This window comes from Eptatretus burgeri, chromosome 17 (assembly GCF_056783735.1).
Source record: "Eptatretus burgeri isolate ZD-2024b chromosome 17, Ebu_testis_v1, whole genome shotgun sequence".
Classification (NCBI taxonomy): domain Eukaryota; kingdom Metazoa; phylum Chordata; class Myxini; order Myxiniformes; family Myxinidae; genus Eptatretus; species Eptatretus burgeri.
The window spans coordinates 50,399,529-50,465,120 of NC_140977.1; the positions used below are offsets into that span (position 1 = coordinate 50,399,529).

General features: G+C 43.7%; 3 protein-coding genes and 1 long non-coding RNA gene across 28 annotated transcripts in view; all 4 read left to right on the forward strand.

Annotated features, from left to right (window-relative positions):
* LOC147010072 (uncharacterized) overlaps positions 1-2,070 on the forward strand; it is an 11,216-nt gene extending 9,146 nt beyond the window's left edge. For all 7 annotated transcript variants that reach the window (XR_015052916.1, XR_015052919.1, XR_015052918.1 and 4 more), the window contains 3 exons: positions 481-569; positions 1,377-1,547; positions 1,688-2,070. This is a non-coding gene — a long non-coding RNA (uncharacterized LOC147010072). The remainder of the gene's footprint in view (positions 1-480; positions 570-1,376; positions 1,548-1,687) is intronic.
* Positions 2,071-15,057: 12,987 nt separating this feature from the next.
* Positions 15,058-29,266, forward strand: LOC147010074 (uncharacterized). Of its 6 annotated transcripts, XM_085861446.1 has the most exons (9): positions 15,058-15,531; positions 16,297-16,464; positions 17,426-17,639; positions 19,238-19,380; positions 20,050-20,131; positions 21,897-22,581; positions 23,997-24,131; positions 24,951-25,109; positions 25,251-29,266. In XM_085861446.1, the coding sequence occupies exons 1-5, from the start codon at positions 15,472-15,474 to the stop codon at positions 20,080-20,082; spliced, it is 618 nt and encodes a 205-aa protein (XP_085717572.1). In that variant the 5' UTR covers positions 15,058-15,471; the 3' UTR covers positions 20,083-20,131; positions 21,897-22,581; positions 23,997-24,131; positions 24,951-25,109; positions 25,251-29,266. The 6 variants fall into 6 exon arrangements, with proteins under 6 accessions (XP_085717572.1, XP_085717574.1, XP_085717575.1 ...); XM_085861448.1 differs by lacking the exon at positions 21,897-22,581 and having other exon boundaries at positions 24,043-24,131; XM_085861443.1 differs by lacking the exon at positions 20,050-20,131 and having other exon boundaries at positions 15,061-15,531.
* Positions 29,267-41,887: 12,621 nt separating this feature from the next.
* Positions 41,888-57,625, forward strand: LOC147010075 (uncharacterized). Of its 12 annotated transcripts, none has more exons than XM_085860905.1 (10): positions 41,888-41,984; positions 42,292-42,482; positions 43,379-43,546; positions 44,507-44,723; positions 45,338-45,480; positions 46,364-46,445; positions 49,940-51,164; positions 52,236-52,370; positions 53,178-53,336; positions 53,485-57,624. In XM_085860905.1, exons 2-6 carry the CDS (start codon positions 42,423-42,425, stop codon positions 46,394-46,396), a joined length of 621 nt encoding a protein of 206 aa, XP_085717031.1. In that variant the 5' UTR covers positions 41,888-41,984; positions 42,292-42,422; the 3' UTR covers positions 46,397-46,445; positions 49,940-51,164; positions 52,236-52,370; positions 53,178-53,336; positions 53,485-57,624. The 12 variants fall into 12 exon arrangements, with proteins under 12 accessions (XP_085717031.1, XP_085717032.1, XP_085717033.1 ...); XM_085860906.1 differs by having other exon boundaries at positions 52,282-52,370; XM_085860907.1 differs by having other exon boundaries at positions 49,940-50,140; positions 52,282-52,370.
* Positions 57,626-65,149: 7,524 nt separating this feature from the next.
* Positions 65,150-65,592, forward strand: part of LOC147010076 (uncharacterized) — a 15,369-nt gene continuing 14,926 nt past the window's right edge. For all 3 annotated transcript variants that reach the window (XR_015052641.1, XM_085860911.1, XM_085860912.1), the window contains exon 1: positions 65,150-65,592. This exon is cut by the window's right edge and continues 61 nt beyond it. The gene's annotated coding sequence lies outside the window, so the exon portion shown is untranslated.

A 65,592-nucleotide genomic window follows, 5' to 3' on the forward strand; every position in this document is an offset into this window, starting at 1 on the left:
TTTTCCTTTCATACATTATTACTGCCATAGCATGTGATGTATGACATCAGAGGTATCAATAAATTATTCTTCCTGGGGGTCCTTCGTTATCCTTCATTATTGGAAGCTCCAAGTCAATTCCAACCAATTTTAAGATCCAGTGAAGTAGCGAAAGCGACTGTACACCAGTTTTAATCGCTGTATGTTCTTGTGTGTAATCATTGAGTCCAAAGTTAAAAATATAAACGTGCTTCCAATAGAATTGGTTACTTGGGGTTGCAGAGCCACGTACTCGTTACTTGCTGTTAGAAATGGTGAGACTCAACTTTGTCGTCACTCACAGACACTCATCCACATGTTTGGAGGGGATGTTTTGCTTGATGCTTGAAGGGACTCCCCTCTTGAACAACCTTTGCTGTCATACCTGCTTTAATTTTCACGTCATTGTCTGCCAGGATACGACGCAAACAGAACAGATTCCCAGTGTTGTTTTTCACTCAGGGTACCCCCAATGTGTTTGCCGAGTTGATGGACACCGTAACCTCAGCAGCGATGTTGCCATGCACTACACCCAATGACACAACCTCCTGGTAATCCACTCTACCTTTCTACCACATGTTTTAGATTTTCGATTCATTTCACTTGATCAAGGGTGATAAATAAAATATTTACCTTTGATGAATCGGTCTGACAGCCAGGCAGAGCAGAGTATGCATCGAGAATACAAAGGAAAATGCATAAATCCATTGCAATATGAGAAAGGGAATGCAGTGAGGGGAAAACCCATGTGGGTGGGATGGTAGCAGCATTATTAGAGATCGGGAGTGAGTGTAGGAAAAGTAATAAGGTGGTGATGGACATCATCAGTCTTGGGAAAAGTGGAAGGGAAGAGCATGAGTCCACTCAGACAGTTACACACACTACAGAAAGAAAAGTAGTATCAAGGATGGAAGGTGAGCATTCAGTTTGGCCTTGTAGAGGTTAACCAGGTGAGAGTTTTTGTAAGACCTCAATGTTGGGGTGGCGAAGCATTGTTGGAGCTGGGGATGGATGATTAGACATGGGTGGGAGATGGTGGGTGGAATAAGATGATTGAAAATGGAGTCCACCGATCTTCCTGTGTTGGTTGCACGCTGACAATGACTCGGCCTCCAACCAAGAGAGGTTGATGTGTGATAAAACCATGCATTTGTGTCGAAGTACGAAATGTGCTGAAGACTCAGTGAAAGAATCCACCATGATAATGGACTTTCCAATGGAGTTTTGATATTACTGAAAATGGAATACATTTGTGTTGGAGTATCCCTTGTGAAACAATGAGTATTCCTCGATATTAAGAGGAACCAAAGTAACGGTATCCTTAACCTTTCTTCCTTTTGATGCTTGGTGTGTCCAAGGTGTTAATTTCCACACTGAAGACCTTGGAAGGAACCTTGAAACACAAAGAAATCCAGAACTTTGGGATTTCTCATCCTCTGCTGGGGAAAGGACACAAATAACCTGGAGAATAACCTGGAGAACCAAAATAATCAGCACAGGGATGGGGTGTCTGGTTTTGTGTATGACAAGTGAGTATCAGTCTTGAATTTTTTTTTGAGACAAGACTTCAGTCACTGTTGAATGATACGTTTATACAGTAACTGAACTTGTCTGAAAGATCTCGAATGTTCACTAAATTGATTGCCATGTACATGGATTCTCGTTTCAGGATTTACAAGTATTCACTGCTGGAGAGGAAACAATCGAATCTGCAGAGCTCGGTGTCCAAAGGAAGTGCTTGATAACTTTGTTTGATTTTTCACAATATTTTCACGGATAAATGACATCACCTCAACAGTGGAATCCATTTTTTAGCTCGTCTCCGACGAAGTCGGGAAGAGTTTTTAAAGTGATGACGATGTCTGTCAGTCCCTTTAAATCCCCTAAACCCACTCCCCCCAACCTTCACCGAATGAAGCCCAACTATGCCAGACCTAAATTGGGAAACGAGCATCTGTTCCACTTGGGACAATTCATTTTCATATTTACCAATTAATATGAGTGATGGAAATAAAAGATCTTGAAAATGAAATTAAAGTCATGTCAAAACACTCAAGTTATACATCTAATATCCAGGCGTATTTACCACTTCAACTGATGTATGGTTGGCATTGTAATCAATGGCTGCATGTTTTACATTTGCTTGCAGAGATTGTTGAGGGACCGGTTTGTGGCACGGTGTTTTGAAATACGATGAGTCGTGCAAATCTGAATGAATGGAAGTGTTGCTTCATTTGATAGGCTTGATCTAAAAAATATCGGCCTCCCAACAATGGATGGAGGCCCTCAATGTCAGATATGAGATCACGGCAGTCTCTCTGGAAATATCTCATGGTTTTCATACTGTCTGGCATCCATCGAGTTGAGTCGAAGGGAGAAGCATTGCCATCCGTCCAGGTAAGGGGTTACACCCACTGGACACGACAATACTTTGCCAATGGCATCCAAGGTCAACTCCACACTTGGCTTCCTGATTTCCTCTCCTCTCGTCGTCAACGTGTGGCTCTCAACAGATCCTTTAATCTCTTCTCCTTGTCAAGGCTGCAGTGCTCCAAGGCAGTGTTCCTGGCCTCCATCTTCTTCCAAATCTTCAAAAATGATATCTCTGACTCTGGAAAATCCTCAAAACCCATTTGCTGACCCTCTCTTCAGACATTGACAAAATCACAAGATGGTCATGCACTTGGAATATGATTTTCATTCCTGACAAATATCATATTCACACGATCTCTCTCCGAAAGTACTGTTTGGTAACTGCCTCCACCCCCGTCCTCCCTCATCCACTTTCTTCAGAATCCTGTTGAGGAAGTTCAGTCACTGAAACTCCTGGGACTGGGCATCTTCCATGATTCTTCTTTTCTGCCTCCTTTCTGGTCTTGTGCCCTCTGCTCTTTCGTATTTTTCCCCCAGAGCACCCCCCCCCCCCAAGGTTTGTGTGGCACACACGGTCCATCAACAACCCCTTCTGTTGAGATGACCTAAATCCAGGATCACTGCTCACCTCTACTCATTCGTTCCTTTTTTTTCACCACCTGTGGAACCATCTTTCTCACTCAAATCAATGTCATTCTTCCCTCCAGGTCTTCAAAACAGCTGTTCACCATCACCCCCCCCGCACCCCCAATCCAAAATCATGATCTTTTCTGCACCCTTTCAATGACCCTAAACCCTCCCAAAAATTTTGTTCATGTATCCATCTTGTCCACCCTTTGCACTTTCCCTTATCCCTCATCGTTGCCTGTATCTCTTGTATGTCCATCTTGTCTCCATGTACTTTCTCCCTCCGTGATGTTGTTGGTGTTTCACCTTTATCCGACTTTACTTTCAATAAAATGATAAATTTAACGATGGGTAAGCAGCAGTCGAGAACATCATCCTTATGCACCACACCGTTGAACCTTTATTTAAAGTGAAGTACGTCCTCTAGAAATGGAGGTTCTTGAACTTTGATGACAGATGATTTGTGTCATTGAATTAATATAAAGCAAGCTGAAGCGACACAAAATGTCAAAGCCCCGATTGTCCCATCTGCTATCCTAAAAAGATAGAATATGTTTGTATGTATGTTTGTTCGTCCTTTATAGGCGGCCGAAGCGTTGGATGGAATGAGATGAAATTTGGCATGAGTGATCCTTGGGACATGAGAACAAACATCGGGGGATCAAGGTCAAAGGTCAAGGGGTCAACGTCACCGGGTCAATTTCATCCGATCGAGAAGGGACCAACGCCATTCGACAGATAATCAAAATTAAATGACACAGTTGATTGACGACATTCACTTCCGACTTCCGGTTTTCGAGTTATGACGTCCTAAATTGACTGAAACGTCAATTTTTCATGTTTGTTTGTCCTTTATAGACGGCCAAACCGTTGGATACAATGAGATACCAAAGCTGTTGGGGTTAGGGTTAGTTGTTAGGGTTATGGTTATCTAACGCTAACCCCAACCCCAACCCTAACCCTAACCCTAACCCGAACACTGCCTTTCCATTCCCTCCCCTCATTCCTTCCCCACCCTACGGGCGGGTACTGTCTCGTTGTTTTACTAATTTTGCTGAAGGAGTTGAAGGGCTGGCCCATATGTATGTATGACAAAAAGTGGCCACCAGTCTTCCAGTTGGTTACCATCTCTGAGAAATGGTTGGGGACACGTTCAAGTAACAAAATGGCCACCAGTTGGCCATCTTGGATCTGATCTCGAAATAAAATGATGTGTGCACGTGAGCCATCATTCTTTATCTGTGTGACAAGTTTGAACAACATTGGTCATGAAAGCAAAGGGTTGTGAGGTCATGTTTTCTGGGATTCTCCCAAGATTAGGAAACAACATAGAAATTATGAGCAGAGCGATAGAGGACAACCAATGTGCTTGCTTGCTTGAGTGCTTGCTTGAGTGCTTAAGCCACTTGGCGAGCTCTCCACAACAAACTCACCAACTGAACACACCCTGAAAACTGGAGGTTTTTGGAAGTATGATGAAAGTGATTTGTGTAATAGAGTGTTTAAATATATAATTACATTGTAATAAACGTTTAGAGGTTTAAATATATCATTATATTTTAATAAACGTTTCAAGAGGTTTAAATATATCATATTTTAAAGAGGTTTAAATATATCATTATATTTTAATAAACGTTTAAAGAGGTTTAAATATATAATTATATTTAATAAACGTTTAAAGAGGTTTAAATATATAATTATATTTTAATAAAAGTTTAAAGAGGTTTAAATATAAAATTATATTTGAATAAACGTATAAAGAGGTTTAAATATATAATTATATTTTAATAAATGTTTAAAGAGGTTTAAATATACAATTATATTTTAATAAATGTTTAAAGAGGTTTGAGAGAGGAGGCGAGTGAGGGCTGCACATACTGGCACTCACCAACGGGCACGCACCTACGGGCCCGCACGAGTTTATCTATAATTCCAGCAATCTCTGTGTGTGTGTGTCTGTCTGTCTTCTGCGACCGCCGTTTCTCGACGACTACCAGTCCAATCTGATTGAAACTTGCCAGGAATATTGCCGGGGACCCGCGGATGTGCCTTTTCAAGGTTTGATATCAATTGGACGAGCGGTTCCCAAGTTACGGCCATTTTATTGCTTTTTTCAGTGTTGGAAAGGTGTATATATCGCAGCTGAAGTGTTGTTCCACCTTATCATGCCATTTTTTCCAAAGATATCTCAGAATAATGATAACAGCATATTTATAATAATAATAATAATCGCACAATAATTGGCAGTAATAAAAAGAATAACGTGATACAATGACCAATGTCTGTCAACCAATAACGACATGTATTGTCTGTCAACCAACCAATCATGACCAATAACGTCTGTCAACCAATGACAGGACACGGTGCTATGAAGTCACGAATGACGTCACAATTAACATTTATTTATTTATTTTGCACGATTGACTTCACAATTCTTCTTCTTCGTTTGATATGACGTCACAATCGACGCTGGGCACCTGAGTATGTGCCTTTTCAAGGTTTGATATGGTTCTTCATCCATTTCACCTGTGTCCCAAGTGTTTCCCAATGTTTGAAAGCTGTTTTTTTCCCAAGGTTTGAAATAATTGTTCAAATTATCAATTAATCCCAAGGTTTGAATTTTCCCAAGGGAAACAGCTGTTTCCCAAGGCTTTGTAAGCTGTTTTTTGCAAGGTTTGAATTAATTGTTGTGCTTGGTAGACATTTGTGAATACATTTACAGAGAGAGGGGCGAGAGAGGAGGGGGGAGAGGGGGGGTAAGAGAGGGGAGGGAGAGAGGCGGTGGCGAGAGAGGAGGGGGAGAGAGGAGGGGGAGAGAGGGCGGCGAGAGAGAGGGGGACAAGAGAGGGGTGAGAGAGAGGGGGCTTCACAATTCAAGAGAGGGGGAGAGAGGAGGTGGCGAGAGAGGGGGACGGGAGAAGGGGTGTGAGAGGGGGTGAGAGTGGGGGTGAGAGAGGCGGAGAGAGAGAGAGAGGAGGGGCCTGAATATAAAATTATATTTTAATAAACGTTTAAAGAGGTTTAAATATATAATTATATTTTAATAAACGTTTAAAGAGGTATAAATATATAATTATATTTTAATAAACGTTTAAAGAGGTTTAAGATATAATTATATTTTAATAAGCGTTTAAAGAGGTTGAAATATATAATTATATTTTAATAAACATTTAAAGAGGTTTAAATATATAATTATATTTTAATAAACGTTTAAAGAGGTTCAAACATATAATTATATTTTAATAAACGTTTAAAGAGGTTGAAATATATAATTATATTTGAATATACGTTTAAAGAGGTTTAAAGATATAATTATGTTTTAATAAACTCTTAAAGAGGTTTAAATACATAATTATGTTTTAAGAAACGTTTAAAGAGGTTTAAATATATAATTATAGTTTAATAAACATTTAAAGAGTTTTAAATATATTGTTACGGTTGTGGAAATTCACAAACCACCATTCAGGTCCCGTAGGTGAGATATCTCTGTAAGTACATGTGTAGTTAGCCCAAACCCGTTGTATGAGGGAATTTATGTGATCCATCCGGGCTGCGACGCTTTGAGTTAGCCATTTTTTCTGTTCTATCTTTTATTTAAAACAAACAAACAACAACCACGCCATCCCCACCACAGCGCCAACCACACTACAACCATGCCACCTCCACCATCTACGCCACCACATTTTCGCCACTCGCCATTCAGTAGGCCCTGTGCGGTTACGATCTCCGGGAACAAACAAAAACCAACAACGATGCTCGGGGGTTTTTACCGCCTGTTTCTCCCGTCGAAATTCTCTGTGCTCGGTGTGGGGGAAGTGCAATCCGAGCCGGGGGTCAAAGCTGAGAAAAGGTGGGGGCCTCTTTGTGGGGGAATAATTCCCTGGCTCTGAGCCAAGACTGACTCCCCTGGCCCCCGCATGGCGCGGGGTGGAGGGGGGGCCGAGAGGTCATGACCCCCTTCGAGAAACTTCTCCAAGAAGCTCGAAGGGAGGTGGGGCAGAAAACGGGTCGGAGCGAAGGGCGGAGTCCCGCGCTACAAAAGGCGGACAGGACGGACCTTGAGTTGTTGGTCAAGTGGTTGGTCGAGTAGTTGGTCGAGAGTTGGTCGAGAGTTGGTCGAGAGTTGGTCGAGTTGGTTCGGGTTGAGTTGGTTCTTCGAGGTTTCCTGTCTGCTTGTCTCGTCGGGGGAAGAGTCCTGTGCCCGCAGCTTGGCGAGCGTCCTGTCGCGAAGGCACGGACGGGAGACGCGACAGCGCCGGTTGTGAAGTGGACCTGCGCGTCTGGACGAGGAGTGCCGGAGAGGGTTCGCCGGCCGCGAGAGAGGTCGGGGCCAGGCACGACCACGCTGACGGTTGTGGGAGAGGGGCTCACCGGCCACGAAAAGGGAAGTCGCGACTTCTTTTTCCTTTTTCCTTTGCTTTTTGTGTAAATGTCTGTGGGTGGCGCCGTCCGTGAAGTCGTATTGTTTTAAGTGTTGCCGTGTGTTCGCGTATTCGGTCGTAGCTCTGCATTGTTGTTGTTGTTGTTGTTTTAAATTGATATTTGTACATTTCTGATTCTGTTTGGCTGTATATGTGTGCTCTGTGTCTGTGTGAATAAACTGCTTGTCTGAACTTGGTCCCCGTTTCGCTGCGTCCTTCCCTTTGTTGAATCTCCATCTTGCTTCACGTAAAGGGTTCGTAGTGGGCTAAATACGCCCAATAAGTAATCGGAACCGTCGAGGCCGACGATAACACTGCTCGGTTATCCCGATAGTACGGAACGGACCGCTTAAGCGGCCCATGTCCGGAGTCGACCTGCGGCGAGGTGCGATTGCCCGGTTTACCATCCGCGTGGGTACTTAGGTAGGTCGAGTTTGGCGAACAACCCTATCCCACGCGGGTGGCCGATTGGCACGATCGTGGTGAGGCCGAAAGGCCCACCCATGACTAGCTCCCGGCGTTAGTCTGAGAGGGTCACAACAGAATTGTCCGTCCGGTGGCTGACGTGCTGCGATTCGAGTTACGTGGCCGATCGCACGCCGGCGGGCGCAAATTCGCGACAATATAATTATATTTTAATAAATGTTTAAAGAGGTTTCAATATATAATTATATTTTAATAAACGTTTAAAGAGGTTTAAATATCTTTCTATAATTCCAGCAATCTCTGTGTGTGTGTGTGTGTGTGTGTGTGTGTGTGTGTGTGTGTGTGTGTGTGTGTATGTGTGTGTGTGTGTGTGTGTGTGTGTGTGTGTGTGTGTCTGTGTCTGTGACCGCTGTTTCTCGACAACCACTGGTCCGATCTAATTGAAATTTGCCAGATATATTGCTGGGGACCTGAGGATGTGCCTTTTGAAGGTTTGATATTAATCGGACAAGTGGTTCCCAAGTTATGGCCATTTATTTACCAACCAATGACAGGAACCGTTGCTGCAGCCATTTTATATCAACCAATGACAGGAAGCGTTGCTGCGTAGCCGTGGTCGATGGTGAACAGAAACTCAGCCGCGTTCGCCATTACGGGTTTTTCCTCTCCTCTCCTCTCCTCTCCTAAAGGCAAAATACGTTGGCGCTAATTGAATAATTGGCCATTAAAACTAAATTGCGAATTATCATTCCTGCGATATGCGAACTTCCGGATAGTGACGAGTCTGTATTCTTTCTCGATTTATCGACTTACTGTATACTTTCTCGATTTTCTTAAATACAATGCTCCAATCCAGTCAGTGACGATTACTGTATTCTTTCTCGATTTTTTTTCTTGATTTATCGACTGATTGTATTCTTTCTTTCTCGATTTTCTGAAACACAATGCCCAATCCAGTCGTCATTTACGACGGCGAAGGAACGGCCTGTCTGGTTGTTTGAAAGGTTTTTTTTTGCACATACGGCCACGCACGTACGGGCACTCGAGAGCGAAGGAACGGCCTGTGTGGTTGTTGTTTCTGGCTCGCGGTTTTAAAGTTTTTTTTTTGTTTTCTTTGCACGTACGGCCACGTATGTACGGGAACGCACCTACGGGCATGCACTAGTCAATCGATAATTCCAGCAATCTGTGTGTGTGTGTGTGTGTGTGTGTGTTTGTGTGTGTGTGTGTGTGTGTGTGTGTGTGTGTCTGTCTGTCTGTCTGTTTGTCTGCGACCGCCGTTTCTCGACGACCGCTGGTTCGATCTGATTGAAACTTGCCAGGAATATTGCCGGGGCCCCGCAGATGTGCCTTTTCGAGGTTTGATGTCAATCGGACGAGCGGTTCCCAAGTTACGGCCATTTATCTGTCAACCAATGACAAGATACGGTGCTATAACATCACGAGTGACGTCACAATTAATGTTTATTTATTTGTTTTTTGTGAATACATTTACAGAGAGAGGGGTGAGAGAGGAGGGGGAAAGAGAGGGGGCGAGAGAGAGGGGCGTCACAATTCAAGAGAGGGAGAGAGAGGAGGGGGCGAGAGAGAGGGGCGAGAAAGGGAGGATGAGAGTGAGGGCGAGTGAGGGGTGAGAGAGGGGCGAGAGAGAGGGGGCGAGAGAGGACTGCACATACCAGCACTCACCTACGGGCACGCACCTACGGGCCTGCACTCGTCTACGTATAATTCCAGCAATCTTTGTGTGTGTGTGTGTGTGTGTGTGTGTGTGTGTGTGTGTGTGTGTGTGTGTGTGTGTGTGTGTGTGTGTGAGACCGACGTTTCTCGACCACTACCGGTCCGATCTGATTGAAACTTGCCAGGAACATTGCCGGGGATACGCGGATGTGCCTTTTCAAGGTTTGATATCAATTGGACGAGTGGTTCCCAAGTTACGGCCATTTCATTGCTTTTTTTTCAGTGTTGGAAAGGTGTATATATTGCAGCTGAAGTGTCGTTCCACCTTATCATGACATTTTTTCCCAAAGATATCTCAGAATAATGATAACAGCATATTAATAATAATAATAATAATGATCGCACAATAATTGGCAGTAATAAAAAGAAGAACGTGATACAATGACCAATGTCTGTCAACGAATAACGACAGAGATTGTCTGTCAACCAATAATGACCAATAACCTCTGTCAACCAATGACAGGACACGGCGATATGACGTCACGAATGCCGTCACAATTTTTATTTATTTATTTTGCACGATTTATGTCACAATTCTTCTTCGTTTGATATGACGTCACAATCGACTCTGGGGACCTGAGAATGTGCCTTTTCAACGTTTGATATCGTTCTTCATCCATTTCAGCTGTTTCCCACGGTTTGAAAGCTGTTTTTTCCCAAGGTTTGAATTAATTGCTCAAATTATTAATTAATCCCAAGGTTTGAATTTTCCCAAGGGAAAACAGCTGTTTCCCAAGGGTTTGAAAGCTGTTTTTTCCCAAGGTTTGAATTAGTTGTCCAAATTATTAATTAATCCCAAGGTTTGAATTTTCCCAAGGGAAACAGCTGTTTCCCAAGGGTTTGAAAGCTGTTTTTCGCAACGTTTGGATTAATTGTTGTGCTTGGGAGACATTTGTGATTACATTTACAGAGAGAGGGACGAGAGAGGAGGGGGGAGAGTGGGTTAAGATAGGGGAGTGAAAGAGTAGAGAGGAGGGAGTGAGAGGGGAGGGGGAGGGAGGGGGCGGGAGAGAGGGGGGATAAGAGAAGGGTGAGAGAGAGGGGGCATCACAATTCAAGAGAGGGGGAGAGAGGAGGTGGCGAGAGAGGAGGACGGGAGAAGGGGTGTGAGGGGGGGGGGTGAGAGGTGTGGGGGTGAGAGAGGGGGAGAGAGGGAGAGGAAGGGCCTGTATATATAATTATATTTTAATAAACGTTTAAAGAGGTTTAAATATATAATTATATTTTAATAAACGTTTAAAGAGGTTTTTTTTTGTATACCTTGGTCGAGGCTCGTATGAGAACTAACACACAACTCACAGCAAGGAGGCATGAGACAAGAGGGGCGGGAGTGGAAGGGACAAAACATTGGGGAACAGACACATTAGGTGAACTGTGGAAGGGAGAGGGATGGGGATGGGATGGGGAACATGGCGAAGAGAAGATGGACATTTCAGGGACTTTCAGGAAGGAAAGCAGGAGAAATGAAGGAAGTGGGCTTGGGTGGATTATCGGGGGTAGAAAAGATCGAGGATTTGGATGGGGGAAGATAAGAGGTGGTGGTGAACAGCTGTTTTGAAAGCCTGGAGGGAAGAATGGGAAAGAATAGAGTGAGGAAGTTTATTCCAAAGGCGGGAAAAAAGAGGAATGAAAGAGTGAAGATGAGCAGTGATTCGTGATTTTGGTAGTTTTACCAGAAGGGGGTTGTTGGCGGACCTTGAGCGCCCTGTGGAAATGTGGTGGGGACAAATCGCAGAGAGAGCAGGGGGGGCAAGGCTGGAGAGGAGTCGGTAGAAGACAGAAAGACCACCGACCAACCTGCGGTGATTGAGTGAGAGGCCCAAAGACTCAGCTTCATTGCGGGAGATGCCGATGATCTTAAATGCCCTGGTTTCGACAGCGTGAAGCCGAGTAAGGTGGGAGGCAGGAGCACCAGCCCAGAGGGGAGAGCAGTACTCCATCAGGCTACGGACAAAAGCTTTGTAAGTGGTCAGGAGCTCAAGAGGGCCGAGGATGGACTTAGCACGACGGAGGATTCCCAGTCGGCGACTGGCTTTTGAGGCGAGGTTGGAAATGTGACTTTCCCAGGAAAGGTCATGGCAGATAGTGAGACCGAGAAGCTTGAAAGAAAAGACTTCTTCCAGAGGATTGTTGAGAACGTGGATGGGGGGGTTTTGTAAACGGTCCTTTCGAAGAGACATAGTGAGAGTGTGAGATTTGTCTGGATTGAAAGACATGTTCCACGTGTTGGACCAGTTTGTGATTTTATCCAGATCTGCAGTGAGCGAAGAAGCAGCTGCTTGCCGGTCTGAGGGATGACAGATGGCACGGCAGAGGGTGGAGTCGTCGGCAAAGAGAAATAGAGGATTTTCCAGAGAGTCCGAGAGATCATTGATGAAAACCAGAAAAAGAACAGGGCCCAGAACGCTACCTTGAGGAACTCCAGCCTGCACAGGAAGAGGGGATGAAAGAACTCCATTTAGGGCCACACGTTGACTGCGACAGGAGAGGAAGTCTGCGAGCCATGAGTGGAGATGGCCTTGAATACCATGGGAAGAGAGTTTGGTGAGTAGTGCAGGGTGCCAGACTGTGTCAAAAGCACGTGATATGTCCAGGGATACGGCTCGGATTTCCTGTCTGGCATTGAGGACTTCCATCCATTGATGGGAGAGCAGAAGCAGCATATCCAGGGTAGAGTGACCTGGTCTGAAACCAAATTGATGATTGGAAATCAAGCCATTGGAGAAGAGGAAGGATTTCATATCTGAAGTGATGATGGATTCCATCACCTTGCTGATGATTGGGAGAAGGCTGATTGGTCTGTAGTTATAGGGATCTGTTTTTGCACCTTTTTTATGCAGGGCAGTGATGTTAGCAGATTTCCAAGCAGATGGCAGATGACCTTGGGCAAATGAGAGGGTGAATAGAACAGAGAGAGGGTGAGCAAGAGCAGAAGAGCAGGCTTTGAGGACACGTGGGCTGATGCCGTCTGGACCGGTTGCAGAATCTGACTCGAGGTTTGAAAGCAAGCTCTCCACCTTGTCAGGAGAAAAGGATACAGAGTCCAGGGACAGTTGGGTGCGACTGGGTAAAGTGGGTAGAGATAGTGATGGGTTTAGGACACAAGATCTAGAAGCAAACACAGAGTTTCGGCATTCAGCCTTTATCACGTGCATTGTCAGCTGTGCGGCCATTTGAGGTAAGGGAGGGGATGGAGGGGGAACATACACCAGAAACAGATTTGATTAAACGCCACCAGGATTTTGAGGAGGGAGAGAGGTTTGAGAGTTCAGACTTGAGATGAGAAAGATGTTGTTTTCTGGCTCTCCTGAGGGTAGATACACACTTGTTCCGAGCTTTGTGGAAAGAACTGAGATTGCCTTCAGTTGGGTTTGCTTTCCATGAGGCAAAGGCAAGTTGTTTCAGGACAACTGCCTCGCCACAAGCTTCAGTAAACCAAGGGCGGGAGGAAGGGTAACACAAATGAACACGAGAGGGGATAAATCTGTGCATGAGGGAGAGCAAGTTTCTTTGAAAGAATTCCCAGGATGAGTTGATGTTTGAGAAAGTAGTGATAGGACACCAGTCTGTAAGTTTGATGGCTGCTCGGAGACCCTGCCAGTCGGCTTGAGTGAAATGCCAGACTCGACGGCGGTGAGGTGGTTCTCTGATAACAGCCAGAGAGATGTCCACTTTGACAAGGACGTGGTCAGAAGAACCAATTGGAGCGAAGGAAGAGCAGCAGATATTGTCTGGGAAATTTGTCAAAATCAGATCCAGAAGAGATGGAGTACCATTGGTTGAGATCCGGGTCGGGAAGTTGACCGATTGAGTCAGTCCCAATGAGTCGCAGAAAGCTTTTGCTGAGGTGCCATGGCAGGTGAGAGATGTACCCACACCTAGCCAACTGGCGTGATGACAATTGAAGTAACCACATAAGAGGAAGAGAGAGTTTGGATGAGAAGATAGAAGATGGTCCATGTTTTCGGATAGTGAGGTGTAGATGGAGTCATCACTGTTCGGTGGATGGTACAGTACACATATAAACATGAGGTGGGAGTGGAGGGGAAGCCGAAGCCAGAGGTATTCCTGGGGGTGTGGGGGAGTGAGAGCAGTGCATGGAGAGTGAGGAATAGAGTCTTTGATGAAGAGAGCAACACCTCCACCAGGACGAGGCTCAGATCTGTCATACCATAAGAGGGAGTAGCCAGGGAGAGATACTTGGGAGTCAGACACGTCATGGGAGAGGAAAGTTTCTGTTAGGCAGATAATGTCTGGTTTGTCAGTGGCAACCTGTATGGAAAGATCTGAAAGGTTTGAGCGAAGGCCCCAGATATTTGAGGTCCACACTTTTAATGAAGAGGAAGGGGAGGAGGCTTTGGGTGCAGGAGGTGGAGGGGGAGGGGGAGGGTAGGACAAGGGACGAGGGGGGCAGGTAAGGAGGGTTGCTGAAGGAGTGTGGGGTATTGCAGAATAGCGAGGGGAGGGGGCCGAATAAGGAGGAGAAAAGGCTCTGTGGTGCTGGGGGAGAGGGGGGACAAGAGACAAGGAAGAAGGCAGTTGAGGATTTGAGGAGGTGGAGTGAAGAGATGGAGGTGAGAGGGCAGTGGAGGGAGGCAGGTTGGTGGATGAGAGGGAGGCAACTTTGAGAAGGAAGAGTGAGGGGGATGAAAGGTGGGAGAAAGGTGAGGGGGGAATTTTTGAGAGAGGTGAGAGGGAGGCTTGGAGGGAGAAGAGTGGGATGGTTGCTTTGAGAGTGAGAGTGAGGAGTGAGGGGGGTGAGTTGGCACTGAAGTTGGAAAAAAAGAACGGTTGATGGAAAGCGAGCATCCATGGCAAGCTGTGGTTTTTAAAAGTTTTAGGTCAGAGATGCGATTTAACACAATTCTTGATGGATGCAATGAAGGCGAATTCAGAGAATGGAGAGAAGAAGCGCTGTAATAGTTGGATTTTTTAGGCAAGGTATGAAGGAGAGGTCGAAATGAGAGCAGTCTGTTAAAATAGCAGAATAGTAGTGCATTGTGAAACAGTAAAGAGTACCACATGTGTGAGAGAGGAAGATGAAGCATTATAAGATCGTTTTTGTTGTTAAAAATAATGTATGAGAGAGTTCAACAGATTAGGTCATGGAAGTGTAAGTGGCAACCTGTATGGAAAGATCTGAAAGGTTTGAGCGAAGGCCCCGGATATTTGAGGTCCACACTTTTAATGAAGAGGAAGGGGAGGAGGAGGAAAGAGGTTTAAATATACAAATATATTTCAATAAATGTGTAAAGGGGTTTAAATATATAATCATTTTTTAATAAACGATTAAAGAGGTGTAAATATGGATAAATAAATAAATTACGGGTTTCACCGCCATGTTACCATCGCCTGTTACACCACCCGATCGAACATGTTACATTAGTTATTGTTCCTGTTATTTACTCCTCCATAACCCTCTGATAACCATTAAATTTGATTTCCCACTTTGTTTGATCGTCACACAGACGGGAACCATGGTATCTCACTGCTCTCTGCGCGGTCGGGATGAAATGAAATGAGAAAACGGGAAAATGTCGAAGCGAAAACTGATCCTCTCTCACGATCCGAATAGAAATCGATTAATTTTTTATTTAAAATCCATGTTTCTGAAATCAATATGTACGGAAACGTCATCAGTGTTTTAGTTTATTCGATACACTGTTGTTGTTGATGGTAACCATGGAGATGAAGCCCCGCCCCCTCCCATTGTGACGCACAAAGCTTTGTTGTTCCAGTTCTGAACGTCGTTGGTTTGAGCGGGTCGTGTGGCCGTGTTGTTCCACTTGTTGTCCACGACGTTCGAACCTTCTGGAGCTTTCTCGATTGTAAGAACCATTTCTTGTAAACTTCCAGAGAAGGAAACAAGATGTGGTGTTGTGGAAAGAGGAGGAAAAATACAAGGAGGAACGAAGAGGAGAATCCTGAGGTAATAATTATAATAATTGGTTTATCGATAATGGGCCTTCACTTACTGTTCTGTAACTAGTTTGATTCGTCACATGTGTAACTAGTTAATGTGGGAACTCGATGGGTTCTTCTTTTCTTTCAAGCTGTCGGAACAGATCTTCGTTATTCATTCGTGATTCTTTCACTGCCGATTAAATCCGAACATTATCGACTGTTCCTGTGACTTGTTCACTCGTCCATCAACATAACCATTGTTCAGGGTAAACGGAACAATCTAAATAAACGTGAAGAACCAGATAAACCGTCCGCACCATCATCCACGGAGTGAGTTACAGTTACAGTAACAATAACAACCAATTGGGAATGTTAAAAGATAACAAAATAAATCCATGAAAGAACATCGAACACTCATCACTCACGTCAGATATTTACATTTTATACTCTTTACCAACAGTTCATGGTAACAAGTTAACTCATCGATCAAATCACACAACCGAACCTGGACATGACAGAAACCTTTGGGGGAAGTCTACATATTACATACACAAAAATACCAACATTCACCTCAAATTCACCCTCCCCTCCCCCCCCCAACCCTCCCTTTTATCCAAATAAACAAAATAGTAAAAATGTGAGTTTTGATGTAAAACCATCTTTGGAATGCCAAGGGTGAAGGACTTTTCACCATTTTGATCAAACTGTTAGTTTATTCATCAAGATCTTGAGTTTGAATGTTTAATTTACTCATCACATGTGGTTTGTGTGTTCCTTACTAATCCCGTAGATCGAAGATGTTGAGATGGAAAACAATTCTTCAGCTCCTTCCTCTTCACAGGGGGAGAGAGTTGGTGAAAAAAAATTAAAACCTTTCCGGAAGATCCGGAAGTGGTTCAGCAAAGGGAGGAAGTCAAGAAAGAACAGAGAGGAAGAAAACAATTGTGAACAATTAAAAGTATGTTGGGTTAGAAGGTGTGTGTGTGTGTGTGTGTGTGTGTGTGTGTGTGTGTGTGTGTGTGTGTGTGTGTGTGTGTGTATGTTTGAGTGTGTGTGTGTTTGTATGTATGTTTGAGTGTGTGTGTGTGTGTGTGTGTGTGTGTGTGTGTGTGTGTGTGTGTGTGTGTGTGTGTGTTTGTATGTATGTTTTAGTGTGTGTGTGTGTGTGTGTGTGTGTTTGTGTGTGTGTGTGTGTGTGTGTGTGTGTGTGTGTGTGGGTGTGTGTGTGTGTGTGTTTGTGTTTTGAGGGGGTGGGGAGGTGGGTGATGGTGGAGGGTTCTGCTTTATTTAAGAATTGAAACAGCAGCTCCTTGTATGATCGTCCATTTTGGTTTTTCATGCCAAGTTGCCATTGTTGAGTCTTTCATGGATTTTGAAAATCTTGCACTTTGGTATTCGGGTTCAACATCACGTGTTGAACTAATAAAAATAAATGTTAAAGATGTTCAACATTGTGATGATGTTTGATCTTTTATTTGACCATTTATTCATTCAAAAAGTGTTTTTGTTTTTAAATTGAGAAATTTTAATATCCAGGACGAATACCACTTGTGGAAATCCACGTGAACATTGAACAATTCTATCTTTAGTTAATGGTAATTCCTTGTAAATATCTCTCACGATTATCCCCCTCCAACCCCTCCAAACCCCTCCATTCTTCTCCACACTTCTCACCAGTTGATCATTCCCTTTTCTTTATTTACCTCTATTAACCTGCTCACCTTTTAAAAACTCTCAATTCACCTCCACATCACACACCTGAATCGTTCATGTATATTTGGTCAAATATCATTCATCATGTATCACCAATTATGAATATCGATGCTCCTGCGATTGTTCATGTTTCTGGATAGAAATAGTATATTTCCACACAAGTGTTCAACGACCATGAGAGTGATTTGTTTCTTTTGCGATTACAGGTGGAATCAAACATAATAGAGAAGGAGAAGAAGGAGCATCTGCAGAATCTCACCTGTTCCATTTGCCAAGACATCGCAGTTGGACCGCACAGGTGTCATCCCTGTGACCACTTTTTCTGTGTGTGGTGTCTGCGAGAAATGTGCCGACACGACTTTGGACAGATCCGCTGTGCGCTCTGTCGAAGTGACATTGAACAGTTGACGTTCTTCCGAGGTAACCGTCGTTGATGGAGCATCACCAGTTGGTGTTTTTACAACTTCCTTGTTTATTATGACAAGGCTTGTATTTATTATTTCATTAATGAGAAGATAAGCGTGTTGTACTTAAAAAACATATTGCACGGGTATCTGTGATTCTCAATGGGGATGTGAAATTGAGTGACACAAAAAAAGGATCTTTTATAAGTAGTAGTGGTAGTTGCAGTAGAAGTTGTCATCATCATCGTAGTCCTTGTAGTTGTAGTAGTCATCGTCGTCGTCCTTTGTTTTAAAGGGCTCCTCCCATCTTACCATTGGAACTGCTTTGTTGAAGTTCCAAGTCCTGCTTCTTCCTCTTCATCTCCTGGAAAGACGAGTTATTAAAACAGACATTTTTAGAAACAAGCCGGTAGGCGACGAGGTATCCGCTTGGATCGAAGTGCTGGATACGATGCTTTTCATTCTGACTGATCCACCGACGAAAATTCATTGCCAAGACGTATTGGTTCACATACAATTGTTCCTCTGCCTGGCAAGATTTTTCCTATTGCGTATTTTGCCAACTGGCACCCCTCACAGGACTACCATTTGAAAAATAAAACCTAAATCAAAAATCGGCTCGAGTAAAATTTTCTGAACATCTCGAAGTGTTTCATTCCGAAGTCTCCTTTCTTCACATTCAAAACTGTGGGACAAGTATTGAAAATAGTGAACGTAGGTCGACAAAAAGTATTTTTGCGTATTTCAGCCCCGACACCCTTGGTGATCAAATCTGGAAAACTGCTGCAGTTCAGTTTTGTAGTAGTTATTAAACTCTATCCATACACCGAATTTGAACGTTCCGCCGTCGATGGTTTCCGAGGTCAAGGTCACTTAACATATTCCCTGGTTCACCACCTTTCCGCATTCAGAGGGCTGCCATTCGGAAACTATCAGAGATAGAGGAACGTTATGCTGCCGCGATAACGAGATGGGGATGCAAGGAATAGGCAGGAGTTGGTCCAGTCGCTCTACCTATCATTGAAGCTGCGCTACGTCAGTTACCGTTTGGGTTCTTAAAACATGGTTTTTCGGCCGCTGCATCGCAACGGGTGGTTGCTTAGCAACAAAAGTCAAACGCGCACACTTCCAGCCCATATCGCACCTGTTTGCCAAGTTTCATCGAAATCGGTTTGCTGGTTTGTGCTGTGGAGCCACGCGTTCCAGACACACACACACACACACACACACACACACACACACACACACACACACACACACACACACACACACACACACACACACACACACTCAGACACAGACACAGACACAGACACAGACACACACACACATACACACACACACACACACACAGACGGAAAACCCGACAATAACTGATATCTAACGAATCCCAGTAAACGGACGGACACTTTTGTTCCAAGAAAATAGATTATTTCCTCATCACATAAGGAGTTCTCCAGTGTTGTTTATAATTAATCTTTTCCAGGTTCTTTGCTTTTCCTAGTGGACATTTTTCTCTCATTCACTTGTGTTTCACAATCACTCAGGTTTTGCTGAAAACAATATTCAGGGAACATTCGTTCGTTATTTATTGCCACCTGTTTCCCACCTCAGACCTCGACAGAGAGGCTCGGGCGAGTTTCCCGGACGAGTACTTCGCTCGGTATGTTGAAGTCACACAATCGACACATCACCTTGGAGGGGGGTGCAGGGACGACCTGAATACCTTTCTTGCATATCGGTGGTATGTTCTCAAGGTGAGGTCCCATTAGAAAAATAAATGTTTTGGATTATTTCGCACAAGATATTTGATGGAGGAAGAGGTTTACTGATTGAGTTTTCATAATTTAATCGTTTGTTTAGGTAAGTGGAAAATCAGACCGTGAGGTGTGCATATTAATGTGGGGATGAATAAACATACCTGGGACAGGCGATGTTGGTTACACAGATGAAACAAATGATTCGAATTGCCCACAAGCTTCACCATGAGGTGATGATGAACAACCAGCCATCTTCAACTGGAAGGAAAGGCACGAAGGACAAAACAAAAGAGAAACTCGTGCCTCATTCACACCATGAACGGTCCCGCTGCTGGAACACTTTCCTGTCTCATTCAAGCAAGTGGAACAATTTGTTTGTTTGGTATAAAATTCCCATCCCTTCATCATCATGCTCCAAGGTCGAGATAACACCGAGGAAGACAATAAGTGGAGGCAGGGAAGGTCAATCTTGTTTTCCTTTCAAGACCGAAGAGTTGTTTTTTGTTGTTCAGGGTGAAGGCTCATGGAAGAGATCGAACAAAGAATGAATCAAGACACAACCGAACAAAAGGAACAGCGGATAGAGAGGGAGAGGGTCACCAACACCAGGGTTCATTTGTTCATTCCATCTCACGTATCCACTATCATTTATCTTTTGACCCACAGCGGAGTACCACAAGACCGAGACTGCAAGAATGAAATGACAGTGAATGAGGTCAAAATGGAAGATAATTTTATTTCCCATGAGGTACGTTTTTGATATTTTTTGATTATTTTACATCATTGATTTTTCATCAGATTTGGTCCGTGAGGAAAGAGTGGTAGAATTTCTGGTTCGAGTATGTAAATACCAATCATGACCAAAGGAAGGTATTGGCGAATTATTATTTTTACCCTCACCAGAGGAGAGGACGTCGTGTTTCGGTTCGTTTTTCTCTTTGTTTGTTACGTGGAAAAATAATTTTGCCAAGTTTGTGGGTCTGCAGTGTCTCTTTACATGGAATTGTATGAGAGCAGTTCTCTATAAAGCTGCGGACGAAACCTTTGTATGTGGTCAGGAGCTCAGCTGGGCTGAGGAAGCACTTTGCACGACGGAGGATTCCCAGTCGGTGCCTGGTTTTGGAGGCCAGGTTGGAAATGGTGCTTTCCCAGGAAAGATCATGGCAGACAGTGAGATCCAGAAGCTTGAAGGAAAGGACTTCTTCCAGAAGATCATTGAGAAAGTAAATGGGGGGTTTGGGTCAGGGGGTTGTTGGGGGGGGGGGCGGTGGGTTCCAAAAGGTCCTTTCCGAGAGATATCGTGAGAGTGTGAAATGAAAACCAGCAAAAGAACAGGGCCCAGAACACTACCTTGAGGAACTGCAGCCTGGCAAGGAAGAGGGGATGAGAGAACTCCATTTAGGGTCATTCATTGGCTGTGACAGGAGAGGAAGTCTGTGAGCCATGAGTGGATATGGCCTTGGATACCATGGGAAGAGTTTGGTGAGCAGAGCAGGGTGCCAGACCATGTCAAAAGCACGCGATATGTTGAGGGAGATGGCCCTGATTTCAGGTCTGGCATTGAGTACCTCCATCCATTGTTAGGAGAGCCTAAGCAGCATATTCAGTGTAGTGTGAAGAGGAAGTAAAGATGGGAGACCAGTCGAGATTCTAGAAGCTTGATGGCTGCTTGAAGTCCCTGCCAGTCGGCCTGAGTGAAATGCCAGACTCCACGGTGCTGAGGAGGTTCTGTCGTAACAGCCAGAGAGATGTCTACTTTGACAAGCATCTGGTTAGATGAACCGATTGAAGCGGAGGAAGAACAGCAGATATATTCATGGGTCTTGAGATAACGTTCAATATTGAGTTGAGTCTTGAGATAAAGTGGCTTTTGCAGTTGAAAGTGAGTCTGTTCATTTCACTTTTATATTACGTGTATATTAATGTATATTTTTTTACATTTTTGAATCGCGATTGACTGAAGATCTTCGGGACTTGCGTTTGAGCCCATCGTCTTGTTAAATAACACCAGGTGGGTTTACTCAGCCTGTCTTCCTTCCGAGGTCAGCGAAATGAGGACCAGCTTACTGAAAACAGGGGCAATGCATCAGTGGCACCGCCATACTCTCAGCATCGATGCAACCAGCAGCCACAGGCTGCAGATGAAATAATGATTCAAATTGATGTAAGACCCTAGGTGGAGCTTGTACATAAATCACACGTGGGACAAAGAGGTGAGGAGAATGCACTTTCAAATCGATTGACAAGAAAGTTTGTAGATAATGAAAAGAGAGAAAAAGCAAATGGGATTCAAACCTGGCATTGCCGTATCATGAGCCTTGAGATCAGATGGGGATGATAAAAAGGGCCAACGGTGTTTGATTTGCTTTTTCTTCCACTATTTATTCATTTATTTATTTCCTGACTTTCTGATTGTGCACTACTAGACGAAGTTGTTCTGCTTTGCAACACTGATAGTTAATTTATCACGACCATTGCTGTCTCCACGATTGTCATTACCCTTGGGATTCCAGGTTGGAAGCTGGGATTTTGCTTTTGGTTCCGGATTGATCTTTGGTTTTGTGCATGAGACGTGGTTCCTTGCTGGTGTGAAGATGGATGCTTCAGGACCAGGGAAGGTTCCGTTCAGTCGAAAAGACTTGCGAGTGGAGATGAGTGTTTGACACAGTGGTGGCGGCGTGTACACACACACACACACACACACACACACACACACACACACACACACACACACACACACACACACACACACACACACACACACACACACACACACGTTTCTGATTTCTACACATTTTGCACATTATATCCACACATATTTGATACGTGATCATACATTTATAATGCGTGACATATTACATATATTCTACATAAACCTTCAAATATTGTGGGTGTCTTCCATTCGTGGGCAACTTACTATGATCCGATTTTGTTATCGTGGGTTTCTTTTCAAGCAATCATGGCACTTGATCTGAGATGAGCCATCATTTGCGGCTGGCACCTGCTTGCAGTGGTGGATTAATGCACAGGCACGCAGGACCCGTGCCCTGGACCCCAAGATCAACGTGGGCCCGGAAAGAGGAGTGAGGGCCATGCAACCGATGCAAATGCATGGAGCCCCAGATACCATTGGCCCACACAACCCATCATGGGGACCTGAGGGTGGGGTCTCACTTTTCTGACAAATCACATCAACTGGTGAGTACATCAAGGGAATACTTCATCTTAAAGAAAGACAGCACTGTGATGTAATGAATCGATTGAAAATGTTTTCCTTGATATATAACTCGACAGGACGATTACAAAATTAGGGGATGAGGTGAGGTTTTTAGGGAAAGCAAAATGGAATAATAACGACGTTTAATGTCCACAAATACAAGAATAATCACAATATAATTTGTACATTTCCTCATGTTAATACATATCAATATTGTTCAACAAATCCACACGTACATGAGGAGATGACATGTGGATGTGGCGGCGTGTGTACACGCACAAACACACGAATATGAATCTTCATTTACACGTGGACATTCACAATTGTGATTAACAGCTCTGTTAAGCGGTTCTGGAGAAAATAAATAAAATGACCGTTTTTACAGCCATTTTTCCCTGCTCTGCAGGGGTTAGGCTTTTTCTTGAGGCAATGTTTTTTTTATGGCCGGATGCCCTTCCTGACGCCAACCCTGGTCGCCTCTTACGACACACAGGGATATGGTACACCTATTCTAACCAGGGCATACACCGAGCCCAGTACACTGGCACTGATTTTGCCAACCTCGGAAGGATGACAGGCTGAGTCAACCCCCTAGTGTTAATTCAGCAGCCAACGGGGCTTGAACTCAGGACACTGGGATCCCAAGCCACTGCCCTAACCACTGTGCCAACACCAGGCTGGTTCTAGAGAAAGTTAAAAAAAAAATTTATTTCACATTCAAACCAAGATGGCAGCGAGACCTCGTGACTGATGACATCATAAATTTAACTCTTGACTCACATCCTTGATCAGATGTATGAAGTTTCAGATTTTGATTCAACTTCTGGCTTGAATACCACTTCACCGATGATGTCATTGTTATCACCTGATATACCCCATGGGGAGATGATGACATGTGACACGTTTCAATTTTTCTTGGTTGGATGGTTTTGGAGAAGAAGATGTCCAAATCTTTTTCCGTTCATACAATATTACTGCCATAGCATGTGATGTATGACAGAGGTATCAATAAAATATTCTCCCTGGGGGTCCTTCGTTATCCTTCATTATCCTTCATTATTGGAAGCTCCAAGTCAATTCCAACCAATTTTAACATCCAGTGAAGTAGTGAAAGCGACTGTACACCAGTTTTAATCGCTGTATGTTCTTGTGTCTAATCATTGAGTCCAAAGTTAACAAATTTAAACGTGGTTCCAATAGAATTGGTTACTTGGGTCCGCAGAGCCATGTACTCGGTACTTGTTGTTAGAAATAGTGAGACTCACCATTGTCGTCACTCACAAACACTGATCCACGTGTTTGGAGGGGATGTTTTGATTGATGCTTGGAGGGACTCCCCTCTTGAACAACCTTTGCTGTCATACCTGCTTTGATTTTTCGCCTCGTTGTCTGCCAGGATACGACGCAAACAGAACAGATTCCCAGTGTTGTTTTTCACTCAGGGTACCCCCAATGTGTTTGCCGAGTTGATGGACACCGTAACCTCTGCACCGATATTGCCATGCACGACACCCAATGACACAACCTCCTGGTAATCCACTCTACATTTCTCACATGGTTTAGATTTTCGATTCATTTCACTTGATCAAGGGTGATAAATAAAATATTTAAGTTTGATTTATCGGTCTGACATCCAGGCAGAGCAGAGTATGCATCGAAAAAACAAAGGAAAATGCATAAATCCATTGCAATATGAGAAAGGGAATGCAGTGAGGGGAAGACCCATGTGGGTGGGGTGGTTGCAGCATTATTAGAGATCAGGAGTGAGTGTAGGAGAAGCCGTAAGGTGGTGATGGACATCATCAGTTTTGGGAAAAGTGGAAGGGAAGAGCATGAGTCCTCTGACTCAGACAGTTACAGACACCATAGTAAGAAAAGTAGGATCAAGGATGGAAGGTGAGCATTCAGTTTAACCTTGCAGAGGTTAACCAGGTGAGAGTTCTTGTGAAAGCACATGTGACCTCAATGTTGGGGTGGGGAAGCGTTGTTGGAGCTGGGGATGGATGATTGCACACGGGTGGGAGATGGTGGCTGGAATAAGATGATAGAAAATGGAGTACACCGATCTACCTGTGTTGGTTGCACGCTGACAATGACTCGGCCTCCAACCAAGATAGGTTGATGTGTGATAAAACAATGCGTTTGTGTCGAAGTACGAAATGTACTGAAGACTCAGTGAAAGAATCCACCATGATAACGGACTTTCCAATGGAGTTTTGATATTGCTGAAAATGGAATACATTTGTGTTGGAGTATCCCTTGTGAAACAATGAGTATTCCTCGATATTAAGAGGAACCAAAGTAACGGTATCCTTAACCTTTCTTCCTTTTGATGCTTGGTGTGTCCAAGGTGTTAATTTCCACACTGAAGACCTTGGAAGGAACCTTGAAACACAAAGAAAACCAGAACTTTGGGATTTCTCATCCTCTGCTGGGGAAAGGACACAAATAACCTGGAGAACCAAAAGAATCAGCACAGGGATGGGGTGTCTGGTTTTGTGTATGACAAGTGAGTATCAGACTTGAATTTTTTTTTTGAGACAAGACTTGAGTTGCTGTTGAATGATACGTTTATACAGTAACTGAACTTGTCTGAAATATGTCGAATGTTCACTAAATTGATTGCCATGTACATGGATTCTCGTTTCAGGATTTACAAGTATTCACTGCTGGAGAGGAAACAATCGAATCTCCAGAGCTCGGTGTCCAAAGGAAGTGCTTGATAACTTTGTTTGATTTTTCACAATATTTTCACGGATAAATGATATCACCTCAAAAGTGGAATCCATTTTTTAGCTCGTCTCCGATGAAGTCGGGAAGAGTTATTAAAGTAATGACAATGTCAGTCAGTCCCTTTAAATCCCCTAAACCCGCTCCCCCCCAACCTTCACCTAATGCAGCCCAACTACACCAGGCCTAAATTTGGAGATGAGTGTCTGTTCCACTTGGGACAATTCATTTTCATATTTACCAATTAATATGAGTGATGGAAATAAAAGATCTTGAAAAATAAATTGAAGTCATGTGAAAACACTCAAGTTATACATCTAATATCCAGGCGTATTTACCCCAACAAGTGATGTCTGGTCGGCATTGTCATCGATGGCCGCATGTTTTACATTTGCTAGCAGAGATTGTTGAGGGACCCGTTTGTGGCACGGTGTTTTGAAATACGATGAGTCGTGCAAATCTGAATGAATGGAAGTGTTCCTTCATTTGATATGCCTGATCTAAAAAATATACGCCTCCCAACAATGGATGGAGGCCCTCAATGTCAGATATGAGATCACGGCAGTCTCTCTCGAAATATCTCATGCTTTTCATACTGTCTGGCATCCATCGTGTTGAGTCGAAGGGAGAAGCATTGCCATCCGTCCAGGTAAGGGGTTACACCCACTCGACACGTCAATACTTTGCCGATGGCATCCAAGGTCAACTCCACATTTGGCTTCCTAATTTCCTCTCCTCTCGTCGTCAACGTGTGGCTCTCAACAGATCCTTTAATCTCTTCTCCTTGTCAAGGCTGGAGTGCTCCAAGGCAGTGTTCCTGGCCTCCATCTTATTCCAAATCTTCAAAAGTCATATCTCTGACTCTTAAAAATCCTCAAAACCCATTTGCTGACCCTCTCTTCAGACATTGACAAAATCACAAGATGGTCATACACTTGGAATGTGATTTTCATTCCTGACAAATATCATATTCTCACGATCTCTCTCCGAAAGTACTGTTTGGTAACTGCCTCCACCCCCGCCCCCCCTCATCCACTTTCTTCACAATCCTGTTGAGGAGGTTCAGTCACTGAAACTCCTGGGACTGGGCATCTTCCATGATTCTTCTGCCTCCTTTCTGGTCTTGTACCCTCTGCTCTTTCGTATTTTTCCCCCTGAGCCCCCCCCCCAAGGTTTGTGCAGCACACACAGTCCATCAACAACCCCTTCTGTTGAGACGACCGAAATCCAGGATCACTGCTCACCTCCACTCATTCGTTCCTTTTTTTCACCACCTGTGGAACCATCTTCCTCACTCAAATCAATGTCATTCTTCCATCCAGGTCTTCAAAACAGCTGTTCACCATCACTCCCCCCCGACCCCCAATCCAAAATCATGATCTTTTCTGCACCCATTCAACGACCCTAAACCCTCCCAAAAATTTTGTTCATGTATCCACCTTGTCCACCCTTTGCGCTCTCCCTTATCCCTCATCGTTGCCTGTATGTCTTGTATGTCCATATTGTCTCCATATAATTTCTCCCTCCGTGCTGTTGTTGGTGTTTCACCTTTATCCGACTTTTGTTTTCATAAAATGATAAATTTAACGATGGGTAAGCAGCAGTCGAGAACATCACCCTTATGCACCACACCGCTGAACCTTTATTTACAGTGAAGTATGTCCTCCAGAAATGGAGGTTCTTGAACTATGATGACAGATGATTTGTGTCATTGAATTAATATTAAACAAGCTGAATCGACACAAAATGTCAAAGCCCCGATTGTCCCATTGTTTTAATAATTTTTCTGAAGGAGTTGAAGGGCTGGCCCATATATATGTATGACAAAAAGTGGTCTTCCAGTTGGTTACCATGTCTGAGAAATGGTTGGGGACACGTTCAAGTAATAAAATGGCCACCAGTCGGCCATCTTGGATCTGATATAGAAATAAAATGACGTTCACACGTGAGCCATCATTCTTTATCTGTGTGACAAGTTTGAACAACATTGGTCATGAAAGCAAAGGGTTGTGAGGTCATGTTTTCTGGGATTCTCCCAAGATTAGGAAAAAATATAGAAATGATGAGCAGAGCGATAGACGACAACCAATGGCTGGTAGGAAGGTTTTACATTTAAGAAGCAGTGGGAATCCATCCATCGGGACCAGACTCTGTGCAGAGTGTTTGTGCTGCCTAAGCAGTCTCATTGGCTATTGGGCACAATCTTGCACAGGTCGCCACTCCGATGCAGGATACCAGGATGCTAATACTCATTTTGCCGACATCGGAAGGATGACAGGCCGAGTTCACCCCACCTCGTATTAATTAAACAGCTGAGTGGGATTTGAATTCAGGACCCTAGGATCCCAAGCCCACAACCTTAACCATTAAGCCAACACCAGGCATATTGATTAAACAGCTGAGTGGGATTTGAATTCAGGACGCCCGGTTTCCAAGCCCATCGCCCAAACCATTAAGTCAAAACCTGACATTAGTGGGAATCATTTTGGGGACAAAGGGAGTGTTTCCAGAATGATGGTCATATGTTAAATAGAAAGGGGGCAGCAAGGTTTGCAGTGGGAATTGAGAAAGGAATTCAGGCTCTTTTAGGTAAGCGGAGGGTGGGGAAGGTCTTAAGGTATGAACGGATGATGCAATTGTGATGAGTAAGTACAGGCACGAAAATAGAATTTAGGAAGGGAAAAGTGAAATATATTCTCCACCAATGCCAGAAGTTTAAATCATGAGATGGAAGACCTTGAAGCCAAAATAGATAGCGAGGTGTACGATATAGTTGCAGTGAGTGAGACATAGTTTCAGGAGAGTTACTGGAGGACAGGATTCGAAGGCTCCAAGGTGTATCGGTGTGATCGGAAGGAGAGAATAGGAGGAGGAGGAGGAGTAGCAATCTGGGTAAAGGACAGCATTGTATCAAGAGAAAGGGCTGACATTAAGGAAGGAATAAATGTTGAGGATTCAATGTGGGTCGAGATTAGACATTGTGAATACAGGAAAATACTGGAAGGATGATTTTATAAAGCTCCGGGTGAGAAGGAAGAGTACGTGAATAACTCAGGAGGGCATGTGGTAAGGGAAGAGCATTGATTATGGGGGATTTTAACTTGCCAGGGATAGTTTGGGTGGAGGATCAGGGAAAGGGCAGAGTGGATGAGGATTTCCTCGTTTTCGTCCAGGATTGCTTTTCACCCAGTTTTACGATAAGCCCACGAGTGGGAGTGCAGTGTTCGACCTCCTTTTAGTCATGAAGATACATTTTATCATTATGGATTTGTGGGTGATAAAATAAATAAATTGATGATGATTAAAACTTGATATTAAAATAAAATATATTAATCCTGAAATAAAATGTACTAAAATATGATATGATGTTTGAAGTATGAATCCATTTGGAATGAACATAATTATATTTCTCCTCTGTACAGAAAGATCACCTGCATATTGAAAGTGTAAAGAGCTTGAACTTTGCCAGTAAGTTGAATATAAAGAAGAATTGCCTGTCATGTAAAGCAATGTAAATAATTTTCATAAAAGACACAAACAACTTGGAATGTGGATTTAAGAAAATGTCCAGATGTCTCCACGAAGCTCCAGTCGCTTCAAGATAATATATCTTCCCAGTTTTGGGATAAGCAGACTAACTTTTTCACTCACATAGGATGGAAAACTGTTTTAATGGCCATTAGAATTGGTGTTTGACGTCATTCTGGCATTCTGTGTGATTAAAATGTCTGGATTTGAACATGTGTTCCAACCACTTAAGCAGGAGCTGTCAAAGAAAACTGAAGATCAGGTTCATCTGGAAATTGTCAAGACCGGTGAACTGGTATCAGTGCCAGAAAATGATAAAAAAACTGTCTTCCTGAAAATGATATAAAGACGAAGATTCTCCAATTGTATTGATATTTCTGGAATGTTTGTCTGTTCAGAAACTCCTATGTGCGCATAATAAATATGTCTTGTATGTGAATAAATGTTCTGAAATTGTACTGACGTTGTGTAACTGTATCTACAGTAACGATCCCAATCTGCTGGAGGAGGTGGAGGTCAGGGAGCATTTTGGAGCAAGTGACCATAACATTGTGTGTGCAAAGATTGTGTTCAGGGTTAGAGTTCAGGATAGTAGGGTAAGGCTATTAGATTTCAGGAAGGCAAACTTTGAGGGGATGAGGAGAGAATTGGGTGATGTAGATTGGGATACTCTAACAACAGGACAATCAGCATCAGAGAAAAGGGAAACCTTCAAGGAGCAAATGTGCAGGGTGCAGAGTAAGTACATTGCAATGAGGTGTAAAACTAGAAGAAGAAAGACACCAGGGTGGTTGAGTGGCGAGATGAGGAACAGCTCTTAAGGAGAAGCAGAAGGCATTTATTTATTACGTTTAATATAACAGGACTGGAGTTAGATTTATATAATTATCGAAGTAACACAGAATGAGAAGGACATAGCTCAGAATATTAAGCACAATAGCAAGGCATTCTTTAATACATCAAGGGAAAAGAACAGGTTCGGACCAGTGTGGTCCCATTGAGGAATAGCACCGGGAGAGAGGTTAGTGATGAAAGTGAGATGGCAGGCTTATTAAACACGTATTTTTCTTCAACTTTGACACAAGAACAGTCACGACAATTGCCAACATCTGAGACTATCTATCAAGGAGGTGAAGAAGGACTTTTACAGAAGATCCAGGTTGGAGGGAAGGAAGTGAAGGAAGAGCAAGGTAATCTCAGAGTCGATAAGGCTCCGGTCCAGATAATATGTACCTGAGATTATTGATGGAGGTTGCTGAGCAGGAAAGCAAAATGTTAAAGGATATTTTCAATTGTTCCCAGGAGTTTGGACAGGTCGCAAATGTAATGCCATTGTTTAAGAAAGGATCCAGAGAAGAATTGGGAAACAATAGACTGGTTAGTTTGACTTAAGTTGTGGGGAAGGTGTTGGAGACATGAATTAATGATGAGATGAGGAACAATTTAAACAAATACAAACCAAGTAAAGGTAATCAGCATGGGTTGACCAAAGGTAGTTCCTGTTTAACAAATATTTTAGAGTTCTATGAAGCAGTATCTGATTGGGTGGATGATGGAAAGGCAGTGGACAAAGTTTCTCTGGACATGAAGAAGGCATTTGAGAAGGTACCACATCGGAGGCTGTAACCAAAGTGAGGGCTTGTGGAGTGGTTGGTCAGGTAGCGAATTGGATTGCAAACTGGCTTCGTGGTCGGAAGCAACGAGTGGCTGTGAGTGGGAGTATGTCTTGCTAGGAGGGTGTAAGTAGCGGGGTAGATCAGGGATCATTACTTGGACCATTATTATTCATTATTTACATCAATGATTTGGACAATGGGGAAAGAGTAAGCTTTCCAAATTTGCAGATGATACAAAGATTAAAGGAGAGGTGGATAGCAGAGGGGGTGATGATCAGATACAGGAAAGTATTCATACTTTTATGGATTGGGCAAAAGACTGGTAGATGTAATTTAACCTGAGCTAGTGTAAGGTGTTGGGGATGGGGAAGAACAATGAAAATGGAGATTACAGGATGCAAGGGGTAATTTTGTAGTGTGTCACACAGGAGAAGGATCTGGCGGTGGTTATAGATATGGGAGGGAAGAAGGCAGCACAGTGCCAGAGAGTTCTTGGGAAAGTAAATAGGGTTTGAGGTTGTATTTGGAGAGGGATCATTTATAAATCACAAGAGGTGGTGTTAACATTGTACAGGACTTTAGTGAGGGTCTCATCTGGAATATTTTGTCCAGGTTTGGTCACCACAACTCAGGAAGGACATCACTCTCATGGAGAGGGTTCAGAATAGGTCCAATAGATTGATTGCAGGCCGAGCTCGACTCAGCTTCGAGAAGAGGCTGAATGAGACAGGGCTTTCACCAAGAAAGGAGGCGGTTTCGAGGAGATATGATCGAGATGTTCAACAAAATGAAAGGTATCGATAAAATAAGTGCAGATTAATTATTTAATGGAGAAGACAGTGGGTGGACCAGGGGCCATAGCCTGGGAGTAAAGAAGAGGAGAGTTAAGACGGTAGTAAGACAGGGGACTTTCACTCAGAGAGTCGTTCATGCTTGGAATGGTCTCCCTTGAAAGGTCGTGGCAGCAGAAACAGTCGATAAGTTTAAATTAGAATTAGATCGGTACCTTGGAAGTTATAGAGTTTCAGGGGTATGGGGATGTTTGTTTGACTTTTAGGTAGTTTGAGCATTGATGGGTGTTTGTGTGTATGTGTCCAGAGTGCTGTTGGTGGGGGTCTTGTCAAGGGGGGGGGGGGAGGGAGGGTTGTGTGGTTGATGTTGTGGATTTTTAACGAATCCCATGCCTCCTCCCCCGAAAGAAAAAAAAACATTATTTCATCAATTAAAAACATTTTTTTTGCTTTTTCTTCCTTCGATCTTGTGTAGATAAATTAGCGTGGTGTTTTTGCAGGTATGATGGGCTGAATGGCCTCCACCTGTGTTAGATTTCCTTGTTTCAAGAGACCCCAACCCAGTACGTTGGCGGACAACGTCCGTGGAGTAGACCCCCATCGAAAGGACTTGGACCCCTGATCGAACCAAAACCAACGGGGACGAGTAAAGATTGTAAAAATAAAATAAAATAATTAATTCTCTCCAAGTGCTCAGGTGTGTTCATTTTCCAAGCAGGAAGCTGGCGCTCGCCAAGCCGGCCGTTCCTTATGAACGGTTTCTCGCGAAGTGCTTGCTTGAGTGCTTAAGACACTTGGTGAGTTTTCCACAAGAAACTCACCAACTGAACACACCCTGTAAAACTGGAGGTTTTTGGAAGTATGATGAAAGTGATTTGTGTAATACAGTGTTTAAATATATAATTATATTTTAATAAACGTTTAAAGAGGTTTAAATATATAATTATATTTTAATAAACGTTTAAAGAGGTTTAAATATATAATTATATTTTAATAAACGTTCAAAGAGGTTTAAATATATAATTATAGCGAACGCAGTGAGCTTCATACTTTACGTGTGCACATGAGAGAATAGGAAACAACAACAACAACACAATACCCCTGACGATTTCGAATCCGTGTCGTTGCTTCTGACCCTTTTCCTTCCGGTTGTTTTTTGCTTCTGGTTTTTTTTTTGTTTCCGGTTTTGTCATGGGGAATGATACTTGCCGGGAGACAAAGGAATCGTCGGAGACATGAAAGACCCAAATAATATCAGACATGGTGTATATTTCCTCCACTGATTTTAATAAAGATATCTCTCGCATCATCAAAAAATAATTTTTAATCGTGATTGACATTATTTGATCGCTGATCCCGAATCCAGGCTGAAGTAACCGGAAATTGCGTTTACAGTTGTGAACAAGTTATAGGTAAAGTCAGAAGCGAATGTAAGAAGAATTCTACGTTCAATCCAGTATTTTTTTAGATGAGATCCTGTTCTTGGCGGTGTAGTTGTCGTTGTGAAGGTAATGCTGAGGTAATATTAATTTTTTAGATGAGATCCTGTTCTTGGCGGTGTAGTTGTCGTTGTGAAGGTAATGTTGAGAAAATGTTAATTTTTTTTAGATGAGATCCTGTTCTTGGCGGTGTAGTTGTCGTTGTGAAGGTAATGTTGAGGTAATATTTATTTTTTCAGATGAGATCCTGTTCTTGGCGGTGTAGTTGTCGTTGTGAAGGTAATGTTGAGGTCATATTAATTTTTTCGATGAGATCCTGTTCTTGGCGGTGGAGTTGTCGTTGTGAAGGTAATATTGAGGTAATATTTATTTTTTCAACGCAAAAAAAATTTGATATATTTTTAAGAAGTGAATGTAAGAAGAATTCTACGTTTGCTTCTCGGCTTTACGTATTCCATATTATTTTAATAAACGTTTAAAGAGGTTTAAATACATAATTATATTTTAATAAACGTTTAAAGAGGTTTAAATATATAATTATATTTTAATAAACGTTTAAAGAGGTTTAAATATATAATTATATTTTAATAAACGTTTAAAGAGGTTAAAATCTTCTTCTTCCGCTTTCGGCTTGCTCCCGTTCGGGGTCGCCACAGCGGATCAACCGTCTCCATTTCACTCTATCCTCCACATCTTCCATTGACACTCCAACCACCCACATGTCCGCCCTCATCGTATCCATGAACCTCTTCTTTGGCCTTCCTCTTCTCCTCCAGCCTGGCGGCTCCATCTTCAACATCCTTCTCCCGATATACTCCGTTTCCCTCCTGTGCACATGTCCAAACCATCTCAATCTCGCCTCTCTCACTTTGTCTCCAAACCGTCCTACCTGCGCTGTCCCTCTAATATACTCATTTCTTATCCTATCCATACTCGTCACTCCCAACGAGAATCGCAGCATCTTTAACTCTGCCACCTCCAGCTCCGCTTCCTGTCTTTTTGTCAGTGCCACCGCCTCCAAACCATACAACATAGCTGGTCTCACTACAGTCTTATATACTGTTGCGGATTCGCGCCCGCCGGCGTGCGAACGGCCACGTAACTCGAATCGCGGCACGTCGCCCACCGGACGGACAATCCCGTCGTGACCCTCTCGGACTAACGCCGGGAACTAGTCACGGGTGGGCCTTTCGGCCTCACCACGATCGTGCCAATCGGCCCCCCGCGTGGGATAGGGTTGCTCGCCAAATTCGACCTACCTAAGTACCCACACGGAGGGTAGACCGGGCGATCGCACCTCGCCGCAGGTCGACTTCGGACACGAGCCACTTTAAGCGACTCGTTCCGTACTATCGGGATAACCGAGCGGTGTTATCGTCGGCCTCGACGGTTCGATTAATTATCGGGCGTATTTGCCCACGACCAACCCTTTACGTGAAGTAAGATGGAGATTCAATAAAGGAAAAGACGAAGCGAAACGGGAAAACAGTTCAACATAAAGCACATTTATTTCGCGATGAACGGAAAGCACACATATACAATTACACCAAAAGCAAATGTAAAAGAAGAAGAAGCACAATAATACACAAAAAGCAAATGCAACAATGCAGATCTAACCGACTACCGAGCACACGGCAACACTTATAGTTTTACTTCACAGACGGCGCCGACAACACATACACTCAAAGCAAAAGAAAAGGACCACCCTCAAGGATGAGGGGGGTAGGCGGGCCTGGGGCCGAGACCGCGGCGGGCCTACCCGTCTGGTGATGAGCCGCAAAATGGCGCTGGCGCCCCGACTCCGCGGGCCTCGCTGGGACTGCCTGGTATGGGGTGGGAACGGGGCCCCCTTCTCGCACTATCTCAGCGCGGGGGGAAACAGGAGGGGGTTGTTGATGCTCGGGGGGAAGGAGGATATCTCCCTGTCTCGGGTCCCGCGACGAGCGTCTCCACCACGACCTCGGTCGCGCCGCCGGCCTCTCCCTCCGCAGCTCCCCGACTCCGACACGAGCACCCCCTCGACCGTCTTCGCCGCCGCCACCTCTCCACAGCTCCGTCCAACCGCCCTCTCCGTCTCCTCTCTTGACTCGTCCCAACTCTTCACTGGCTCCGAACTCTTCACTCTCTCCACTCCGTACTCTTGACTCACTCCGAACTCTTAACTCCTTGACTGACGAACGCAGCCCCTTATATGCCCCGTGGCCTCGCTCCTTCACCTTCGACCCTTTTCCTCTGACCCTTCACCTCTAACTGGCTCCCCATTGGACCGAGGAAAAGTGGGCGTGAATGCTTTTTGATCCATGAATTTGCATATAGCGATATTACTCCAACGCACCTGGAGGCGGGGCCAAATCGCCCCACGCTCACCGATAGGACGGAACAGAAGTGGGCGTGAGTCGTTTTTGATCCGTTTTCTTCAGAAAGGCTGTGCCTCTGCACCCGCTGCTCGGTGCGCGCCCTGCACGAGTCCAGTATCGGTGCCCACAAGCGGCGTGGGAATGACGGTGATGCGATGGTTGCGAGGGCGAGTTGTGACGGTAAAGGTCGTGGCTGTTGTTGTGAAGCGGTGTTGCGGTTGGTGGTTGTTGTGTGATGGCTGTTGAGACGTGGTTGGTGGTGGTAGTAATGGCAGCTGATCCAAAATAAAGATAGTAAAAGAAACGGCTATCTAGAAGGGTCGCAGCCCAAATGAATGACATTTATTCCCTCGAAACAACGGGTTTGGGCCTAACTGCACATATACTTTCAGAGATATCTCACCTAAGGGACCTGAATGGTGGTTTGCGAATTTCGTCAACCACAACAATACTTTCCCCTTCACTCTTGCAGCTACCCTTCTGTCACAAATCATTCCTGCAACTCTTCTCCACCCACTCCATCCTGACTGCACTCTCTTTTTCACTTCTCTCCCACACTCTGTTACTTTGGACAGTTGATCCCAAGTATTTAAACCAATCCACCTTCCCCACCTCAACTCCTTGCAACCACACCATACCACCACCCTCCGTCTCATTTACGCACATGTACTCCGTCTTACTCCGACTGACTATCATTCCCCTTCTCTCCAGTGCGTACCTCCACTCCTCGAGGCTCACCTCAGCCTGCTCCCTACTCTCCCTACAGATCAGGATGTCATCCGCGAACATCATAGTCCATGGGGACTCCAGTCTGATCTCGTCCGTCAACCTGTCCATCACCATTGCAAACAGGAAAGGGCTCAGAGTCGATCCTTGGTGCAATCCCACTTTTACCTTAAACCGGTCCGTCATTCCTATCGCACACCTCACTGCTGTCACACTGTCCTCATACATATCCTGCACGATCCTCACATACTTCTCCACCACTCCCGACTTCCTCAGACAATGCCACAACTCCTCTCTTGGCACCCCATCATAAGCTTTCTCTAAATCCACAAACACACAAGGTAACTCCTTCTGGCCTTCCCAAAACTTCTCCATCAACATTCTCAAAGCAAACATCGCATCACTGGTGCTCTTTCCTGGCATAAACCCATATTGCTGCTCACAGATCGTCACCTCTCCTCTCAACCTAGCTTCCACTACTCTTTCCCACAACTTCATGGTGTGGCTTAACAACTTTATCCCTCTGTAATTTCCACAGCTCTGCACATCACCCTTATTCTTGAAAATCGGAACCAGAACACTTAATCTCCACTCCTCCGGCATCCTCTCACTTTCCAAGACTTTATTAAACAATCTGGTTTACAACCCCACTGCCATCTCTCCGAAGCACTTCCATGCCTCAACTGTAAAACCATCTGGGCCAACCGCCTTTCCACTTTTCATCTTCTTCATAGCAGTCCTCACTTCATCCTTTCTGATTCACCCCACTTCCAGATTCACGATCTCCACCTCTTCCAACCTTCTCTCTCTCATTTTCTTCATTCATCAGCTCCTCAAAGTACTCCATACACCTTCGCAACACACTCTCCTCGCTCGTCAGCACATTCCCATTTGCGTCCTTTATCACCCTAACCTGCAGCACATCCTTCCCAACTCAGACCCTCTGTCTTGCCAATCGGTATAAATCCTTTTCCCCTTCTTTTGCATCCAACTTCTCATACAGCTCGTCATATGCCTTATCCTTGGCTTTTGCCACCTCTCTTTTCGCCTTTCGCCGCCACTCCTTGAACTCCTGCCTACTTTCTTCATCTCTCTGACTATCCCACTTCTTTTTCGCCAACCCCTTCTTCCTTATACTTTCCTGTACTTCCTCATTCCACCACCAAGTCTCCTTATCTTCCTTCCTCTGTCCAGATGTCACACCAAGTACCTTCCTCGCTATCTCCCTCACAACTTCTGCTGTCGTTGCCCAATCATCCCACCCATCTTGACCACCATCCAACGCCTGTCTCACCTCCTCCCTAAATTTCACGCAACAGTCTTCCTCCTTCAGCTTCCACCATCTGGTCCTTGGTTCAGCCCTCACTCTCTTCCTCAACCTCACCTCTAAAGTCATCCTACAAACCACCAATCGATGCTGTCGAGCTACACTCTCCCCTGCCACAACCTTACAGTCACTAATCTCTTTCAGGTTGCATCTCCTGCTTTAGATGTAATCCACCTGTGTGCACTTTCCTCCACTCTTGTATGTCACCCTGTGTTCCTCCTTCTTCTTGAAATACGTATTTACCACTACCATTTCCATTCTTTTTGCAAACTCCAGCACCATTTGCCCTTCCACATTTCTCTTGTGGAGACCGTACCTCCCCATCACCTCCTCATCCTCTTTATTCCCTTCCCCAACATGTCCATTAAAATCTGCTCCAATCACCACTCTTTCATCCTTGGCTACACTCTCCACCACTTCATCTAATTCACTCCAGAAATCTTCTTAATACTCCATCTCACACACCATATGTGGGGCATATGTACTGATGACATTCATCATCACCCCTTCAATTTCCAACTTCACACTCATCACTCGGTCAGACACTCTCCTCACCTCCAATACCCTCTTGACATAATCTTCCTTCAGGATTACCCGACACCATTTCTCCTCCCATCCACACCATGGTAGAACAGTTTGAAACCACCTCTATTGCTCCGAGCCTTACTCCCCATCCACTTGGTCTCTTGTACACACAGTATGTCCACCTTTCTTCTCTCCATCATATCAGCCAACTCTCGCCCTTTGCCAGTCATCGTCCCAACATTCAGAGTTTCAACTCTCACCTCCAAACTTCTACCCTTCCCCCTCTCCCACTGCCTCTGGACCCGCCTTCCCCGTCTCCTTCTCCTCCTTTGCCCAGCAGTAGCACAATTTCCACTGGTACCCTGCTGACCACCAGTACCAGTGGCGGTCGTTGGTAACCCGGGCCTCGACCAATCCGGCATGGAAATTCGTTTTGTTGTCCGCATAATGATTTGGCATAGGTTTTTACGCCGGATGCCCTTCCTGACGCAACCCTGGTCGCCTCTTACGACACACAGGGATATGGTACAGCTATTCTAACTGGGGCATACACCGGGCCCAGTACAACTGGTACTCATTTCGCCGACCTCGGAAGGATGGCAGGCTGAGTCAACCCCCTGGTGTTTTCGACTTGGTATATATTGTGACGTCCACGGGACTTGAACAGTCCCGCCAACGTAGAATGAGCTGAAACGATGGAGGCGGTTTATTTATTTATAACCCAAACATGGCGGTTCTAATCGCTCTACCGCAAACGGGACGAGGAAGGTGGCACGAGTCACTTTTCACTGAGTTGATGATGTTTATTTGTTTTTACTATTAACCAGAAATAATAAGACTCGGCAAGAAAAGGGATCCGGGGAGATTCGACGGGATGGTGTGGGATCGGGCGTGGGGAAAAACACAGACAATTCCAATGAATATACAGATCTCAAACCCTCTAAGGCGCCAAGCACACACACACACACACACACACACACACACACACACACACACACACACACACACACACACACACACACACACGCACGCACGCACGCACGCACGCACGCACGCACACGCGCGCACGCACGCACGCACACGCACACACAAAACGTAGCTATTTCTGGTGGTCAGGCTGGACCGGGGTGTGGACGCAACTGTCCCTGGATCGGCGTCGGACGAGCCAGCCTTGCTCTCGTCAGGGGGGCAGGAGAAACCGTGGTGCTGTCGACCTCCTGGTCTTGGCCCAAGTCCGCTCACAGCCGCCAGGGAACCAGTTCTGGCGCCAAGTTGCGAGCAGGAGAGGGAGGCAGGTCCGCCCGCCGTTCGACCCTGTACTCCGAGTCAGCAGAACCCCAGAGCCAACCAATGTGAGGCACGAGGCTCAGCAAGGCTCCAAGACATGATCAAGAACACGATCGAATCAGCACAACAACAAGGATGCTCTCCGCACAACAGCCTCCACACCAAAAAAACACGATCGTTTTGTCCCGATCTTCTTCCTCTTCCTTTTCGACCCCGAACAGAACCTTTTTATCCTCCCGTCCTCGTCACTTCCAATCGAGCCGTTTATTGGCCCACCGCCGTCGTCTTCTGCCAATCGTGACCACGGGGCGGAGCCATCCGCTGCACTGTCCTGTGACGTCACGGCCAGCCTCCAGAGAATACCAAAAGGGGTTTACGCAGACACACTTACCCTATCCCGTGTCCCTATCTAATTACGTGACAATTATCATTTCCCCCCTTGAAGAAATGAACATTTACTAGACAACTTATCACCACTGAATTGCTACTTATTACATCGAGATCCTGGTAAACTCGAACAGCATGGCATACCTAATTAAACATCCAAATTACCCTTTGAATGCATACCCCCCCTCAAACGTAACAATATGTATATGTGTGTATGTATATATATATATATATATATATATATATATATATATATATATATATATATATACATATTCACATACACATATACATACATACAATATATATATATATATATATATATATATATATATATATATATATATATATATATATATATATATATATATATATATATATATATATATATATATATATATATATATATATATATATATTGTTGCGGATTCGCGCCCGCCGGCGTGCGCACGGCCACGTAACTCGAATCGCGGCACGTCGCCCACCGGACGGACAATCCAGTCGTGACCCTCTCGGACTAACGCCGGGAACTAGTCACGGGTGGGCCTTTCGGCCTCACCACGATCGTGCCAATCGGCCCCCCGCGTGGGATAGGGTTGCTCGCCAAATTCGACCTACCTAAGTACCCACACGGAGGGTAGACCGGGCGATCGCACCTCGCCGCAGGTCGACTTCGGACACGGGCCACTTTAAGCGACCCGTTCCGTACTATCGGGATAACCGAGCGGTGTTATTCGTCGGCCTCGACAGTTCGATTAATTATCGGGCGTTTTAGCCCACGACCAACCCTTTACGTGAAGCAAGATGGAGATTCAATGAAAGAAAAGACGAAGCGAAGTGGGAAAACAGTTCAACATAACTCACATTTATTTCGCGATGAACGGGAAGCACACATATACAATTACATCAAAAGCACATGTAAAAGGAGAAGAAACACAATATTACACAAAAAGCAAATATAAAAGAGAAACACAATGCAGAGCTATCCGACTACCGAGCACACGGCAACACTTATACAATTTTACTTCACAGACGGCGCCGACAACACAGATACCCAAAGCAAAAGAAAAAGAACCACCCTCCAGGATGAGGGGGGTAGGCGGGCCTGGGGCCGAGACCGTGTCGGGCCTACCCGTCTGATGATGAGACGCAAAGCGGCGGTGGCGCCTCAACTCCGCGGGCCTCGCGGACAGTGTCTGGTAGGGGGTGGGAAAGGGGCCCCCTTGTCGCACTATCTCAGCGCGGGGGGGAAACAGGAGGGGGTTGTTGATGCTCGGGGGGGAGGAGGATATCACCCTGTCTCGGGTCCCGCGACGAGCGTCTCCACCTCGACCTCGGTCGCGCCGCCGGCCTCTCCCTCCGCAGCTCCCCGACTCCGACGCGAGCACCCCCTCGATCGCCTTTGCCGCCGCCACCTCTCCACAGCTCCGTCCTCTTCTTCCCAGCTCCACCGACAACTCCCAACCGCGAACTCGAACTCGAACTGCCTTGACTGACGAACGCAGCCGTTTATATCCCCCGTGGCCTCGCTCCCCCACCTTTGACCCTTTACCTCCGACCCTTCACCTCTAACTGGCTCCCCATTGGACCGAGGAAAAGTGGGCGTGAATGCTTTTTGATCCATGAATTTGCATATAGCGACCTCACTCCAACGCCCTGGAGGCGGGGCCAAATCGCCCCACGCTCTCCGATAGGACGGAACAGAAGTGGGCGTGAGTCGTTTTTGATCCGTTTTTCTCGGAAAGTCTGTGATGTTTCTGAACACGCTGCTCGGTGCGCGCCCTGCACGAGTCCAGTATCGGTGCCCACAAGTGGCGCAAGAATGGTGGTGATGCGATGGTGGCGAGTTGTGACGGTAAAGGTCGTGGCTGTTGTTGTGAAGCGGCGTTGTGGTTGGTGGTTGTTGTGTGATGGCTGTTGAGACGTGGTTGGTGGTGGTAGTAATGGCGTAGTAATGGCGGCTGGTCCAAAATAAAGATAGTAAAAGAAAAACGGCTATCCTGAAGTCACAGCCCGACTGAATGACATTAATTCCCTCGAAACAACGGGTTTGGGCCTAACTACACATCTACTTACAGAGATATCTCACCTCAGGGACCTGAATGGTGGTTTGTGAATTTCGTCAACCACAACAATATATATATATATATATATATATATATATATATATATATATATACATATATATATATATACATATATATACATATATTAATTCAGTGTCCCAATGGGGCTTGAACTCAGGACCTTTTGGGTCCCAAGCCACTTCCCCAACCACTGCGCCAACACCAGGTTGAAAGAGGTTTAAATATATAATTATATTTTAATAAACGTTTAAAGAGGTTTAAATATATAATTATATTTTAATAAACGTTTAAAGAGGTTTAAATATATAATTATATTTTAATAAACGTTTAAAGAGGTTTAAATATATAATTATATTTTAATAAACGTTTAAAGAGGTTTAAATATATAATTATATTTTAATAAACGATTAAAGAGGTTTAAATATATAATTGTATTTTAATACATGTTTAAAGACGTTTAAAAAAGATAAATAAATTCCGGGTTTCACCGCCATGTTCCCCATCGCCTCTTACACCACCCGACCGAACATGTTACATTAGTTATTGTTCCTGTTATTTACTCCTCCATAACCCTCTGATAACCAGTAAGTTTGATTTCCCACTTTGTTTGAACGTCACACAGACGGTAACCATGGTATCTCACTGCTCTCTGCGCGGTCGGCATGAAATGAAATGAGAAAACGGGAAAATGACGAAGAGAAAACTGATCCTCTCTCACGATCCGAATATAAATCGATTAATTTTTTATTTAAATCCATGTTTCTAAAATCAATATGTAAGGAAACGTCATCAGTGTTTTGGTTTATTCGATACACTGTTGTTGTTGAGGGTAACCATGGAGATGAAGCCCCGCCCCCTCCTATTGTGACGCACAAAGCTTTGTTGTTCCAGTTCTGAACGTCGTTGGTTTGAGCGGGTCGTGTGGCCGTGTTGTTCCACTTGTCGTCCACGACGTTCGAACCTTCTGGAGCTTTCTCGATTGTAAGAACCATTTCTTGTAAACTTCCAGAGAAGGAAACAAGATGTGGTGTTGTGGAAAGAGGAGGAAAAATACAAGGAGGAACGAAGAGGAGAATCCTGAGGTAATAATTATAATAATTGGTTTATCGATAATGGGCCTTCACTTACTGCTCTGTCACTAGTTTGATTCGTCACATGTGTAACTAGTTAACGTGGGAACTCGATCGGGTTTTTCTTTTCTTTCAAGCTGTCGGAACAGATCTTCGTTATTCATTCGTGATTCTTTCACTGCCGATTAAATCCGAACATTATCGACTGTTCCTGTGACTTGTTCACTCGTCCATCAACATAACCATTGTTCAGGGTAAACGGAACAATCTAAATAAACGTGAAGAACCAGATAAACCGTCCGCACCATCATCCACGGAGTGAGTTACAGTTACAGTAACAATAACAACCAATTGGGAATGTTAAAAGATAACAAAATAAATCCATGAAAGAACATCGAACACTCATCACTCACGTCAGATATTTACATTTTATACTCTTTACCAACAGTTCATGGTAACAAGTTAACTTCACCGTAACAACGATGAATGGTAACCATCTAACGTGGGATGAGTTCATTTACAAACTTTACAACCTTTTACTTTCACATTTATTTAATTTATTAATGGTTGTATCTGATTTGGTTGGACACAGCAGCACAACAACTCATAGATCAAATCACACAACCGAACCTGGACATGACAAACCTTTGGGGGAAGTCTACATATTACATACACAAAAATACCAACAATCACCTCAAATTCACCCTCCCCTCCCCCCAGCCCTCCCTTTTATCCAAACAAACAAAATAGTAAAAATGAGTTTTGATGTAAAACCATCTTTGGAATGCCAAGGGTGAAGGATTTTTCACCATTTTGATCAACCTGTTAGTTTATTCATCAAGATCTTGAGTTTGAATATTTAATTTACTCATCACATGTGGTTTGTGTGTTCCTTACTAATCCCGTAGATCGAAGATGTTGAAGTGGAAAACAATTCTTCAGCTCCTTCGTCTTCACAGGGGGAGAGAGTTGGTGAAAAAAAATCAAAACCTTTCCGGAAGATCCGGAAGTGGTTCAGCAAAGGGAGGAAGTCAAGAAAGAACAGAGAGGAAGAAAACAATTGTGAACAATTAAAAGTATGTTGGGTTAGAAGGTGTGTGTGTGTGTGTGTGTGTGTGTGTGTGTGTGTGTGTGTGTGTGTGTGTGTGTGTGTGTGTGTGTGTGTGTGTGTGTGTGTGTATGTATGTATGTATGTATGTATGTATGTGTGTGTGTGTGTGTGTGTGTGTGTGTGTGTGTGTGTGTGTGTATTTGCGTGTTTGCGTGTTTGCGTGTTTGCGTGTGTGTGTGTGTGTGTGTATATGCATGTGTGTGTGTGTTTGTGTGTGTGTGTGTGTGTGTGTGTGTGTGTGTGTGTGTTTTGAGGGGGAGGTGCGATGGTGGAGGTTCTGCTTTATTTAGGGGTTGAAGAAGCAGCTCCTTGTATGATCGTCCATTTTGGTTTTTCAGGCCAAGTTGCCATTGCTGAGTCTTTCTTGGATTTTGAAAATATTGCACTTTGGTATTCGGGTTCAAGATCACGTGTTGAACTAATAAAAAGAAAGGTTAAAGATGTTCAACATTGTGATGATGTTTTATCTTTTATTTAACCCTTTATTCATTCAAAAAGTGTTTTTGTTTTTAAATTGAGAAATTTTGATATCCAGGACGAATACCACTTGTGGAAATCTACGTGAACATTGAACAATTCTATCTTTAGTTAATGGTTTATGTTAATTCCTTGTAAATATCTCTCACCCTTATCCCCCTCCAACGCCTCCAAACCCCTTCATTCTTCTCCACACTTCTCACCAGTTGATCATTCCCTTTTCTTTATTTACCTCTATTTACCTACTCACCTTTTAAAAACTCTCAATTCACCTCCACATCACACACCTGAATCGTACGTGAATATTTGGTGAAATATCAATCATCAAGTATCACCAATTATGAATATCGATGATGCTGCGATTGTTCATGTTTTTGGATAGAAATAGTATATTTCCACACAAGTGTTCAACGACCATGAGAGTGATTTGTTTATTTTGCGATTACAGGTGGAATCAAACATAATAGAGAAGGAGAAGAAGAAGGAGCATCTGCAGAATCTCACCTGTTCCATTTGCCAAGACATCGCAGTTGCTCCACACAGGTGTCATCCCTGTGACCACTTTTTCTGTGTGTGGTGCCTGCGAGAAATGTACCGTCACCGCTTGGGATGGTTCCGCTGTGCACTCTGTCGAAGTCGCATTGAACAGTTGATGTTCTGCCGAGGTAACCGTCAGTGATGGAACATTACCAGTTGGTGTTTTTACAACTTCCTTGTTTATTATGACAAGGCTTGTATTTATTATTACATTAATGAGAAGATAGCTGGTTATACTTCACAAACATATCACACGGGTATCTGTGATTCTCAGTGAGGATGTTAAAGTAAGTGAAACACAAAAAAAGGATATTTTATAAGTAGAAGTTGTAGTTGCAGTAGTCGTTGTTGAAGTAGTTGTCATCGTCGTAGTAGTTGCACTCGTCGTCGTCGACGTCGTCCTTTACTTTAAAGGGTTCCTCCCATCTTACCGTTGGAACTGCTATGTTGAAGTTCCAAGTCCTGTTTCTTCCTCTTCATCTCCGGGAAAGACGAGGTTTTAAAACAGACATTTTTATAAATAAACGGACGGACACTTTTGTTCCAAGAAAATAGATTATTTCCTCATCACATAAGGAGTTCTCCAGTGTTGTTTATAATTTATCTTTTCCTGGTTCTTTGCTTTTCCCAGTGGATATTTTTCTCTCATTCATTTGTGTTTCACAATCACTCAGGTTTTGCTGAAAACAATATTCAGAGAACATTCGTTCCGTGATTTATTGCCACCTGTTTCCCACCTCAGACCTTGACAGAGACGCTCGGGCGAGTTTCCCGGACGAGTACTTCGCTCGGTATGTTGAAGTCACACAATCGACACATCACCTTGGAGGAGGGTGCAGGGACGACCTGAACACGTTTCTTGCATATCGGTGGTATGTTCTCAAGGTGAGGTCCCATTCGAAAAAGAAATGTTTTGGAATATTTTGCACAAGATATTTGATGGAGGAAGAGGTTTACTGATTGAGTTTTTATAATTTATTCGTTTGTTTAGGAAAGTGGAAAATCAGACCGTGAGGTGTGCATATTAATGTGGGGATGAATAAACATACCTGGGACAGACAATGTTGGTTATACAGTTGAAAGAAATTATTCGAATTGCCACGAGCTTCACCATTAGGTGATGATGAACAACCAGCCATCTTTAACTGGAGGGAACGGCACGAAGGACAAAATAAAAGAGAAACTCGTGCCTCATTCACATCATTCACACCATGAACGGTCCCACTGCTGGAACACTTTTCTGTCTCATTCCAGCAGGTGGAACAATTGCTTGGTTTGGCATAAAATTCCCATCATTTCATCATCATGCTCCAAGGTCGAGATAACACCGAGGAAGACAATGAGTGGATCGAGGGAAGGTCAATCTTGGTTTCATTTTAAGACTGAAGAGGTTTTTTTCGTCATTCAGTGTGAAGGCTCGTGGAAGAGAAAGTACAAAGAATGAATCAAGACACAACTGAACAAAAGGAACAGGAGAGAGAGAGAGAGAGAGAGAGAGAGAGAGAGAGAGAGAGAGAGAGAGAGAGAGAGAGAGAGAGAGAGAGAGAGAGAGAGAGAGAGAGAGAGAGAGAGAGAGAGAGAGAGAGAGAGAGAGAGAGAGAGAGAGAGAGAGAGAGAGAGAGAGAGAGAGAGAGAGAGAGAGAGAGAGAGAGAGAGAGAGAGAGAGAGAGAGAGAGAGAGAGAGAGAGTTGGGGGGGGGCACCAACGCCAGGGTTCATTTGATCATTCCATCTCACGTATCCACTATCATTTATCTTTTGACCCACAGCGGAATACCACAAGACCGAGACTGCAAGAATGAAATGACAGTGAATGAGGTCAAAATGGAAGATAATTTTATTTCCCATGAGGTACGTTTTTGATATTTTTTGATTATTTTACATCATTGATTTTTCAACAGATTCGGTACGTGATGAATGAGTGGTAGAATTTCTGGTACGAGTATGTAAATACCAATCATGACCAAAGGAAGGTGTTTGTGAATTCCTATTTTTACCCTCGCCAGAGGAGAGGACGTCGTGTTTGGGTTCGTTTTTCTGTTTGTCACGTGAAAAATATTTTTACCAAGTTTGTGGGTCTGCAGTATCTCTTTAGATGGAAATGTATGAGAGCAGTTCTCCATAAAGCTGCGGACGAAAGCTTTGTGTGTGGTCAGGAGCTCAGGTGGGCTGAGGAAGCACCTTGCACGACGGAGGATTCCCAGTTGGCGGCTGGTTTTGGAGGCCAGGTTAGAGATGTGGCTTTCCCCGGAAAGATCATGGCAGATAGTGAGATCCAGAAGCTTGAAGGAAAGGACTTCTTTCAGAGGATTGTTGAGAACGTGGATTGTTGGGGTGGGGGGGGGGAGTTCTAAACGGTCATTTCGGATAGACATAGTGAGAGTGTGAAATGAAAACCAGCAAAAGAACAGGGCCCAGAACACCAGCTTGAGGACCTACAGTCTGGACAGGAAGAGGGGATAAGAGAACTCTATTTAGGGCCATTCATTGGCTGTGACAAGAGAGGAAGTCTGTGAGCCATGTGTGGAGATGGCCTTGGATACCATGGGAAGAGAGTTTGGTGAGCAGGGCAGGGTGCCAGACTGTGTCAAAAGCACGTGATATGTCTAGGGATATGGCTCGGATTTCCTGTCTGGCATTGAGGTCCTCCATCCATTGTTGGGAGAGCAGAAGCAGTATATCCAGGGTAGAGTGACCTGGTCTGAAACCAAATTGATGATCGGAAATCAAGCCATTGGAGAAGAGGAAGGATTTAACATCTGAAGCGAGGATGCATTCCATAACCTTGCTCATGATTGGGAGAAGGCTGATTGGTGTGTCATTGCAGGGATATGTTTTTGCACCTTTTCATGCAGTGTGGTAATGTTTGCTGATTTCCAAGCAGATGGCAGATGACCTTGAGCAAATGTGAGGGTGAATAGAACAGAGAGAGGGTGAGCAAGAGCAGAGGAGCAGGTTTTTCGGATACATGGGCTGATGCCGTCTGGACCGGTTGCAGAATCTGAGTCAAAGTTTGAAAGCAAGCTCTCCACCTTATCAGGAGAAAAGAACACACAGTCCAGGGACAGCTCACTGTGACTGGGTAAGGTGGGTACAGAAAGCGATGGGTTTGGAACACAAGATTTAGAAGCAAACACAGAGTTTCGGCATTCAGCCTTTATCACGTGCATTGTCAGCTGTGCGGCCATTTGAGGTAAGGGAGGGGAGGGAGGGGGAACATACACCAGAAACAGACTGAACCAGATGCCAACAGGATTTGGAGGAGGGAAACAGGTTTGAGAGTTCAGACTTGAGATTTAAAAGATGTTGTTTTGTGGCTCTCCTGAGGGTAGACACGCTTGTTACGAGCTTTGTGGAAGGAACCGAGATTGCCTTCAGTTGGATTAGCCTTCCATGAGGCGAAGACAAGTTGTTTCAGGACAACTGCCTCGCCACAAGCTTCAGTGTACCATGGGCGGGAGGAAGGGTAGGACAACTGAAGACGAGATGGGATAAATCTGTTCATTTTGAGATCCTCGTGGAGGATCTTTAAGTCTTACACACGTTGTTGTTCTTCATCATCTTCTTGTGCACTTTTTTGTTTCACAGCCTACCGTTTTCATCGAAACTTCCCAAAACTTGGCGTATATATGTAAAAATACCCTGCGCAGACAGTAACCATCTCAGATTTTTAAAATTCCTCCCAGAAAAAAAGTTATGAATTCAAAATATCTCTGCAAATGGAAATCGCCTTAAAAATTATGACGTCCTCTCACTTTTTTATGACGTCATTCCTATTTTTTGACATTTTTTGTTTCACAACCCAGAGTTTTCATCGGATCTTCGTGAAACTTACTGTGTATATGCAGAAAGCCGACGCGCAGGCAGGAACCATCTCCGATTTTGGAAATTCTTCCAAGAAAAAAAGTTGACGTCGTAATATTGCGCTGATGGAAATCGCCGATACCATTATCTCCGAAACTCGGCAAGCTGTTTGAATTTTGTTTTAGGGAATCAAGCCGGGCAATAGCACAGATATAATTTATCGCAAACCTGATACAGCATGATGACTTCATATTCGTTTTTATGATGTCATCATTAAGAGGACGAGGATCTCAGCTCATTTGAGCTTGTTTGTTTCACAGCCTACAGTTTTCATCGAAACTTCCTGAAACTTGGCACATATATGTAAAAATACCCTGTGCAGACAGTAACCATCTCCGATTTTGGAAATTCCTCCCAGAAAATAGAGTTCTGACGTCAAAATATCTCCGCTAATGGAAATCGCCCAAAAAATTATCTCCGAAACTAGGCAAGCTTCTTGAATTCTGTTTGTGGGAATCGAACAGGGCATTGGCAGAGATGAATTCTCACACATATGATACATCACTATGACGTCATATCAATTTTTATGACGTCATTCCTATTTTTTGACTTTTTCTTTCACAACCCAGAGTTTTCATCGGATCTTCGTGAAACTTGCCATGTACAGTATATGCAGAAAGCTCACGCGCAGCCAGTAACCATCTCCGATTTTGGAAATTCTTCCGAGAAAAAAAGTTGACGTCATAATATTGCCACTAATGGAAATTGCCAATACCATTATCTCCGAAACTAGGCAAGCTGATTGAATTTTGTTTGCAGGAATCAAGCCGGGCAATAGCACAGATATAATTTATCGCAAACCTGATACATCACAATGACGTCATATTCGTTTTTATGACGTCACCCTTAAGAGGATGAGGATCTTAGCTCATTTGAGCTGTGAGAGAGAGAGAGAGAGAGAGAGAGAGAGAGAGAGAGAGAGAGAGAGAGAGAGAGAGAGAGAGAGAGAGAGAGAGAGAGAGAGAGAGAGAGAGAGAGAGAGAGAGAGAGAGAGAGAATGAGAGAATGAGAGAATGAGAGAATGAGAGAATGAGAGAATGAGAGAATGAGAATATTTCTCAAAAAGAAATTCCCAGGACGAGTTGATGTCAGAGGAAGTGAAGATGGGAGACCAGTCTAGATTCTAGAAGCTTGATGGCTGCTTGACGTCCCAGCCAGTCGGCCTGAGTGAAATGCCAGACTCCACGGTGCTGAGGAGGTTCTGTCGTAACAGCCAGAGAGATGTCTACTTTGACAAGCATCTGGTTAGATGAACCGATTGAAGCGGAGGGAGAACAGGAGATATTTTCATGGGTCTTGAGATAACGTTCAATATTGAGTTGAGTCTTGAGATAAAGTGGCTTTTGCAGTTGAAAGTGAGTCTGTTCATTTCACTTTTATATTTCGTGTATATTAATGATATTTATATATTTTTGAATAACGATTGACTGAAGATCTTTGGCACTTGCGTTTGAGCCCATCGTCTCATTAAATAACACCAGGTGGGTTGATTCAGCCTGTCTTCCTTCCGAGGTCAGCGAAATGAGGACCAGCTTACTGAAAACAGGGGCAATGCATCAGTGGCACCGCCACGCTCTCAGCATTGATGCAACCAGCAGCCACAGGCTGCATATGAAATAATGACTCACTTGATGTAAGACCCAAGGTGGAGCTTGGACATAAATCACACGTGGGACAAAGAGGTGAGGATAATGCACTTTCAAATCGATTTACAAGAACGTTTGTAGATAATGAAAAGGGAGAAAAAGCAAATGGGATTCAAACCTGGCATTGCCGTATCATGAGCCTTAAGATCAGATGGGAATGATGAAAAGGGCCAACCGTCTTTGATTTGCTTTTACTTTAGACAGTTAGTTAGTTAGTTATTTTCTTATTTACTGAATTTGCATTACTCAACCAAGTTGTGATCTCTTGCAACACTGATAGTAAATTTTTACCACCATTGCTTTCTCCAAGATTGTCATTACCCTTGGGATTCAGGATGGAAGCTGAGATTTTGCTTTTGGTTCCGGATTCATCTGTGGTTTGGTGCATGTGTTGTGGTTCCTTGTTGGTGTGAAGGTGGATGCTTCAGCACCAGGGAATGTTCCATTCAGTCTTAAAGACTTGCGAGTGGAGATGAGTATATGACATCTGGTGGTGGCGGCGTGTACACACACACACACACACACACACACACACACACACACACACACACACACACACACACACACACACACACACACACACACACACACACACACACACACACACACACACACATCTTGATTAACACATGCACGATTATGATTTCTACACATATTATACACATTATATCCACACATATTTGATTCGTGATCATACGTATCTTATTCGTGACATATTACACATATTCCACAGTGAACCCTGAAATGTCGTGGGTTTCAACCAATTGTGGGCAATCTACTATGTTCCGATTTTGTTTTCGTGGGGTTTCTTTTCAAGCAATCATGGCTCTTGAGCTGAGATGAGTCATCATTTGCGGCTGGCACCTGCGTGCAGTGGCGGATTAATGCACAGGCACGCAGGACCCGTGCCTTGGACCCCAAGATCAACGTGGGCCAGGAAAGAGGAGTGAGGGCCATGCAACCTATGCACTGCATGGAGCCCCAGATAACATGGGCCCACACAACCCATCACGGGGACCCGGGGGTGGGATCTCACTTTTCTAACAAATCACATCAACTTGTGAGTACATCAAGGGAATACTTCATCTCAAAGAAAGACAGCACTGTGATGTAATGAATCGATTGAAAATGTTTTCCCTGATATTTAACTGGACAGGACGATTACAAAATTAGGGGATGAGTTGAGGTTTTTAGGGAAAGCAAAATGGAATAATAACGACGTTTAATGTCCACAAATACAAGAATAATCACAATATAATTTGTACAATTCCTCATGTTAATACATATCAATATTGTTCAACAAATCCACACGTACATGAGGAGATGACATGTGGATGTGGCGGCGTGTGTACACGCACAAACACGCGAACATAAATCTTCATTTACACGTGGAAATGCACAATTGTGATTCACAGCTCTGTTAAGCGGTTCTGAAGAAGGTTTTTTTTAAATTGTTTTCTCAGTTAAACTTAGATGGTGACCAGACCACGTGAGTGATGACATCATAAATTTAATTCTTGACTCACATCGTCGATCAGATGTATGAAGTTTCAGATTTTGATTCAACTTCTGGCTTGAATACCACTTCACCGATGATGTCATGGTTATCACCTGATATACCCCATGGGGAGATGATGACATGTGACGAGTTAAAAAAAAATTTGTTGGATGGTTTTGGGGAAGAAGATGTCCAAATTTTTTCCTTTCATACATTATTACAGCCATAGCATGTGATGTATGACATCAGAGGTATCAATAAATTATTCTCCCTGGGGGTCCTTCGTTATCCTTCATTATTGGAAGCTCCAAGTCAATTCCAACCAATTTTAAGATCCAGTGAAGTAGCGAAAGCGACTGTACACCAGTTTTAATCGCTGTATGTTCTTGTGTGTAATCATTGAGTCCAAAGTTAAAAATATAAACGTGGTTCCAATAGAATTGGTTACTTGGGTCCGCAGAGCCACGTACTCGTTACTTTCTGTTAGAAATGGTGAGACTCAACTTTGTCGTCACTCACAGACACTCATCCACATGTTTGGAGGGGATGTTTTGATTGATGCTTGAAGGGACTCCCCTCTTGAACAACCTTTGCTGTCATACCTGCTTTGATTTTTGCCTCGTTGTCTGCCAGGATACGACGCAAAGAGAACAGATTCCCAGTGTTGTTTTTCACTCAGGGTACCCCCAATGTGTTTGCCGAGTTGATGGACACCGTAACCTCTGCACCGATGTTGCCATGCACTACACCCAATAACACAACCTCCTGGTAATCCACTCTACATTTCTTACATGGTTTAGATTTTCGATTCATTTCACTTGATCAACGGTGATAAATAAAATATTTTACTTTGATTAATCGGTCTTCCATCCAGGCAGAGCAGAGTATGCATCGAAAAAACAAAGGAAATGCATAAATCCATTGCAATATGAGAAAGGGAATGCAGTGAGGGGAAAACCCATGTGGGTGGGGTGGTCGCAGCATTATTAGAGATCAGGAGTGAGTGTAGGAGAAGTGATAAGGTGGTGATGGACATCATCAGTCTTGGGAAAAGTGGAAGGGAAGAGCATGAGTCCTCAGACTCAGACAGTTACATACACCATATAAAGAAAAGTAGGATCAAGGATGGAAGGTGAGCATTCAGTTTGCCTTGCAGAGGTTAACCAGGTGAGAGTTTTTGTAAGACCTCAATGTTGGGGTGGGGAAGCGTTGTTGCAGCTGGGGATGGATGATTGCACACGGGTGGGAGATGGTGGCAGGAATAAGATGATAGAAAATGGAGTACACCGATCTACCTGTGTTGGTTGCACGCTGACAATGACTCGGCCTCCAACCAAGATAGGTTGATGTGTGATAAAACAATGCGTTTGTGTCGAAGTACAAAATGTACTGAAGACTCAGTGAAAGAATCCACCATGATAATGGACTTTCCAATGGAGTTTTGATATTGCTGAAAATGGAATACATTTGTGTTGGAGTATCCCTTGTGAAGCAATGAGTATTCCTCGACATTAAGAGGAACCAAAGCAACGGTATCATTAACCTTTCTTCCTTTTGATGCTTGGTGTGTCCAAGGTGTTAATTTCCACACTGAAGATCTTGGAAGGAACCTTGAAACACAAAGAAAACCAGAACTTTGGGATTTCTCATCCTCTGCTTGGGAAAGGACACAAATAACCTGGAGAACCAAAAGAATCAGCACAGGGATGGGGTGTCTGGTTTTGTGTATGACAAGTGAGTATCAGTCTTGAATTTTTTTCTTGAGACAAGACTTGAGTCGCTGTTGAATGATACGTTTATACAGTAACTGAACTTGTCTGAAATATCTTGAATGTTCACTAAATTGATTGCCTTCATGTCTGTACATGGATTCTCATTTCAGGATTTACAAGTATTCACTGCTGGAGAGGAAACAATCGAATCTCCAGAGCTCGGTGTCTAAAGGAAGTGCTTGATAACTTTGTTTGATTTTTCACAATATTTTCACGGATAAATGATATCACCTCAACAGTGGAATCAATTTTTTAGCTCGTCTCCGACGAAGTCGGGAAGAGTTTTTAAAGTGATGACGATGTCTGTCAGTCAGTCCCTTTAAATCCCCTAAACCCACTCCCCCCAAACTTCACCGAATGCAGCCCAACTACGCCAAACCGAAATTGGGAAACGAGCATCTGTTCCACTTGGGACAATTCATTTTCGTATTTACCAATTAATATGAGTGATGGAAATAAAAGATCTTGAAAATGAAATTAAAGTCATGTCAAAACACTCAAGTTATACATCTAATATCCAGGCGTATTTACACTACTACTGACGTATGGTTGGCATTGTAATCTATGGCCGCATGTTTTACATTTGCTTGCAGAGATTGTTGAGGGACCGGTTTGTGGCACGGTGTTTTGAAATACGATGAGTCGTGCAAATCTGAATGAATGGAAGTGTTGCTTCATTTGATAGGCTTGATCTAAAAAATATAGGCCTCCCAACAATGGATGGAGGCCCTCAATGTCAGATATGAGATCATGGCAGTCTCTCTGGAAATATCTCATGCTTTTCATACTGTCTGGCATCCATCGAATCATACTGTCTGGCATCCACACTGGCGTGTGGCTCTCAACAGACCCTTTAATCTCTTCTTGTCAAGGCTTGAGTGCTCCAAGGCAGTGTTCCTGGCCTCCATCTTATTCCAAATCTTCAAATCTGGAAAATCCTCAAAACCCATTTGCTGACCCTCTCTTCAGACATTGACAAAATCACAAGATGGTCATGCACTTGGAATGTGATTTTCATTCCTGACAAATATCATATTCTCACGATCTCTCTCCGAAAGTACTGTTTGGTAACTGCCTCCACCCACCCCCCTCATCCACTTTCTTCAGAATCCTGTTGAGGAGGTTCAGTCACTGAAACTCCTGGGACTGGGCATCTTCCATGATTCTTCTTCTGCCTCCTTTCTGGTCTTTTACCCTCTGCTCTTTCGTATTTTTCCCCCAGAGCCCCCCCCCCCCAAGGTTTGTGCATGGCACACGCTCCATAAACAACCCCTTCTGTTGAGATAACCTTAATCCAGGATCACTGCTCACCTCCACTCATTCGTTCCTTTTTTTTCACCACCTGTGGAACCATCTTCCTCACTCAAATCAATGTCATTCTTCCCTCCAGGTCTTCAAAACAGCTGTTCGCCATCACTCCCCCCCACTCCCAATCCAAAATCATGATCTTTTCTGCACCCATTCAACAACCCTAAACCCTCCCAAAAATTTTGTTCATGTATCCATCTTGTCCACCCTTTGCGCTCTCCCTCATCCCTCATCGTTGCCTGTATGTTATGTATGTCCATATTGTCTCCATATAATTTCTCCCTCCGTGCTGTTGTTGGTGTTTCACCTTTATCCGACTTTTGTTTTCATAAAATGATAAATTTAACGATGGGTAAGCAGCAGTCGAGAACATCACCCTTATGCAAAACACCGTTGAACCTTTATTTAAAGTGAAGTACGTCCTCCAGAAATGGAGGTTCTTGAACTATGATGACAGATGATTTGTGTCAGTGAATTAATATTAAGCAAGCTGAAGTGACACAAAATGTCAAAGCCCCGATTGTCCCATTGTTTTAATAATTTTTCTGAAGGAGTTGAAGGGCTGGCCCATATGTATGTATGACAAAAAGTGGCCACCAGTCTTCCAGTTGGTGACCATGCCTGAGAAATGGTTGGGGACACATTCAAGTCACAAAATGGCCACCAGTCGGCCATCTTGGATCTGATCTCGAAATAAAATGAGGTGCACACGTGAGCCATCATTCTTTATCTGTGTGACAAGTTTGAACAACATTGGTCATGAAAGCAAAGGGTTGTGAGGTCATGTTTTCTGGGATTCACCCAAGATTAGGAAACAATATAGAAATGATGAGCAGAGCGATAGACGACAACCAATGGCTGGAAGGAAGGTTTTACATTTAAGAAGCAGTGGGAATCCATCCATCGGGACCAGACTCTGTGCAGAGTGTTTGTGCTGCCGAAGCAGTCTCATTGGCTATTGGGCACAATCTTGCACAGGTCGCCACTCCGATGCAGGATACCAGGATGCTAATACTCATTTTGCCGACATCGGAAGGATGACAGGCCGAGTTCACCCCACCTCGTATTAATTAAACATCCATCATTCCATCCATTAGGAGCATACTCTGTGCAGAGCGTTGGTGCCGCCGAAGCAGTCTCCTTGGCTATTGGGAACAATCATGGACGGGTCGCCACTCCGACACAGTATACCAGCATGCTGGCACTCATTTTGCCGACCTCAGAAGGATGACAGGCAGAGTCAACCCCACCTGGTGTTAATTCAACAGCTGAGCGGGATTTGAACTCAGGACCCTAGGATCCCAAGCCCACTACCTTAACCATTAAGCCAACACCAGGCATATTAATTAAACAGCTGAGTGGGATTTGAATTCAGGACGCCCGGTTTCCAAGCCCATCGCCCAAACCATTAAGTCAACACCTGACATTAGTGGGAATCATTTCGGGGACAAAGGGAGTGTTTCCAGAATGATGGTCATATGTTAAATAGAAAGGGGGCAGCAAGGTTTGCAGTGGGAATTGAGAAAGGAATTCAGGCTTTTTTAGGTAAGCGGAGGGTGGGGAAGGTCTTAAGGAATGAACGGATGATGCAATTGTGATGAGTAAGTACAGGCACGAAAATAGAATTTCAGGAAGGGAAAAGTGAAATATATTCTCCACCAATGCCAGAAGTTTAAATCATGAGATGGAAGACCTTGAAGCCAAAATAGATAGTGAGGTGTACGATATAGTTGCAGTGAGTGAGACATAGTTTCAGGAGAGTTACTGGAGGACAGGATTAGAAGGCTCCAAGGTGTATGGGTGTGATCGGAAGGAGAGAATAGGAGGAAGAGAAGTAGCAACCTGGGTAAAGGACAGCATTGTATCAAGAGAAAGGGCTGACATTAAGGAAGGAATAAATGTTGAGGATTCAATGTGGGTCGAGATTAGACATTGTGAATACAGGAAAATACTGGAAGGATGATTTTATAAAGCTCCGGGTGAGAAGGAAGAGTACGTGAATAACTCAGGAGGGCATGTGGTCAGGGAAGAGCATTGATTATGGGGGATTTTAACTTGCCAGGAATAGTTTGGGTGGAGGATCAGGGAAAGGGCAGAGTGGACGAGGATTTCCTCGTTTTCGTCCAGGATTGCTTTTTAACCCAGTTTTACGATAAGCCCACGAGGGGGAGTGCAGTGTTCGACCTCCTTTTAGTCATGTAGATACATTTTATCATTATGGATTTGTGGGTGATAAAATAAATAAATTGATGATGATTAAAACTTGATATTAAAATAAAATATATTAATCCTGAAATAAAATGTACTAAAATATGATATGATGTTTTAAGTATGAATCCATTTGGAATGAACATAATTATATTTCTCCTCTGTACAGAAAGATCACCTGTATATTAAAAGTGTAAAGAGCTTGAACTTTGCCAGGAAGTTGAATATAAAGAAGAATTGCCTGTCATGTAAAGCTATGTAAATAATTTTCATAAAAGACACAAACAACTTGGAATGTGGATTTAAGAAAATGTCCAGATGTCTCCACGAAGCTCCAGTCGCTTCAAGATAATATATCTTCCCAGTTTTGGGAGAAGCAGACTAACTTTTTCACTGACATAGGATGGAAACCTGTTTTAATGGCTATTAGAATTGGTGTTTGACGTCATTCTGGCATTCTGTGTGATTAAAATGTCTGGATTTGAACATGTGTTCCAACCACTCAAGCAGGAGCTGTCAAAGAAAACTGAAGATCAGGTTCATCTGAAAATTGTCAAGACCGGTGAACTGGCATCAGTGCCAGAAAATGATAAAAAAAAACTGTCTTCCTGAAAATGATATAAAGACGAAGATTCTCCAATTGTATTGATATTTCTGGAATGTTTGTCTGTTCAGAAACTCCTATGTGCGCATAATAAATGTATCTTGTTTGTGAATAAATGTTCTGAAATTGTACTGACGTTGTGTAACTGTATCTGCAGTAACGATCCCAATCTGGTGGAGGAGGTGGAGGTCAGGGAGCATTTTGGAGCAAGTGACCATAACCTTGTGTGTGCAAAGATTGTGTTCAGGGTTAGAGTTCAGGATAGTAGGGTAAGGCTATTAGATTTCAGGAAGGCAAACTTTGAGGGGATGAGGAGAGAATTGGGTGATGTAGATTGGGATACTCTAACAACAGGACAATCAGCATCAGAGAAAAGGGAAACCTTCAAGGAGCAAATGTGCAGGGTGCAGAGTAAGTACATTGCAATGAGGTGTAAAACTAGAAGAAGAAAGACACCAGGGTGGTTGAGTGGCGAGATGAGGAACAGCCATTAAGGAGTAGCAGAAGGCATTTATTTATTACATTTAAGAAAACAGGACTGGAGTTAGATTTATATAATTATCGAAGTAACACAGAATGAGAAGGACATAGCTCAGAATATTAAGCACAATAGCAAGGCATTCTTTAATACATCAAGGGAAAAGAACAGGTTCGGACCAGTGTGGTCCCATTGAGGAATAGCACCGGGAGAGAGGTCAGTGATGAAAGTGAGATGGCAGGCTTATTAAACACGTATTTTTCTTCAACTTTGACACAAGAACAGTCACGAGAATTGCCAACATCTGAGAGTATCTATCGAGGAGGTGAGGAAGGACTTTTACAGAAGATCCAGGTTGGAGGGAAGGAAGTGAAGGAAGAGCAAGGTAATCTCAGAGTCGATAAGGCTCCGGTCCAGATAATATGTACCTGAGATTATTGATGGAGGTTGCTGAACAGGAAAGCAAAATGTTAAAGGATATTTTCAATCGTTCCCAGGAGTTTGGACAGGTCGCAAATGTAATGCCATTGTTTAAGAAAGGATCCATAGAAGAATTGGGAAACGATAGACTGGTTAGTTTGACTTAAGTTGTGGGGAAGGTGTTGGAGACATGAATTAATGATGAGATGAGGAACAATTTAAACAAATACAAACTAATTGAAGGTAATCAGCATGGGTTGACCAAAGGTAGTTCCTGTTTAACAAATATTTTAGAGTTCTATGAAGCAGTATCTGATTGGGTGGATGATGGAAAGGCAGTGGACAAAGTATATCTGGACATGAAGAAGGCATTTGAGAAGGTACCACATCGGAGGCTGTAACCAAATTGAGGGCTTGTGGAGTGGTTGGTCAGGTAGCGAATTGGATTGCAAACTGGCTTCGTGGTCGGAAGCAACGAGTGGCTGTGAGTGGGAGTATGTCTTGCTAGGAGGGTGTAAGTAGCGGGGTAGATCAGGGATCATTACTTGGACCATTATTATTCATTATTTACTTCAATGATTTGGACAATGGGGAAAGAGTAAGCTTTCCAAATTTGCAGATGATACAAAGATTAAAGGAGAGGTGGATAGCAGAGGGGGTGATGATCAGATACAGGAAAGTATTCATACTTGTATGGATTGGGCAAAAGACTGGCAGATGTAATTTAACCTGAGCGAGTGTAAGGTGTTGGGGATGGGGAAGAACAATGAAAATAGAGATTACAGGATGCAAGGGGTAATTTTGTAGTGTGTCACACAGGAGAAGGATCTGGCGGTGGTAATAGATATGGGAGGGAAGAAGGCAGCACAGTGCCAGAGAGTTCTTGGGAAAGTAAATAGGGTTTGAGGTTGTTTTCGGAGAGGGATCATTTATAAATCACAAGAGGTGGTGTTAACATTGTACAGGACTTTAGTGAGGGTCTCATCTGGAATATTTTGTGCAGGTTTGGTCACCACAACTCAGGAAGGACATCACTCTCATGGAGAGGGTTCAGAATAGGTCCAATAGATTGATTACAGGCCGAGCTCGACTCAGCTTTGAGAAGAGGCTGAAGGAGACATGGCTTTCACCAAGAAAGGAGGCGGTTTCGAGGAGATATGATCGAGATATTCAAGATAATGACAGGTATCGATAAAATAAGTGCAGATTAATAATTTAATAGAGAAGATGGTGGGTGGACCAGGGGCCATAGCCTGGGAGTAAAGAAGAGGAGAGTTAAGACGGTAGTAAGACAGGGGACTTTCACTCAGAGAGTAGTTAATGCTTGGAATGGTCTCCCTTGAAAGGTCGTGGCAGCAGAAACAGTCGATAAGTTTAAATTAGAATTAGATCGGTACCTTGGAAGTTATAGAGTTTCAGGGGCATGGGGATGTTGGTTTGACTTTTAGGTAGTTTGAGCATTGATGGGTGTTTGTGTGTATGTGTCCAGAGTGCTGTTGGTGGGAGTCTTGTCAAGGGGGGGGGGGAGGGAGGGTTGTGTGGTTGATGTTGTGGATTTTTAACGAATCCCATGCCTCCTCCCCCGAAAGAAAAAACAACAACATTATTTCATCAATTAAAAACATTTTTTTTTGCTTTTTCTTCCTTCGATCTTGTGTAGATAAATTAGTGTGGTGTTCGTGCAGGTATGATGGGCTGAATGGCCTCCACCTGTGTTGGATTTCCTTGTTTCAAGAGACCCCAACCCAGTACATTGGGGGACACCGTCCGTGGAGTAGACCCCCATCGAAAGGACTTGGACCCCTGATTGAACAAAGTCCAACAGGGACGAATTAAGATTGTAAAAATAAAATAAAATAATTAATTCTCTCCAAGTGCTCAGGTGTGTTCATTTTCCAAGCAGGAAGCTGGCGCTCACCAAGCCGGCCGTTCCTTATGAACGGTTTCTCGCGAAGTGCTTGCTTGAGTGCTTCAGCCACTTGGCGAGTTTTCCACAACAAACTCACCAACTGAACACACCCTGTAAAACTGGAGGTTTTTGGAAGTATGATGAAAGTGATTTGTGTAATACAGTGTTTAAATATATAATTATATTTTAATAAACGTTTAAAGAGGTTTAAATATACAATTATAGCGAACGCAGTGAGCTTCATCCTTTACGTGTGCACATGAGAGAATAGGACACAACAACAACACAATACCCCTGACGATTTCGAATCCATGTCGTTGCCTCTGACCCTTTTCCTTCCGGTTGTTTCTTGCTTCTGGTTTTTTTTTTGTTTCCGGTTTTTGTCATGGGGAATGATACTTGCCGGGAGACAAAGGAATCGTCGGAGACATGAAAGACCCAAATAATATCAGACATGGTGTATATTTCCTCCACTGATTTTAATAAAGATATCTCCCGCATCATCAAAAAAATTTTTTAATCGTGATTTACATTATTTGATCGCTGATCCCGAATCCAGGCCGAAGTAACCGGAAATTTCCTTGACAGTTGTGAACAAGTTATGTGAATGTGAACTTGTGAACTTGTGAACAAGTCAAAAGCGAATGTAAGAAGAATTCTACGTTCAATCTAGTATTTTTTTAGATGAGATCCTGTTCTTGGCGGTGTAGTTGTCGTTGTGAAGGTAATGTTGAGGTAATATTTATTTTTTCATAGCAAAAAGACTGTTTAATTTGATATATATTTAAGAAGCGAATGTAAGAAGAATTCTCCGTTCGATTCTCGGCTTTGCGTATTCCATATTATTTTAATAAACGTTTAAAGAGGTTTAAATACATAATTATATTTTAATAAACGTTTAAAGAGGTTTAAATACATAATTATATTTTAATAAACGTTTAAAGAGGTTTAAATATAAAATTACATTTTAATAAACGTTAATAGAGGTTTAAATATTTAATTATATTTTAATAAACGTTTGAAGAGGTTTAAATCTTCTTCTTCTTATTCTTCTTCTTCTTCCTCTTTCGGCTTGCTCCCGTTAGGGGTCGCCACAGCGGATCAACCGTCTCCATTTCGCTCTATCCTCCACATCTTCCATTGACACTCCAACCACCCGCATGTCCGCCCTCACCGTATCCATGAACCTCGTCTTTGGCCTTCCTCTTCTCCTCCTGCCTGGCGGCTCCATCTTCAACATCCTTCTCCCGATATACTCCACTTCCCTCCTGTGCACATGTCCAAACCATCTCAATCTCGCCTCTCTCACTTTGTCTCCAAACCGTCCTACCTGCGCTGTCCCTCTAATACACTCATTTCTTATCCTGTCCATCCTCGTCACTCCCAACGAGAATCGTAGCATCTTTAACTCTGCCACCTCCAGCTCCGCTTCCTGTCTTTTTGTCAGTGCCACCGCCTCCAAACCATACAACATAGCTGGTCTCACTACCATCTTATATACTTTCACCTTCACTCTTGCAGCTACCCTTCTGTCACAAATCACTCCTGCAACTCTTCTCCACCCACTCCATCCTGCCTGCACTCTCTTTTTCACTTCTCTCCCACACTCTCCGTTACTTTGGACAGTTGATCCCAAGTATTTAAACCAATCCACCTTCACCACCTCAACTCCTTGCAACCGCACCATACCACCACCCTCCCTCTCATTTACGCACATGTACTCCGTCTTACTCCGACTGACTATCATTCCCCTTCTCTCCAGTGCGTACCTCCACCGCTCGAGGCTCACCTCAGCCTGCTCCCTACTCTCCCTACAGATCATGATGTCATCCGCGAACATCATAGTCCATGGGGACTCCAGTCTGATCTTGTCCGTCAACCTGCCCATCACCATTGCAAACAGGAAAGGGCTCAGAGTCGATCCTTGGTGCAATCCCACTTTTACCTGAAACCGGTCCGTCATTCCTACCGCACACCTCACCGCTGTCACACTGTCCTCATACATATCCTGCACGATCCTCACACACTTCTCCACCACTCCCGACTTCCTCATACAATACCACAACTCCTCTCTTGACACCCTATCATGAGCTTTCTCTAAATCCACAAACACACAAGGTAACTCCTTCTGGCCTTCCCAAAACTTCTCCATCAACATTCTCAAAGCAAACATTGCATCACTGGTGCTCTTTCCTGGCATAAACCCATATTGCTGCTCACAGATCGTCACCTCTCCTCTCAACCTACCTTCCACTACTCTTTCCCACAACTTCATGGTGTGGCTTAACCACTTTATCCCTCTGTAATTTCCACAGCTCTGCACATCACCCTTATTCTTGAAAATCGGAACCAGAACACTTAATCTCCACTCCTCCGGCATCGTCTTATCTCACTTTCCAAGACTTTATTAAACAATTTGGTTAACAACCCCACTGCCATCTCTCCTAAGCACTTCCATGCCTCCACTGGTATACCATCTGGGCCAACCGCCTTTCCACTTTTCATCTTATTCATAGCAGTCCTCACTTCATCCTTACTGATCCACCCCACTTCCAGATTCACTATCTTCACCTCTTCCAACCTTCTCTCTCTCTCATTTTCTTCATTCATCAGCTCCTCAAAGTACTCCATCCACCTTCTCAACACACTGTCCTCGCTCGTCAGCACATTCCCATTTGCGTCCTTTATCACCCTAACCTGCAGCACATCCTTCCCAACTCAGACCCTCTGTCTTGCCAATCGGTATAAATCCTTTTCCCCTTCTTTTGCATCCAACTTCTCATACAGCTCGTCATATGCCTTTTCCTTGGCTTTTGCCACCTCTCTTTTTGCCTTTCGCCGCCACTCCTTGTACTCCTGCCTACTTTCTTCATCTCTCTGACTATCCCACTTCTTTTTCACCAACCCTTTATTCCTTATACTTTCCTGTACTTCCTCATTCCACCACCAAGTCTCCTTATCTTCCTTCCTCTGTCCAGATGTCACACCAAGTACCTTCCGAGCTATCTCCCTCACAACTTCTGCTGTCGTTGCCCAATCATCCCACCCATCTTTACCACCATCCAACACCTTTCTCACCTCCTCCCTAAATTTCACGCAACAGTCTTCATCCTTCAGCTTCCACCATCTGGTCCTTGGTTCAGCCCTCACTCTCTTCCTCAACCTCACCTCTAAAGTCATCCTACAAACCACCAATCAATGCTGTCGAGCTCCACTCTACCCTGCCACCACCTTACAGTCACTAATCTCTTTCAGGTTACATCTCCTGCATAAGATGTAATCCACCTTGGTGCACTTTCCTCCACCCTTGTATGTCACCCTGTGTTCCTCCTTCTTCTTGAAATACGTATTTACCACTGCCATTTCCATTCTTTTTGCAAACTCTACCACCATTTGCCCTTCCACATTTCTCTTGTTGAGACCGTACCTCCCCATCACCTCCTCATCCTCTTTATTCCCTTCCCCAACATGTCCATTAAATCTGCTCCAATCACCACTCTTTCATCCTTGGATACACTCTCCACCACTTCATCTAATTCACTCCAGAAATCTTTTTTATACTCCATCTCACACCCCATATGTGGGGCATATGTACTGATGACATTCATCATCACCCCTTCAATTTCCAACTTCACACTCATCACTCGGTCAGACACCCTCCTCACCTCCAATACCCTCTTGACATAATCTTCCTTCAGGATTACCCTGACACCATTTCTCCTTCCATCCACACCATGGTAGAACAGTTTAAAACCACCTCCAATGCTCCGAGCCTTACTCCCCATCCACTTGGTCTCTTGTACACACAGTATGTCCACCTTTCTTCTCTCCATCATATCAGCCAACTCTCGCCCTTTGCCAGTCATCATCCCAACATTCAGAGTTTCAACTCTCACCTCCAAACTTCTACCCTTCCCCCTCTCCCACTGCCTCTGGAGCCGCCTTCCCCGTCTCCTTCTCCTCCTTTGCCCAGCAGTAGCACAATTTCCTCTGGTACCATGCTGACCACCGGTACCGGTGGCGGTCGTTGGTAACCTGGGCCTCGACCGATCCGGCATGGAAATTCGTTTTGTTGTCCGCATAATGATTTGGCATAGGTTTTTACGCCGGATGCCCTTCCTGACGCAACCCTGGTCGCCTCTTACGACACACAGGGATATGGTACAGCTATTCTAACCGGGGCATACACCGGGCCCAGTACAACTGGTACTCATTTCGCCGACCTCGGAAGGATGGCAGGCTGAGTCAACCCCCTGGTGTTTTCGACTTGGTATATATATGTATGTATATATATATATATATATATATATATATATATATATATATATATATATATATATATATATATATATATATATATATATATATATATATATATATATATATATATATATATATACATGTATATATACATGTATATATATATATATATATATATATATATATATATATATATATATATATATATATATATATATATATATATTTTTATATATATATATATATATATATATATATATATATATATATATATATATATATATATATATATATATATATATATATATATACAATAGACTAGGCGTAAGTCGGCAGCGTGTAACTCGTCACTTCGCCTAAGTCGGCAGCGTCAAAAAGTCCCGAATTTATCTCATGTTAAATCCCTTTGAATAAAGGGTCATCCCTCTGTAAGTCGTCATCTCTAAGTCGTCACTTCGTGATTATTTTACAAAAAGATAAATAAATTCCGGGTTTCACCGCCATGTTCCCCATCACCTGTTACTCCACCAGACCGAACATGTTACATGAGTTATTGTTCCGGTTATTTACTCCTCCATAACCCTCTGATAACCAGTAAGTTTGATTTCCCACTTTGTTTGAACGTCACACAGACGGTAACCATGGTATCTCACTGCTCTCTGCGCGGTCGGGATGAAATGAAATGAGAAAACGGGAAAATGACGAAGAGAAAACTGATCCTCTCTCACGATCCGAATAGAAATCGATTAATTTTTTATTTAAATCCATGTTTCTAAAATCAATATGTAAGGAAACGTCATCAGTGTTTTTGTTTATTCGATATACTGTTGTTGTTGATGGTAACCATGGAGATGAAGCCCCGCCCCCTCCCATTGTGACGCACAAAGCTTTGTTGTTCCAGTTCTGAACGTCGTTGGTTTGAGCGGGTCGTGTGGCCGTGTTGTTCCACTTGTCGTCCACGACGTTCGAACCTTCTGGAGCTTTCTCGATTGTAAGAACCATTTCTTGTAAACTTCCAGAGAAGGAAACAC

What these genes read in the sequence shown, in the direction of transcription:
- LOC147010075 (XM_085860909.1), top strand. Translation starts at nt 42,423, where the DNA reads ATGTGGTGTTGTGGAAAGAGGAGGAAAAATACAAGGAGGAACGAAGAG. An exon ending in ACAGTTGATGTTCTGCCGAG is followed by an intron (nt 44,724 to 45,337) that starts GTAACCGTCAGT and finishes TTCCCACCTCAG; the next exon opens with ACCTTGACAGAGACGCTCGG. An exon ending in ATCGGTGGTATGTTCTCAAG is followed by an intron (nt 45,481 to 46,363) that starts GTGAGGTCCCAT and finishes TTTGACCCACAG; the next exon opens with CGGAATACCACAAGACCGAG.
- LOC147010074 (XM_085861443.1), top strand. Translation starts at nt 15,472, where the DNA reads ATGTGGTGTTGTGGAAAGAGGAGGAAAAATACAAGGAGGAACGAAGAG. An exon ending in ACAGTTGACGTTCTTCCGAG is followed by an intron (nt 17,640 to 19,237) that starts GTAACCGTCGTT and finishes TTCCCACCTCAG; the next exon opens with ACCTCGACAGAGAGGCTCGG. An exon ending in ATCGGTGGTATGTTCTCAAG is followed by an intron (nt 19,381 to 21,896) that starts GTGAGGTCCCAT and finishes TTGGGATTCCAG; the next exon opens with GTTGGAAGCTGGGATTTTGC.